Below are 71222 nucleotides of genomic sequence, written 5' to 3'. Positions count from 1 at the left end.
CTGGGAAGGAGGGAGGGATTATCAGGGGGGTCATTGTTGAGAAGGGAGATGATTAGGTGCAATGGCTGACCCTCGTTTGCAGCAGAAGCGGGACATGTCTGATGATAATTACAGGTTAAAAGCTGTAAAAGAGTTCACCACAAGTCCAAAATCATTTAAAATAATCATCTGTTTCAATTTCTCTGAGCTGAGATTAATTTCCAGGGTCCTAATCTGGGAAGAAGGAACATAGACTATAGTGGGTCACCCCTGACCTCTCTTCCACTCTCCCTCCTCTTCCTCATTTCCTCCCCCTTATCAAACCCATTCTTCCCACCGATTTCATCCCAACAAACAAAGTTGCCTGGCACCGACAGGACCCTCGAGGCCGTCGGGAAGCCGAGGAGGAAGTACCCCCCCAGCTGAGAAGAAGAGGTAGGAAAAGGAAAATGGTGGAATAAAAAAAGAGAGAAAAAGGAAAAGAGGGGGAGTATGGAGACTGAAGCGTTTCTAATTTAAATAAAGCCTTCGGCAGACTGAAACTGGCAGCGAGCTTCCCCTTTGCTCACAAGGAAAAAGAGTGAGAGAAAAGGGAAAAGGGGCAAAGAGAGAGATGAGGAGATGGATATAGAGATGTCTTCATGCGGGTTTGCTTATCCGCATGGGAGAGTTAGGCTGGAGGACGGGGAATGGGAAACATAGAGACTATAGAGGAATAGATAACGGGAAAAGAGCGGGGACAGCAATAATGGAGGGAAAACACTGACAAGATACACAGGTTAGGGAGGGGGATAGGAAAGTTAGGTAATAGAGAACTGTGTGTGTGTGTGTGTGTGTGTGCGTGCGCGCGTGTGTGTGAACAGGAACAGAACGAGAAAAGGAGGAAAAAGGCTTTAGAGAAAAAGAAGGGGGGTGTTCTCTCCACAGCAGGGCCGATCGGTCTTGTCTCATCGAAACTTCGCTGAAGTTTTTTGGACGGTCCCCAGCTTCAATCCACTCAAGCCGCCACCGTCTTCTCCGTCACACTGTCTCCCCCTGTCTGTCCCTGTGGCTCGTCACAGCAGCCAGCGGCTCCGCGGGCTCCTAATCAGCTGCCACGCTGGAGGGGGGGGGGGGGCTGCGACGGCAGAGGATGCTTACTTTGTGCCCCCGCTGTTTGTCCGGAGGGGAAAAGGTCAAATGAGAATAAGATAAAGACTTCAGGAAAGTGGAGACAACTGTTGTTTAGTGATGTGGAGAGGAGTTCATAAAGCTGATAAATAAAACTACCAACATAAATGACTTGTTTAAAGGGGAAATGGGATCAGCGACTCTAAACTTTTGTTTTTGTGTAATCTGAAGGTCGTTAAGCCGTCTAGATTTAATATTTTCCACAACATCACTTATCATAACGTCTGATTAGCACGCTCATATGCATATAGACCGGCTATTACGGAGTCACCAGCAGAGTCGGGCCCGGACATGAATGCTGACAATAAATGACGAGATGGGATTACACAATCCCTAGATTAAAGGTGTGTGTGTGTGTGTGTGTGTGCAGAGGCGCAACACGCGTTCCGTGTATGGGCCCACAGGTAGGAGCAAATCCTACAGGATAGGTGGTGAGACAGGAGGGAGAAGGAGGAAGAGAGGGGGGGTGGAGAGACTCCCGACCCCCTCCTTCAAACGTACACACTGAGAACTGGCTCCGGCTTCGCTGGAGTGGAGAACCATAAATCTTCATATAGCGGCTGTTTTGATTAATGCAGCCGAGTCGAGCTAGGGGGCTGGACCTATCCCATTACGGCCTAATGGAAGATGGAGCGGCGCTGTCTCCACCACTAGGCCCCTGTCATTTGTTCCACTTTGCAGTCCATTTGGCCGAGAGACTACAAGCCACTCCATCAAAAATATTTTCAGAGTTAATTTCCGCCCGCTTAATTCGCCTTGATTCGGATTGCGTATCGAATGGCAGGATCGATTTTCGCCTGGCGTCTAAATTAAATAAAAGAGAGGGGGTATGCTTTAAGTCTGCCTTTTCTATCTTTTTTCTTCCCATTCCATTTTTCCACCTCTTTTCCAGCCATCCTTTACCGCGGGCCGCTCATTCTTCTTCTTGTGATGCATCTCATTTCCTTCTTTCTCTCCGACTGTGACAGACCTGTGTTTGGAGAGGAGGCGGCGCAGATCGGACTGTAGTTACCGATGAAGGAACACCTACTGAAAGACGAGATCTACGAATTTACCAAACGGGGAAACACATTGGATGGCAGATGGTAGAAAGAAAGACGTCGGGGCAGGGAAAAAAAAAACAACATTACCACAAAACGCTGACATCTGTATGTGTAGCTGTCGAAGATTTGGAAAAACACATCGTGAAGAAGAATTGGACAGGCCTGCATGGGAAAAGTGGGGTAAATTAGGGGCATCGGGGTATAGAGGGGCTGAAAAATAATAAGGGGGCAAAGTATCAAAGAAGAAATGAAAAGAGGCAAAAAGCACAGTGACAAATTGGTCGAGTGTGTCGCGAATTCCCTTTTAGATTTAAAGCCGCGTGTAGCCTATCGTCATATCTTTCCAGAGTAATTTATTTTCTCATTTCTCTCCCTCTCCCCTCACTACCCTTCTCCCTCTCTGTGTGAATTTATCTGGTAGTCACGTGGATAACGGTGTGTGTGTGTGTGTGTGTGTAAGAAAAGTCAATAAAAGTCTCTGGCGACAACTGTTTCCCCCACTGGTCTCTCGTCTCCTTCTTGCATTATCTCTCTTGTTTTGCTTTCTATTTGTTTATTCAATGAAGCCGCTTTGCTCCTCCCCATTTCCTCTTCCTTCGGCTACGTTTCCTGTTTCAGATCCTCTCTCATATCATAAGACTACAAGCCCATACCTGCTTCTCTCCAGGGAGGCCTATTGATTTTATTCTTCCACTAACAGCAAGCCCCACACTTTGAAATTACAAAATCAGGAAGCTGTATAGGATCCAACTCTTGTATCCACCTCAGAAATGTTTCGATAGGCGTCAGGAAGTTCGGAGAGGCTTACAAGTTGAAAGTGAAGGCCGGGGAGGGTTTAATTTGGGAAAATTAAACCATGTTTAAGACAAAGAAATAATCAAAGCGAGGCAGTCGGATTTAATTACCTTCTGAGTGCTTTCGCATCACTAACAAACGGTGCAGAAAACTTAGTTAGGAGGGAAAGACGGAGCTAATTTCTTCCTAATGGTCAGATCTGGTTATGGAATTTTAATAAATTTCACATATATGGTTAAAATATCTTTAATCCATTTCATAGATGGCTTCGTTTGCTTTCTTTTGCAGTTTATTCAGAGTTAATTAATTTCAAATTTTGTGTCTGAATTCATCAGTTCAGTCAGCCTTTTGCCATGAAGTTCATTCATTCTTTCATAAATCATTTCACGATTTGCAAATCTTTAAAGGGAACTAGGCAGCTTTGGCTTGCTTTTAGCGCCGCCTAGTGTCTATTTGTGGAACCGAAAGCAAAACCTGTCTCTTCTCCGTGGGCTCCTCTTTTTAACACTTAATCTAACAACTGAAACGCCTCCCAGACTTCCTTAGTGTCTACAGGAGAGATTCATCACTGAATTAAACAAATCAGCTGTGTTCATGATCTAAAACTTAGGAAATGTGCTGGAACCAGACTGCAGCGCCAGGTATGTCAGCTCAATTATTTCTAGTTCCCAACAGAGTGCCGCCAGTCTGATCGTTGCAAGTGGAATATTCTGGCCACAGGGGGGTGATAGGGGCTTGGAGGGATTTCATTAACCCTGTAAAGGGTCGTTGTAGCACATACTGGCTCAAGACAATGATTTAAAAATATTAAAAAGTTGTTAAAGTATCCCTTTAAGTGTGTGTCAAATTTTCTATTTAATTCTGTTAGTCTTTATCATGCACATATGAATAAGGCCATGCACACATGTAGCAGTGTTTTTGTAAAACCGAATACCCTCCCCCACCAATGTAGGAAAAGCACACTTTATTAGCAGCTAAATGCATTGGGAAGCACATTCAAAAACATGCCAAGCCTGTAGGTGGCAGTAGTTCCCCAAATAGGAGTTGTTTTTGCTGAAAAACATTCCTTGGTCATGGATGAGGGAACTGCATATCAAAAGTAACAAAAATCGCAGTTCCCCCCTCAGCCACTAGGGGCTGGCTCTGGAAAGGAGCAAGTTCCCTTGTTAAAAACGCCGACATCACAGCAGAAATGATCATGTTTACAACCTAGTTGAAAAAAATTAAACTGTAGGTTTGAAGCTGCTACAGCAAATTTGTAAAATAAATCAGCTTAAAACATTTTTTCATTCCTCTTAATGTTTTAACATTGTATAGCTATAAGTAAATTGTGGAGATTTAAAAAAAACGAGTAAAGTGGTTCTTGCGCATTTGTCTAAAAAATTCCGCCAATAACACGTTTCGGACTGAAGGCAACTATTGCAACAGAACACCGGTGGTGTGCGAGTTTCTCCACTCAATAATATCAGAGAAGGGGAAACAGCCAGCTGCAACCGCTTCAACTATTGGACAAACTACCAGAGGCCCAAAAAGAAAAACACCATTGGAAGTCACGGACAACAAAAGACGTTTGGACCTAGGAAACGGTGACTGGTGTTTAGTGCTATCTTGTTTCCTCTGATAACGTGTGTTTCTGGTTCCCAAGGGATAGGGTGAGTTGCTTACTTGGTTTATTCTCAACTTCAAAATCACAGCAGCTCAGTGCCACCAACAATCTGGGAAAACCCCACGAACAATAGGACAGACAAAAGAAAGAAGAAAGAAAACAATATTTTACATGGGTCCTCTCAAGAGGCGCTTCACAAGAACAAAAAATTTAAAATATTGAAAAAAAGATTAAAAAATAGTTTAAATTAGAGAAAAAATATGTGATTAAGCATGTAAGGAAAGAGAAAATAAAAAGGATAGAGGATCAGTGGATCCCGGTAAACGCGGAACTGGTTGAAAGAGTAAGGAGAGGGTGATGAAGGTCACACCAAAGCCTGAACAGGTGAGTTTTCAGCTGCTTTTTGAAGGAGACCATTGAGTCCACTGACCTTGGGCTTAGGGGGAGAGGGTTCCAGAGTCTGGGGGCCACAGCAGCAAATGATCTGTCACCTTTGGTCTTTAGCCTGGTGCTGCACAACCAATAAGCTTTGGCCACTGGACCTCAGGGACCTGCTGGGGGTGTAGGGACTAAGAAGATCACCAATGTATGATGGTGCTTGTCCATGTAAGGCCCAATAGACCAGAACCAGGATCTTGAAATGAACCCTGAAGTTAACTGGCAGCCAGTGAAGCTGGAGGAGAAGCGGGGTGCTGTGGGTGTGCTTTGCCAGAGATTCCTGACAGAGGGTTTGGTGTGGGAAGCAAGCTGACCAAGAGACTTTCTGACTTTGGGAACCAGCTTGTCTGGGGCACAGATGAGGATCTCAGTCTTATCTTCATTCAGCTGTAGAAAGCTCCCAGCCATTCAAGTTTTAATAGTCTAAGCAGGTGTGTAACAGCTGCAGCTTAGACATCTCATGGGGCTTAAAGGAGATGTACAGTTGGACGTCATCAGCATAAAGATGGTAGTAGATTAAAGAGCTCAGGATGTGCTGAAGAGGAAGCAGATAGAGGAGGAACAGTAGAGGCCCCAGTACAGAACTTTGTGAGACACCATGAGTGAGGGAGGTGGTGGAGGTTCTAAACTTGGAGACCGCCACAAAGATGTAATGCTCAGACAGATGAGAACCACTCCAGAGCAGATCCTGATAGGCCTACCAAGTCTCTCAACAGATATATGTGCAACGATGCAAATATTATTTCTAGTTATTGTATTGAGTTGAGTAAAACCAGACAATATTTAGTGTAGTAGCGGTACTTTATGGGAAGAAAGAGGATCACCCAGTCATTTCAAGTTCCTGCTTGAGTAAACGCATCCTCCTCATTAAAATTAACTGTTAGGTCAAACAGACATAAACGAAGTAATAAGTATGACACCAAGTCCAGCATCTTATTCCTCTGTCAGGCTGAAAAGGTTGCTAGAACTGAAAGGCTTTGTGCTCTGGGAATCCTTAGGGGGCGGTTACACATCCACAGCAAACAGGACCGATGACCGATGCACCCAATATGACTTGTTCACTCAGCTCCTCCAATACCAATGTCTCTGTTTCAGTCACCACATCTGTTATTGTCTGATTCTTAAGAGAGAGAAAAAACGAGCTGAGGAGAGAATAATGAAATCAAAGTCCAACACACAGTCAACAAAGCCCTTGGTAAGAAACACTCAGTGTCAATATTAATCTCCTGGACAGAAAGTCGAAATATGGCATCTGTCACACATCATCTTCCCTCTCTCCTGTCTGGTTTTAAACAGAAGGAGAAAAAAAGAAGATGGAGGGACTGGTACTACGGGTGAGAGTGAAGACAGGATCCTGGGATGTTCTAAAATTATTTCGTATTGTTTGTGCTGTGCATGACTTAAACATTCACACTAACTATTCTGAAATGATGAAGGATAAGTGAACAAATATTTCTAAAAATAGAAATTAAACAGAACAATTGGTCCAAAACTGAATGGTTCACTAATCCCAACAGGCTCCCGATGGCGAAACATAAAACCACAAGGCAGAGCCGTTCCACAGAAGTAGGGGTTATTGTATCTGTCATCAAGTGCTTCTCACCTTGTTTAATATAGTCAATGGCCTGTATTTGATATAGCACCTTCTAGAGTCCTGGAACCCCCCAAGGCGCTGTACAACACAGTCATTCACCCATTCACACACCCATTCACACACTGGTGGGGATGAGCTGCCCTGGGGCGCACTGACAGAGGCGAGGCTGCTGAGCACTGGCGCCCGCCACCGGTCCCTCCGACCACCACCAGCAGGCAGCGTGGGTTAAGTGTCTTGCCCAAGGACACAACGACAACGACAGACTGAGCGGGGCTCGAACCTGCAACCTTCCGATTACGGGGCGAGCACTTAACTCCTGTGCCATCGTCGCCCATCAATCATTCACCCACACACCCACACACCCACACACACACACACCCACACACACACCCACACCCACACACACACACACCCACACCCACACACACACACACACACACACACACACACACACACCCCCCCCCCCCACACACACACACACACACACCCACACCCACACACACCCACACACCCACACCCACACACACACCCCCACACACACACCCACACACACACCCACACACACACCCACACCCACACCCACACCCCCACCCCCACCCACACACACACACACACACACACACACACACACACACACACACACACATTCACAACCAGTTTTATTTTCCACTAAGACTTCAAAAGCTCTCAGTTTCCTACTGGAGCCAAGAGGAACATCAAAACTTATTTACATATAAAAATCATTAACTTTGGGACTTTTTAATTTAGCAAATATGGACACCAATGGAAAAATGTTCTCTACTGAGAGAATTACATATGCCATCCTGTAAACGATCTGAGGGACAATTGGTACTTTATTTTGAAATGTTTTAGAGTAATATACACACTGATCCCGCTTTGGTGTAAATAAGTTACATAAAATATTACATTTCAGAGTAAATTTGAACTTATTTGAACTGAGTCAGAGACAAATTAATCAGGCGCTTCTTTAGTCTAATAGAAAATGTTTCATTTGGAGATAATCTAATTTGAAAGTAAGAAAAAAATGGCATTAATGACTGATTAATCGACACTAAATGGTAATGAATTCAGTTTTACATCTAAATAAAAAACCTAAAATAAATTTCCTTGCACATATTATTTTTCTACGTTTTGATTTGACGAGTTGAAGTAAAAATAAAAAAGACTTTTTTATATTTTAATAAATTCTGGATTGTTTTATTTTTATGATCAATGAATTTAGGTATATTTTTGGTTTTTCTAAACAATTTCTAAAAAGGTTATCCACAAAACCAAAATGATAAAATAATTTCATTGAATTTGCTAACAAACTGTTCCTCACAAACAGCTAAACCCACTTAAAAGCTGGCTAGCTTATTTAATGTTGTATTTTTTTTCTACTGCCTGCTTTTGGCACTGTGACCTCAAAATTTAAAGAGTAGAAAAAATGAAAGCCGTTTTTTGGTAATAAGCATCATCTCTGGAGCATTTCCTTTAAAGTGCACATTCAAGGTCAAAAAGACAACAAGTGTGAGTTAGACATTCAGACCGCAGGGCTGCAAAACTAATATTGCTGTTGAAACAAGATGCTTAAGGCCAGCGATCACAACACAAGATCTCTCGGTGATGAGATATAAAATGACCCTCTATATTTCATCAGCGCTCCCATGTTTGAGCTTTCTCCTCCCCGTGCACATCTGCCATCCTTTATTTATCCTTCAATCATCCAAGAATCTCTCCTTTTTCAGCCCGTTATCTCTTCTTCCCACTCGTTTTACCTGCAACGCTTTCCTTTCTTCCATCTGCTTCCTATTCCTCCCACCTTTCCTCTTCCTTCCCTCCCTCTCACTGTCTTTGTTGGACATTTTTCTCCCTCTTTTCCGTGTCCCTCCACTCCTGCCTCTGCACCCTCTTTTCCCCCTCTTTCCCCTGTGATGAATGAGTCTGTCTGCTGGGTGCAGTTCATATTTACTGAGCAGGGGAGCCCTCACTGTCAGTCTCTCTTACCCTCCACATCTCTATTCCTCCACTAAAGAGACAGACGGAGCAAGAGGTTGCGGCGGGATAAGAGGAGGAGGGAGGTCGTGGCCGAGAGAGATCCACTCTGGCAGTCATCGCGATTGCAGCCGGCTCGGTGTGGATCAGGTCCAAACCGGCTGGTTTTCTCAGAGATGGCTGAGGGGGGGGAGAGAGATCGTCCTCACCTCTTCACCAACCTGTCAATGCGATGATGCTAATCGGGGAATAAACAGCGTCTTTCCCTCCTTTTATGTTCAACTTGGCAGCCCACGCTCAGCACTGAATGCAACACAATTTAATAGCATTTTCTCTCTCCCTCCTTTTGTGTGAGCCATGCTTTTAGGCACATTTGGGCTTGAGAGGGAGAGAAATAAGCCGTAGCTAAGCTAAGGCCCAAAAAAGAAGAAAAAAAAAAACTGTTTCATCTACGCCCACACACACACCAGTGTGTAGCGGTGAGTCAAACGGCGTGCACTGACCCGTGTGCTGACCCCCCTCGTGAATGAGAATGGTGGATGTGGGCCTGCAGGAGCCCAAAGGGACAGGGCAAGAGCCGCCGCAAAAGCCCCGCAGAGCCGCCATCTCTTCCCACACGCTGACCTCAGAGGCCAGCCAACACCAAAACCGCTGCAGCGTGACGACACCGGTGACACCCGGGGGCCGGCGTGCACAATGTGTTCCTCTGCCAAATTGACAAAATATAGAGCGTAAATACAAGGAAAATTGGGTGGCTCAAATGACATCGCAAAGAGAAAATCCTCTCAACTGGACTTTTATAAGATTCAAGACGAGGTAATTTAATTCTCAGGCTGCAGAACAAAACACGAGCAGCTGTCTGTCAAAGGGAGCAAATAGAAAAAAACAAAACAAAAACAACTGCCGTTCTGCTAGGAAGGCTAAATAAATGTAAGGTTTTGATTTGCTGACGATTTGTAGAAAGGTCTTAACCAATGTGGCGCACCTATATCTGCAGAGATGAAGCATATTGCCGCTCATATACTGTAGCCATGTGTCACGTTGGAGGATGGAGAATGAAATCGAGGGAAAACAAAAAGAGAACACTGAGGGAAGGAAAGCATCGCACCGTAATCATCTGATTATTAGGGAAAATTGGACACGGGATAGGTGAAAATTGGATATGGGGAAGATTTCTGAGGAGCCTGAATGCATCAAATGTGGAAGCAATGACCGATATCAAAACGGATGGAAACAAATGCAGGCCCCGTGTGGATAAATAACTGCTGCAAAACATCCTAAAAGCTGAAGAATGAGAGGGTCAGAGGTCGTGGACTGGAAGCACTGTTAGCTGGAACAGCACTGTTCATGAGGGTGGAGGTATAATGCTGGCTCCCCAAAAGTATTTTCAACTTCCAGTGAGACGAGACTCGTTCTGTACCACAGCTCCAACTTCCGAGTTAGACTATTCCCCGAAGCATCCGTCCACAGCTATCCATTTCCCCCTGGTGCCTCAAGAGAGGAACTACTGCTCCGATCAGGAATCAGACGACTTTAGAGCCGACGCAGGCCTAAAACTGTGACGCATCCGGTTACGAGACAAGAGACCCGCACAGAAAAGATAAAGCTTTATTCGTCAGGATGCATTCTCAGCCACCCTTCGAGTCCGCGTGCAGCCGCACTTTCCCCACCTCCTCATCTCTCCATCATGTTTGTCCCTCTGCCTGCCAGGCCTCCGGAACGCTCCAAAAATGGCTTCTTGTGCAATCTATCTCAATTTTCCAAATCTATTAACTTTCTTTGTGTGGCCTGCCTCTCCCCAAGCCCGATCTTTAAAAACCATGGTTGTTCAACAATTATGATGACTGCAACAGGGGGAATTAGAGAATCCAGCCATTCATCTCTCTGCCCCTCCTCCACACAGACATGACGCGGCTAAATGAAAAATGGACACACTTTAAGAAGTATTGATTCCAGCTTTAAACAAAGGTACAGTCAATTTTATTTACTCCTAAATACATCTTTGTTATCTGTGCAGGAGTCGTAGTTACTGCTCTGTCCCTGTAATTGCGGACATAAAAATAATAGACCAATTCCCACTGAATTGACCGAGACCGGTTTGGTTGTGGGCCTTGTCTAAGTGATGCATATGGTTGGTGTGTGTGTGTGTGTGTGTGTGTGTGTGTGTGTGTGTGTGTGTGTAAATGTTAGCAGGATTTTCCTCTCATGACTGCCCCACTGAAGGAAAGATATATAATCCAATTCAAAGAGAAAACAAAGTTTACACTCGATGGAAAAAAAAAAAGAAAAATACAAACAAACAAACAAAAAAAAACAACATTTTAAATTATTAAACAGCAAAAGCAATTTGTCATCTCACTCATTCATTCATTCTATACCCCAACCGACTCACTTTCAGGCTGTTTTCATACAGGAGAATTGGAAAGTGTTTTGTGGAATATTGCATTTGCCTCAGTTTATTTATTTATTTGGAAAAAACATTTTTTTATTATTATTTAATTTCTGTTTGTGCATGAAAAGTGGCTTTTAAACAGCCATTCCTGATATTTTTATTATATTTTTGCAGACAAAGCGTGTGCAAAATGTATTTGTTTTAAAATATTTTCAGTTTTTAGAAAACTATTAAAAGAAAATCAGTGGCGGTCAAAACAAGTTATTGAGTTTCAGATATTTGTACCAAATTAATGTTTTATAACAAACACACACACACACACACACACACACACACACACACACACACACACACACACACACACACACACACACACACACACAGTTATTGTCAGTTGTTTGACAATGTTTAAAAATAATGCAAAAAAATAATAAAACTCTGTATTCAGAAAAAAACTCAATGATAATTATCTTCTGCTGGATAATTAAAATGCACGTTTGTCCTTTATTTATTTAGTCAAAATATTATTAGAATTTATATAAAATTTTCATCTTAGGCAGAAAAGAATTTGCCACGAAAACTTTTAAACAATCTGCTGCTAATAAGAGACAGAAATTAGCCTCTTTTCTAAAGAAGCTGTGCCTCAGAAGTAGAGGTCGAACGATATTGTTTTTTTTCTATTGCCGGTACCGATGCTGACGCGGTCAGCCGATGGCCGATATATACTGCCGATTTTTATTGGCCAGTTTAAAAGGCCAATGTCTAAACGTTTTCCACCTTATCTTCACTCTAAAATGTCACTAATAACATAAAAACAAACTAATCAGCTGATGCAAAAGATTTCTGAAGCTGAATCAGTTTTGAACTCTGAATTTAAAGAGCAAGTCACTCCTATCAGATTCTTACTCAACTCCCACTTCCTATTTGAAATATGCAACAAATGCTGTTGCCAAGCAGATCGAGAGGGCGGAGCCTCTAACAAATACACACACACAGGCTCACAACGACATTGTGACATCATATGGTACCAGCTAACGTTCTTGGGCACCTCTTAGCCAATAGCGATGGCAGATTTAAATTCAAATGCAGTGCAGAGTTTTTACCTGACAACGGTACAACACTGACAGTTTTAGGCAGAAAATTAAAATTTTGACTAAAATGCACTAAAGTGCAAAACTATTGACTACACGTGTCTGCAGCACGATTAGACACGCATTTATATAGTTTATCATCAGGAAAAAAAGTTGATTTGGGGGTGACTTGCTCTTTAACCAACTGTTAAATCTTAACTTTGTACACTGCTCAGTGTTAACACCTGAATAAAGTTCAATTAGAGTATTTATTATGCAGATGTTATTAGTAAACATAAGAAAAACATTCAAATTAAATCAACAGCACTGAGGTGCCTTAGTATGCGCCTGACTCTAAATCGGCTTTATTAAGGACAAATATTGGCCGATGTATACAAAACGGTAAATATCGTCCGGCTTATATATCGGTCTCCCCCTTCTCAGGAAACTTTCAGTTTTTAAAACGCAACAGTAAATATAAGATTTCACCTTTTCGCCGTCACTCGCTGCTCTGCAAAGAAGCTTGCACTATAAATTGTGCGTGCACCCTTTGCACCTACGCTGCCAACGTGGTTTGCATCTAAATTAATTAATTAACGAAACACTCTTCAGAGCTCCTGCTTGAAGATATTACCTTACAAGTTGTTGCAGCAGTCAGCAGGTCCTCAGGAGCAGAAACATGGGCTGTGATGCCACGGGTATGCAAGTACCCTATAAAAGTAAGAGCAAGTATCAAATGTGACTGGTGTTGTATATTTACTCCTTTGTTTTAATAAAATGCTTGTTTATACGTTATTAAAATCCTTCGTTATTTGTATTATAAATACACATGTGCACAATTAACTTATTCAGTTATTTGTGACTCTTTGAAGTGAAAAGCAGGTTTAAAAAGAAGAAAACTACAGTTTGGTGTACAGGTATCATCTTTTTGCTACTTTTTAAAATAACACTACCTAAAAACACGGTTCTGTGCCATTCTTAAAGCCTAAATATGCAAGAACTGCAAAAACAGATTACACAGTGGAGATGCACCAAATTTGGGTTCTGGCGGCCAACAGATAACCTATTTTTGTACAACACTGACCCATCAGTAGTGACAATTACTGCACTTTAAAAAACATATTTAGAATTAGAACTTAGCACATATTAGGGAAAAATGGCTAATTTCCTTAATTGCTCCTTGTGTAATGGTAAATACTAGACAGAAAAAAGATTTCGTCTGATCATAACAAAATTGTCCCGATTTCGATCTCAAGCTGATTTTGGTGCATCTGTGCAGATTTTGGTTGTGGTTACTTACCACGTTGCTGTGGAAACGCATTCAGTGGCCCCACTGGGTCAGCGGCACCTAAACGCTCGTGCATGTGGAGAGAAGAGGTGGCGTTTCATTGCTCACTGCCAGGGGCACCTCCAGAAAATGTTGATAGGGGTGGCCAGATGGGAACAAAGAAATTTTTGGGGTGCACACCAAATTGGTTCTTGTGGTGACTCTGGGAGAGTTTAGCCTGTGGTGATGTATTGCATTGCTCCTTTAGTCGTTTTCATTAAGAACACAGTACATATCCAAAACATTTAACTTAAAATTTACAAACACAAACATTTCAGAAAAATAAGTTTTAGCTATTTAAAATGGTATGTCAATTTAAAAATATATATATATTTTTTAGTTTAGTTCACCTGTTGCTGTGTTCACCAAAAAACTAGAGATAAACATGTTTTTAAATGGTGAGCAGCAGAAACATATGTATTTTTTAATTTTCTGATTGTTTCTTTATTCATTAAGTGTATTGATTTTATTTTGTTTTACAACTGTGTCTTGAATAGATAAGATCAGTTTATGGTTTGAGTGAACATTAATATGATTTATTAACACTGGCTTTTGCTGGGGGGGCAGCAACTTTCTAGGTGTGGCCATGGCCACCCCTTGGGGGCGCCATTGCTCACTGCTTCAAACAGCAGAGCCAGCTCTGAACCATTCGTTTGACCCGTGCACCCCCCCCCCCCCCCCAATTAAATCATCAAGCTGGGCCACTGTCACGCACGCACACACACACACACTACCATTTCCTGATCTAGCCACTGACAGAAAACAGACGGTTAAACACTCGGGTCAGTAAAGCCTGTCAAATGTACATCACGTTGCTAAACAAGCATTCATGAACTCGACCATCTTGACTCACAACAGGAAGGTTGTTGTTGGTTTAGCATCCAGGAGAGAGCTGAGCGCGTCTCAGCTAGTAGAAGCTAACTGTTAGCATTAGCACATCCACAAAGTGGCAGAACTCCTTCAGGCTTGTGTTATTTGTGGAGATAAAACATCAACGTTGCAAAGTAAACAAAGTCAGTGGTAGAGTCGTGTTTCTGTTAGCCAATAAGATGTGAGATGTCAGAACACTAAGAAATAAAGACTCCAAATTCTGCCGCCTTTTGTTCCCTCTGTTCTGGCTCACTTCTGGACCCCCCCCCCCCCCCCCCCCCCACACACACACACACACACACACACAAACAACAGCCTTAATTTAAACTAGAGACCACTTGGTCTTCAAATGTAGGAGAACGTTCTGCAGCTGTCCAAGTTTCAGTAGATTTATGCACCGATGCCCCCAACAATTCCGGCTTCTCAGCAGACTGAGCCTAAAGCACAATCACACAAAGTCCATGCGTTTATCACACAATTTATTTGTTTTACAGATAACTCAGCTATGTAAAACACTGCATTTGTACGTCCTTAATGACCTCGATTTCATAGCTTATCTCCAGGCCTTCATCAAAATAGTGTTTTCTGAGACAGCTTAGAACGATACTGAATAAAAACACGCAGCTGTGCAAACTGTTACATGCATTTTATCGTTAGCGACTTCATTTCTAGATTTCATTTAAATCTGTCATCTTTAGTGTTTTACAAAGTGTTCATAAATAGTAAAAGACGAGTTTACTAGTCTGTTAGCCAGGCTGTACAGCTGACACAATTTATACTTTAAATAATGCATATTTCATGTACAGATAAGCTCAGCGACATTTAGCAACGTGTCCAGAGAGATGGTGAGAGCGCGCGAACCTGCGGAGGCAGTTGGGGCAAGAGTACGGTTTTTCCCCCGTGTGGGTCAGCATGTGCGTTTTCAGATGGCCAGACAAGCGAAAGCATTTTCCACATTCTGGGCAGGTGTAAGGCCGCAGGTTAGTGTGACTCCTCCTGTGCTTGCCCAGATCGCCGGAGGAGGTGTAACAGCGGTGGCACTCTGGACATTCATAAGGCTTCTCCCCAGAGTGGATCCTCTTGTGTTTGACCAAATCTCCGGACTGAGTGAAGCTCTTATCGCAGTCGGTGCATTTGTACGGTCTCTCGCCGGAGTGGATGCGTTGGTGATTGCGCAGATGAGCGAGGCGAATGAACCTGCTGCCGCACACGGTGCAGTGGTAAGGCCTTTCTCCGGTGTGCGTCCGTAAGTGGACTTTCAAAGCACCCAGATCTCTAATTTCCAGCCCACACTCCCCACACTTGTGAGCTTTCTCGTTGTTGTGAAGTTTGGCGTGAACCCTCAGGTTCCTCCGAGTGTTAAAGCTCTTCCCACACACGTTGCAATTGAACGGCCTTTCGCTTGAATGAGTCCGGATATGAAGATCCAGACTTGACTTGAACCCAAACTCCTTTCCGCATTCGGGACAAGAGTATTCCTTCTTACCGGAGTGCGTAGTTAAGTGGGACTTGAGGTGGTGTGACCTTATAAAGGCCTTGCCACACACCTCGCATTTGAACGGTTTCTCTCCTACGTGTATTTTCATGTGCTGCCGCCAACTGCTGCGCTCCCCAAACCTCCTGCCACAATCCTTACAGAGAAACGGCCGGTCGCCTGTGTGGGTGCGCATGTGATCCTCCAGGCTTTGAGGTGTGCGGAGCTTCTTGCCGCACTCCGAGCACTGCACACCCGTGTCCAAGCAGATCGGCCTATCCTCAGGTTCGGTGTTGTCTGGTTCGTGACACAGATGACGACCCTGACCCCAGGTGGCTTTGAAACTCTTCCCACAGTCCGCACAACTGAGATGCCCTCCTTTAGTATTCACAGACATGTTGTGCCAGCGCTGGCAATGGTTCTTCAGATTTTTCAGATACTGGAAGCTACGTGCGCATGTTGGGCATGGGTGGAGCCTGCGAGGTGGGGCAGAGGGGTGGATTTCACGCATGTGGATGCCAAGGTGAGCTTTGCACTTGAAGGTGCTGCCGCAGATGGAGCAGACGTGTTTGTGGTTGAAGTTTAGTGTGTGGTTTGGGAGGCTTTTTGTCAGGTTATCGAGATACTCTTTCTGATGGACCCACTTCACGTGTTTCTCCAAGTAGTCCGTGTTAGTAAAGGAGACAGTGCAGTGAGGACATGGGAAAAACTCAGATGATGAGTCTAAGTAAGAGAAAGGAAAAGAAAGCAAAATGCATTAACAAACTTGGCTTTTTACTCCTTAGAAATGTTCAGAACTCTTCATGCAATCAGAAAAATGCCGATTTTATTCAATTTGCAAATATTTTAAAAATCTCGGGACTTTATGAAAGTTTGCAATTTTTAGAAATCGTACAAAAACAGACTGGAGACTGAATTAGCTAAAAGCTAATAAAGAACTGTTGAATTATGTTCATCTTTAACAATGTTTTCACATCATCCTTGTAAGAATAAGGATTTGAAAGATACATGAGGTCAGTAAACTTGTAAAAAACACACATTAAACACAATATCCAGCTTACACAGCTGGGTATTTGACATGCTAATCTAAGCTTATCCAACTAATAGTTTATTTTCAGAACATTCTGTGAGTTTTATCTATAAGTGATGTTGTCTGATTTATTAATAATAATAATAATAATAATAATGCATTGAACTTATATAGCGCTTTTCAAGACACCCAAAGACGCTTTCACACACTCTCACATTCACACACTGCTAGTGATGGTAGGCTACTTGTAGCCACAGCTGCCCTGGGGAGGTCTGACAGAGGCGAGGCTGCCATTTGGCCCCTCTGACCACCACTAACACAGGCAAGTTGGGTGAAGTGTCTTGCCCAAGGACACAACAGCAGGATACCCCTGGCGGGAGCTGGAATCGGACCCATGACCCTCCGATCATGAGGCAACCCGCTCTACCACCTGAGCTACTGCTGCCCCCGATTTCACCATAAACATGTGCAAATCAGCATTAAGTCACAAAACTAGATAGATTTTGAGCTAGGTGCTGAAAGAAACACGACGCTGAGCTGCAGGAGATTTTTATAACAGCATTCTGAGAGCAGGCATGCCTGAAGTGCAGCCCAGGGGCCATTTAGAGCCCTCGGAGTGATTCGGTGTGACCTTGATTGTATTTCTTAAATGGTAGAAATCTGTCTCTCCAGCAGGATGTTGATGTAAATATTTTTGATGCTCATATTTTTACTATTATGTCTATTTTGAACTTGTTTTGAGGAGTTCACATGGGGGGAAACAAATCCATGTAGAATTTTCATGTTTAAATTGGGGAACCAATAACATATTTGTGGCTCTTGAGGACTTTAACTTTACAATTTTGGCCCCCCGCCTTGAAGCGTTGGGACCCTGTGCTAGATCCGTCACCATTCCGGTCTCAGAAAACTGCATGAACATCCACTTGTGGTGCTGACTTCTGTTACGACCCGTTGAACAACAAGCCATGAGACACATGACACCACAGATATGCCAGAATTATCTTTGCTGACTTCTGTTAAGTATTTAACAGTCGCCCACCACAAAGCTCTCGCTGCTCAAACTTAAAACCTCTCTCTCCAACTGAATTTTGGACTTACTGACAAAAAGTCAACAGAAAGAATGTGTCAGCAGTAAGATTTCCCCGCTCCATTAAACTGAGCCCAGGGGCCCCTCAAGTATGTGTGCTTGGTGCTTTGTCCTTTACGACGCTGATGTGACTTTCGATGAAGACAGAAGTTTGATAGGACTAAACAGACAAAGACTTTTAAAAGGTTTAACACCTTCCAGCCCACACGGCACATCAGTGTCTCTTAACTGTAAAGGTCGCAAAGGCTCTAAACATGACCTATTCAACTTTGGTCCTTGAGGGCCACTGCTCAGCATGTTTTAGCTGGTCCTAGCTGAGTGTTTCACAATCTGCTCAGTTACTGGGAGTTTCACACACAACCATTTCTAGGCTTTACAAAGAATGGTGTGAAAGGGGAGAAACATCCAGTATGCGGCAGTCCTGTGGGCGAAAACGCCTTGTTGATGCTAGAGGTCAGAGGAGAATGGGCCGACTGATTCAAGCTGATAGAAGAGCAGCTTTGACTGAAATAAGCACTCGTTACAACCGAGGAATGCAGCAAAGCATTTGTGAAGCCACAACACGCACAACCTTGAGGTGGTTGGGCTACAGCAGCAGAAGACCCCACCGGGTACCACTCATCTCCACTACAAATAGGAAAAAGAGGCTACAATTTGCACCAGCTCACCAAAACTGGACAGTTGAAGACTAAAAAATGTAGCCCGGTCTGATGAGTCTCAATTTCTGTTGGGACATTCAAATGGTAGTCAGAATTTGGCGTAAACAGCAGTGGCGGATTTAGCAATTTGGGGGCCCAAGGCAAACACAGACATGGGGCCCCCTTACACTAAATTTTCGACAATTTATCTTTAACTGGATTTGCTAAACTCTCCCCTCTTCTGACACGAGTTATTTTCACTTTTTATTAGTCCTCCTCTTTTTTCCTGGCTTTCTTCTTCCTGTCAGCGCTCCTGTGGTTTTGCCTTTCTTTTTTTTTCTTCTATTTTCCATTTTGATCTCTGTTTTCCTCCCTTTAAACATTTTCCTTTGTCTTTCCTTTTCTGCATCATTTTGATGTTTACATAGAAAAACGACGTCACTTTTGGGAGTAAAGATAAAAGATGTTTTAAAGCAAGCTGCTTCTCTCTCTTATTGGAGCCACTAGGATAACTCCATTTCATGCTTGATGTTTTGACTACTGCTCCGAGTTTGTTATAAACGCTCCCGCCTCTCTTCTTCTTCTGCTTTTGTGGCAGTGTGAGCGTCCTGTCAGTGTTGATCATGCGCCCTGGCTACTTGGCCAAGGGGATGTCCCTTTGGCTGACTGGTAAGCGCGCATGACTCTCACCCAGGAGTCAGGGGATCGAATCCCGCCTGGGCCCTCGTTTATCCACCTTGCCACACTTTCTCTTCTTCTTATTTGTGGTCTTATGACACTTGGCAAAAAACAATTTGGTGAATTACCACCACCAACGATTGGAGTGGAATGACTACCAATCACTTCCTGTTTGTGCATCAGCGTCTTAAAGAAATAGTCCATTGTGGCATTAACAGAGGGGGTGCCAGCAGTCAGGGCTAGGGGACCCCCAACATAAGGGGGCCCCAGATGGCCCCCGACCTATGCCTAATGATAAAACCGCCACTGGTAAACAGAATGAGAACATGGATCCATCATGCCTTGTTACCACTGTGCAGGCTGGTGGTGGTGGTGTTATGGTGTGGGGGATGTTTACTTGGCACACTTTAGGCCCCTTAGTCCCACTTGGGCATGGTTGAAATGCCACGGGCTACCTGAGCATTGTTTCTGACCATGTCCATCCCTTCATGACCACCATGTACCCATGCTCTGATGGCTACTTCCAGCAGGATAATGCACCATGTCATAAAGCTCCAATCATTTCTAACTGGTTTCTTGAGCATGACGATGAGTTCACCGTACTACAACGACCCCCACAGCCACCAGATCTCAACCCGATAGAGCATCTTTGGGATGTGGTGGAACGGGAGCTTTGTGCCCTGGATGTGCATCCCACACATCTCCATCAGCTGCAACACGCTATCCTCTCAATGTGGGCCAACATTTTTAAAGAATGCTTTCAGCAGCTTGTTGAATCAACGCCACGTAGAATTAAGGTGGTTCTGAAGGTGAAAGGGGGTCAAACACTGTATTACTAAGGTGTTCCTAATAATCCTTTAGGTGAATGTATTATCCATTGACAATTGCCCTGAATGTAAGAATTTTTTATGCCAAAACAAAGTTTGTCAATCAATGTTGGGCTTCTCTGAATATGCTGGCTGACAAACACATGAGCATGTCAGGCCTGACCATCTGATGTCATCTGCAAAGATTTGTTTTCTTTTTCTTTTTTACAATATCACCACACAGTGAAACGCTATTAGAAAGGTCCAATGTAATCTGATATGAAAAGCATATTGTGTGTGCCGTTTCCTTCTGCATACCTGGGAACACTTCATCCTCATCCTCCTCAAAGTCTTCCTGGCTGTTATCTACATAATCTTCCTCTTCATCAGTCTCCTCTTCACTCTGCATCTCCTCCTTAATCCAGGACTCTGACCCCTCCTTGATATCATCACCTCCATCAGGCTCATACTCCAGAAGATGGTTGGAGACAAACTCGTCTTTTATGTGTTCCTGCAGATTCTGGCAATCAGTAAAAGCGTTAGTGTCCACACAGGGATCCTCGCCGATCTCCTGTGACTGCGGTTCCTCCTTAATTAAAATGTGAAGGTCATCTCCATTGATAGTGTATTCTTCATTATCTACTTCAGAAGATGCACTCTCCTGCTTGAGTAATTCCCATTCTGTTTTAACAGTGATTGTTTCATAGTCTTCCTCTTCTTCCGTTTCTTTGTTACGCTTCGTCTTCATTTTAACACCATCAGGATTTCGTCTCGTTGGCGTTCTGTGATCTAAATAAACACAAAAGATTGTGAAACACAACTGAATCTAAGGTGATGAGCTAGCGTTCTGATTCGGTTCCGATTTGTTCGTTAGCCATCTTGTTAGCATTTTAGCTAAGCAACAGTGAGCAGAGCCACAGTTTACGGCAATTTTCGCAGCGCGTGAGTGTAAAGTTGTTTTCTTATTTAATAAACGATACTTACAGGTGTGACTGAAGCGGTTCGGACCAGGTTCTTTGTAAGGCAACCTTCGGTGGATGCCTACATAATTTTTGCGAGGGGGCAGAGAGAATACAGGAACACAGGAAGAGCCGCAGTGTCCTATTGGTTGTGACTGAACAACTCTGACCAATCAGGTTTTATTTTTACTTCCTGGTGAAATTAAAGTGACAGTTACCTATCTAACCCGTAAAGTTGTAGCCTCTAGTGATGGGAACTCCGGCTCTTTTTAGAGAGCCGGTTCTTTTGGCTCAGCTCACCAAAAAAGAGCCGGTGTTCTGACAAAACGTCCTACTTTGGCAAAACGATAATTTTACGGTGTTTTACATGACACAAACCCTAACCCTAACCCAAAAAATCAAGTATCAACGTCAATAAAAAGTACTAATACTTACTACTTACCTATTTTCCTGCAAATATGACAACGGAGTAGCATTCCCTTTTCGTGTTGTGCGCATGCGCGCACATGCTCGGAAACAACGGGTAGGACGGTTTACGGGGTAGGAGAAATTCCCAGAACACCAGCTCTTTCGGCTCCCAAGTGGCTCCTCAGATTTTCTGTTGCTGTACATTTATAACCAACATAATGCAAAACTATATGTAAAATGATTTACTGATGTAAAAAATGCAATATATTAAATACTTATCATTTCTATGGATTTAATAACTGAACACTTTCAGAAATCTCCACTTTCCGACAGCTGGCACACATTTTTTTCACCGTCTTCGTCACACTCTCCTTCCTCTCGCTCAACTTTGTCTCCCTCCTCATTCCCTCTCCTCTCCCTCCTCCCGCATGTGCTCAGCTGTGTGTCTGCGTCTGGTCCTCCCTCTTTCCCGCCCCTACTGCTCTGTGTGTGGACAGTCTGGACACGCAGTTACACATGATGACCAATCGCCTGTAGCGTTCACGAAGCAAGAGGGGAGGGGGTGAGGGGAGGGGACGGCACCCAATGACGAGCTGACTCCCGTCGTTCACTTCAAAGAACCGTCTCTTAGAGCCGGTTCGTTCACAACCGACACATCACTAGTAGGCTCGATCCCGACTCCTGCTAGCCAGAGTAAAAAAAAAAAGTGTATATATATATATATATATATATATATATATATATATATAAAATAAAGGCAAGAATTTGGTCTAGTTCACTAATCTAGGCTCACGCTAGAGAGCTGCTGTGTTGTGTCCTTGGGCAAGACGCATAACCCTCCTTGCCTGCTGGTGATGGTTGAAGGGACTGGTGGCACTTGAGTATGGCAGGTCTCACCTGCTTCAATGTGCCCAAGAGCAGCTGTGGCTGCATTGTAGCTCATCATTCTCACCGGCGTGTTAATGGGCGTGTGCGCACGGGGGTTGACTGTGATGTGAACTTGTGAAGCACTTTAGGGGGTTGTAGAACCCAAGAAGGCACTAAACAAATGCAAGCCATTTATCTATCTACATACCTACTAGAGGAGCTGAAAAAAATCGATTCAGGTCTGAATCGGGATTCTTATTTATAAAGATTCAGAATCGATTCACAAAGGTTCAGAATCTATTCCAAGAAGTCAAATATTTGGCATGTTACAGGTTTGAGATGCACTTTTTTGATCTTTGTTAGGAGAGTCAGTACTCCGTTTACTTTTGTGGCCAAACTGAGATGATTTATGTTTGAATCTGCTGATAAGAGGGCGCTTGAATGTCATTTTTTCCATACTCAGAAATTTGAGATATTCTCATATTTATTTTCTAAGTTGATAAATGAGTACTCAGGATTACTCATGTAACTTGTTTCCACACATACTTGAAAAGTATTTGACCATATTACTTTCAAAGCTACTGTTGGGTAACTACAGATTTGTTATATTTTACAAGGTAAGCAAAAATAAATGTTGCCTTTTGGTCAAAAGATTGTTTCTGTTTACAGTTTTAGAATCACTTTATTTTACATAGTAAATTAGCATTTTTGGAGCATGACCAGTTCAAAGTCAAATGTCCCATAGCTTTAAATAACTTGTACAACAAAGTAGTTCATCCTGGAGCTGACACTCTTTGCTAATACTGATTGTGAATCGATTTAAATTGAGAATCGATTCTGAATTGAATCGGCATCCCAAGAATCAGAATCAAATCAAATCGTGAGTTGCTCTAAGATTCACATCCCTAATACCTGTTATAATTAAACAATTAAAGCAGCGGTGTCCAAAATTTGAAAATGGTGATCAAAAGTTTGAAGGTGAAAGTTCTTATGGGCTACAAAGATTAGAATTTTAAACAAATGAAAACATATATTTTATGCTTATTTATTTGTACTGCTTAAAAATAGGCTTCATATTAATAATAATGAACAAGAAAATATTAAAATATTGATCTGGAGAGATACAATTTAACCACTCATGACTGTAATCTCTTTTAGAACAGTTTGCGCTCTCATTTAAATTAAATGGTATTTCCCCCTCTCTAGCCTGCAGCAATAACACGTTAGTAATTAGAATAAACACAAATTCATTAATGTTCCACAGACTTTATTTCAGCTGACTCGGGACACTCAAGCTTCACTCAGTCTTTTGAACAGAACTGATCCCTTCTTTAAAAACAAACACAACAAAAGTTATGTACAAAAACAAAATATGTTAAGAAAATGAAAAACATACACAAAGATACCAGACAAACAAAAGTGTTGATGCTTATTTGTGGAGGGCTGCTTTAAATATTGACTGGTTTGGACTTTAGTTTGAATTCAAGAACGAAAGAAGCCATCAGCCCTTTGGTTAGTTCAATCCTTTACAGTACGAGCGTAAGAGAGTTGGATACTAGGGCTTATACCGGCTTCATGCAGTGCAAACCTAAAGAGAACATTAAACAAAATCAGTAAACAAGCTATTCAGTCAAAAGATAAGCTTTCAGATGATCTGAAATCTCTCACCAGGAGGACTTTCTCTCATAACTCTCACTGTGCATCTAAACTCCAGTACAGTAACACATCTCCTACTCCAGTTCCAACATCTATCGTCTGAAACTGCAATAATAACTGGCAAATACAATCATCTAAGCTGGAAATGTACCAATTAAATGAAATGTCTGGAGTCAAGAGAACAAAATACTGTTAAACACTTGAAAAAATTGAAAGTTTCTTTCAGTTCATGGAGTTTTGTAGTGCTTTCAAATTATTTTAGTGTTGAGAACTGAAAACCACCAAGGAAAACCTAATCCTGGATGATTTCTTAAAAAAGAAAATCAGAAAGTCTTACTTTCTTTAGGAGCTGCAGCACAAACGTTTCCAACAAAAGCATTACGAATCAGTCAGCTGGCTCGGAGACGAGGCGAGAAGCGAAGGCCGAGGAGACGAAGAACGTAACAGACGTGAATAAATATGCAGCATGATACTCGGGAGTCTTCTCAACAGAAATGTGTAGCTTAGAAGCCCGTCATATATTCAGTTACAATTAGAAATCACTAATATTGATTAAAAAAACACCTCACAAGCAACACCGAGTGTACGGTTTTCCTTTGCACTGGGTTGGCGATTAACATCGTACAATTTACTTTAAGTCCCTAATTTTAAAAGCATTCTTGATTGTATGTCACTTGTTTTGGACGTAAAGCACATGTTGGTTTCAAAGCGCACAATTCTCGATTTTTGTCACACAAATCTGTTTTGTCAGTGAGAAAGCTTCAGCTTTAGTGATCAGACACCACCTGACTGAATGTTGCTGATGCGCGTAGCGGCTGTAGTTCATCTAGAGACGGCTGACTCAGTCATGTGAAGCACTGAAATAGAGATTAGCAATACATCGTACAATAAAAGACACTTATTCCATTATACAGTGTATGTACACGCCTGTTGAAAAGAAGCTCAACGTTACTGACTTTAATACAGTAACTTTCATTTGGGCTTTGCTTGTTTTTGTAGCTGTCTCTTTAAAAAGAAACTAATTTCTTATATTCCTAACACTTTACATCCGTCTGAACTCTGCCTTGTTGTGTTAGTTGAGTTCCTACATAGCCATAGTGGTCAAGTGCTGATGGCCAAGCAGCCCCTTGCGCCCTGCACCTGCCCCTGGATGCCCCCCTCCAGTACCGTGACCGCAGTACTCCTGCAGATTCTGCCGTAGAGTAACCAGAGCTGAGCCCAAACAGGCGCGGTTAGGAGCCAGGACGCCCCCAGGCAGCTGGAACAGGACGGTGGCCACTCCGGCCATGCCGTCCTCCGTGGGCTCCAGGGTGATGGGTCCCACCTTGAAGGAGGAGTAGGAAAAGCCCATGAGCTGTGAGAGGAAAGGGTCGGAGCGGCAGAAGTGCTGGTAGCTGGTGTATGTGGACGGATGGTGATGATGTGAAGCCTGGGTCCCGGCTGTGGTGCTGGCGTAGTGATGGGTGTTGAGGTAATGCAGTGGTAGGTGCTGTCCGCTGTTGCCTCCTCCACTCAGGGTGAGGTGGTGGTGGTGGTGGTGGTGATGGTGGGCTGTGGGTCCGGAACCTGGGTCGTGTTTATAAGAGACAGGTCCTGCTCGGCCCCTCTGGCCCACCACCACTCCGGCTAATTTCCCCGTGCGGGCGTGAGCGAGAGATACGGTGCTGCCCCCCACCCCCCCACCAGCTGAAGGCAGGTAGATGAGCTGAGGCTCGTCCGGTTCAAGGTAAATGGAAAGTTTAGCGAATGGTCTGGACGCCATTTTGGTCATCTCTTGAATGTGACGCCGCTGCTCCCGACGAAAGTCCAGAAACTGCTTCACTTTCCACAGGAGAACGCAGACGGACAAGAAAAGGAAAAAGCAGGAGAAGAAAACAGAGAAAAAGACAAAGAGGTCAATGTGGGCTTGGTCTTGTCTCAGAAACAGCAGGCCTTGGGACTCCCCCTGCCTTCCACCCGTCCCCATGCCTCTGAGAGCGATGTAAAAGCGGCTAGACTTCAGGGAGTGCACCTCATGGGGGAAGGTGATGACCACGCGATCCCGAACTCCACGGACGATCAGGACCGTTTGTGGTTTCCACACGGTGATATAGGAGATGAGTCCTTCAGCACGCTCCTCTACGATTTCTCTCTCTGCTCCTGGAGGTTTGGCCTGCAGCTGCAGTGGGTTCTGGGACAGCGCCGGACCCCCCAGATTGGACGAGGCGTTGGCAAACACTTTAATAGGCGACGGAGGAGAATCCTTCTCCGTCCCCGTAGCTGTCCCACGACTCACAGATTCATCTTCTATCTTGATGGTGTGAATCCCCGTGTGGAGGTCCACGTCTACAATGAAGGTGTCATGAGAGTTGGACACGTAAACCTCCACCTCACCAAAGGTAACGTCAATGGTGACCCGGATGTCCACGTTCGTAAACTTTGGCTGAGCGGCGAAGAACACAGTGCGACCTTTGGGCAGATTGCGAATGCTGGGGTCGTGGAAGCAGTTTGTTTGGGACGTGGGGTCAAAGCAGCACTCCGTGTCCACGTTGAACTGCCGATAGCACTGGCGCCCGTTCACCGGATTGCCGTTGAAGGAATCTTTACACTTGGCACACTAAATGGAAACGCAGAGCATGAGTCACTCATTTTACAGCACACATTGCTTCGTAGTTTCTAACCGGCACGTTGCATAAATCACAATATTCTTGAAGAAACAGAAATCAACACAGCAAAGTAAAAATCTCTGGTCTGGTCGTACCTGCTGCTTGTAGCAGTCCTTCCGATCGCTCTGAGAGCTGCTGAGGCAGGACGAGGTCTCCGTGTTGTTTTGGCAGGGACAGTTGGTCCCGTCGTGTTCATTACATGTGTCTGCATGGCCGTTGCACTGACACCTACAACGAGGAGAGATTCGGTTACAAACTGAAACACAGAAAACTATACATCCAGAAAAGGGCAACGGTTAGTCATTACATCTACTACAACAAAAATAAAAAATCTTGCCTTTTAATTAAAATTTAAGGTGGACTGACATGAGCAAGGACCGGGCAGAGCACTCACAGGAACCAGGCAGTAGGGTTGTCACGGTAACCGGTGTAGCGGTAAACCCCAGTAAAAAAGTAGACAATAATAATAACCGTCTTGTTTTTTAAAACATATATTATCTTGGTGGATTACCGTGGCTGCGGTGTAGGCGCAGTGACCCTTACCAGCCACCGTATCATCTGCTGAAGTTGCTGGCGGCACATGCGCACTTTGTTGTTTACAACCAAAACTTTCTTGAAGCTAAAGCTGAAATAATGGTCAAAGGAGGAGACGGTAGCGCTCAGGACATTTATTATCCCTCAAAGAAGACAAAGTGGGAAGTACGGGCATCTTTTGGATATTTGAAGAATGCCGAGGGACAGTTGATAGAAGACGGCTATCCTGTTTGCAGCACGTGCAGAAAAAGTGTCTGTGAAAGGCAGCAACGCTTCAAATCTCATGACACATCTGCGTGACCATCACCCACAACTCTACAGTCAACGCAAGGCAAGCTAACGTTAGCGTTTTAGCTAAAATGCGTGATCCGAGGATTTGGGTTGAGGGAGAATGCAACGAGTCGCTATATAAAGCAGCCGCAGCGCCGCTACCTGCATATAAACCGTGTCGCGGACACCGCCATGTTGAAATGACGCTATGCATTACGGGGCTCCCAGGGGCAGATAAGAGTTGGTCTCTCTCCGAGAATAATTATGAATTCAACAATGATTACTGCCTGATGACATTTCCCCACATCTGCAAAGCTCACTGGAAGGACACAAACCGAGGACAATATTTTCCTGATATAGGGTTTATTACTCAAGTAAGGGTAAAAAAGTATCTGATTAGAAGGCTACTTGAGTACTGAGTATCATCTGAGCTAATATTTTTAAAATGATGACATCAAACAGACAAAAAATAAGAAGTTATGGGCAAATATTGGTATTTTAAAGACTAAAGGGGAAAAATGTAAACAAATAAACAACATAATTACAAAATAACACATTTTAGGCTAAATTTAGACACAAACTGAGGACAATATTTTCCTGATATACAGGGTTTATTTAGTTGTCTGAAAATGTAACACGTTTAAAAAAAATACCGCGATAACACCGAAAACCGTGATAATTTTGGTCACAATAACCGTGAGGTTAAATTTTCACACCGTGACAACCCTACCAGGCACCAACTGAAAGTGTTGATGACTAAATGGCAACAAAAGACTGAGTAGCCGACTCTCAAAAAAGTCATTAGTTGCAGCGATATTTCTGATGGTCTAGATTGTCTTTTTGCAATGTGTGCATTCGCTTGTGATTCTGATGACAAACAACCTAAAATAAAAATGTATCTGTAACAGAGACTTCACACTCTTAGTTATTATGGATATCCAGTTTTCTGCAGCAAGCGTCACTCACTTTTCACATTTCTTCTGCAGGATGAAATAGCCAATGAGGCAGCTCTCACACTTGTCCCCAACACTGTTGTTCTGGCAGTTCACACACACGGCGTTTTCTTCTGTAGGACCCTCAGACACCCAGTTCTGAATCTGACGACGAGAAATAATTCAGAAAGTGTTAAAACAGCCAACAAGTCCACTGATGTGTTTTTAAAGACCAAGTTCACCCTGGTATAAATGAATGCCTTGTGAGTCGAACTCTGAGAGGAAAAAACTCTGTTTCAGGAAGTAGAAGTGAACCAGCGGAGACAGGATTCAGACACCTCGCCTCTGATTGGCTAATAGAAACTCAGACTCAACCACCGACTTGCAACGCTGATGTTTTATCTCCACACAAGCTCCTCCTTGAACCGTCACCTTATCGTGGTGGAGGAGTTTGAGTGCCCTAATGATCCTAGGAGCTATGTTGTCTGGGGCACTTAGTGCCCCTGGTAGGGTCTCCCATGACAAATTGGTCTTAGGTGAAGGGTGAGACAAAGAACGGTTCGAAGGATCTTTCATGGCGGTTAAAACGAAGAGTCGGAGTACCCGGCCCGGAGGGTTACCGGGGTCCCACCCTGGAGCCAGGCCTGGGGTTGGGGCCCGTGAGCGAGCGCCTGGTGGCCGGGCTTTCGCCCATGGGGCCCGGCCGGGCCCAGCCCGAACCGGATACAAGGGCTCGTCCAACTGTGGACCCACCACCCGCAGGAGGAACAGGAAGGGTCCGGTGCAATGCGAATCGGGTGGCAGACCAAGGCGGGAGCCTTGGCGGTCCAATCCCCGGACAAGAAAACTAGTTTTTGGGACATGGAACGTCACCTCGCTGGCGGGGAAGGAGCCGGAGCTTGTGGCAGAGGTTGAGCGGTACCGGCTAGATATAGTCGGACTCACCTCGACACATTGCATTGGCTCTGGAACCCGAGACCTGGAGAGGGGTTGGACACTCTACTTTGCTGGAGTTGCTCCGGGTGAGAGGCGGAGGGCTGGGGTTGGCTTTTTGTTAGCCCCGAGACTCTCTGCCTGTGTGTTGGGGTTTACCCCGGGGGACAAGAGGGTAGCTTCCTTGCGCCTTCGGGTCGGGGAACGGGTCCTGACTGTTGTTTGTGCTTATGGGCCAAATATCAGTTCAGAGTACCCACCCTTTTTGGAGTCCCTGGGACGAGTGCTAGATAGTGCTCCATCAGGGGACTCCATTGTCCTTCTGGGGGACTTCAATGCTCACGTGGGCAATGACAGCTTGACCTGGAGGGGTGTGATTGGGAGGAACGGCCCACCTAATCTGAACTCGAGAGGTGTTTTGTTATTGGACTTCTGTGCAAGCCGCAGTTTGGCCATAACGAACACCATGTTCGAACATAAGGATGCCCACCGGTACACTTGGTACCAGGGCAGCCTAGGTCACAGGTCGATGATAGACTTTGTAGTCGTATCATCTGACCTGCGGCCGTATGTTTTGGACACCCGAGTGAAGAGAGGGGCGGAGCTGTCAACTGATCACCACCTGGTGGTGAGTGGGATCAGATGGCAAGGGAACATGCCGCGTAGACCTGGCAGACCCAAACGCATAGTGAGGGTCTGCTGGGAACGCCTGGCAGAAGAACCTGTCAAGACGGTCTTCAACTCCCACCTCCGGCAGAGCTTTGACCACGTCCCGAGAGCAGTGGGGGACATTGAGTCCGAGTGGGCCTTGTTCCACTCTGCGATTGTCGAGGCGGCTGTTGCTAGCTGTGGTCGTAAGATGGCCGGTGCCAGTGGTGGTGGCAACCCCCGTACCCGCTGGTGGACACCAGAGGTTCGGGGAGCCGTCAAGCTGAAGAAGGAGGCCTACAGGGCGTGGCTGGTCAGTGGGTCTCCGGAGGCAGCAGACAGGTACCGGATAGCCAAGCGGGGTGCAGCAGTGGCAGTTGCCGAGGCAAAATCTCGGGCGTGGGAGGAGTTTGGTGAGGCCATGGAGAAAGACTATCGATCGGCTCCAAAGAGGTTCTGGCAAACTGTCCGGCGCCTCAGGAGAGGAAGGCAGCAACTCGCTCACACTGTTTACAGTGGGGATGGGGAGCTGCTGACGTCAACTGAGGCTATAGTCGGACGGTGGAAGGAATACTTTGAGGAGCTCCTCAATCCCACCAATGCGCATTCCGAGGAGGAACCAGAGCTGGGAGGCCTGGGGATGGACTGTCCGATCTCGGGGGCAGAAGTTGCTGAGGTAGTCAAACAACTACACAGCGGCGGAGCCCCGGGGGCGGATGAGGTTCGTCCTGGGTATCTCAAGGCTATGGATGTTGTAGGGCTGTCACGGTTGACACGTCTCTACAACATTGCGTGGTCATCGGGGGCAGTTCCTAGGGAGTGGCAGACCGGGGTGGTGGTCCCCATCTTTAAGAAGGGTGACCTGAGGGTGTGTTCCAACTATAGGGGGATCACACTCCTCAGCCTCCCTGGAAAGGTCTACGCCAAGGTACTGGAGAGGAGGGTCCGATCGATAGTTGAATCTCAGATAGAGGAGGAGCAATGTGGTTTTCGTCCTGGCCGTGGAACTGTGGACCAGCTCTATACCCTTGCAAGGGTGATGGAGGGGGCATGGGAGTTTGCCCAACCAATCCACATGTGCTTTGTGGATTTGGAGAAGGCTTATGACCGTGTCCCCAGGGGCACCCTGTGGGGGACGCTCCAGGAGTATGGGGTGGGTGGCTTTCTGTTAAGGGCCATTCAGTCCCTTTACCAGAGGAGCGTGAGTTTGGTCCGCATAGCCGGTAGTAAGTCGGACCTGTTCCCAGTGAGGGTTGGACTCCGCCAGGGCTGCCCTTTGTCACCGGTTCTGTTCATCACTTTTATGGACAGAATTTCTAGACGCAGCCGTGGTGTGGAGTGTGTCGAGTTTGGTGGCAGGAGAATCTCGTCTCTGCTTTTTGCGGATGATGTGGTCCTCCTAGCTTCATCCAGCTCTGACCTTCAGCTCTTGCTGGGTAGGTTCGCGGCCGAATGTGAAGCGGCTGGGATGAGGATCAGCACCTCCAAATCTGAGACCATGGTTCTCGACCGGAAAAGGGTGGCTTGCCACCTCCGGGTCGGGGGAGAGGTCCTACCTCAAGTGGAGGAGTTTAAGTATCTCGGGGTCTTGTTCACGAGTGAGGGTAGGAGGGATCGGGAGATCGACAGGCGGATTGGTTCGGCGTCTGCAGTGATGCGGACGCTGAGCCGATCTGTCGTGGGGAAGCGGGAGCTGAGCCAGAAAGCCAGGCTCTCGATTTACCGGTCGATCTACGTCCCAATCCTCACCTATGGTCATGAACTTTGGGTAATGACCGAAAGAACGAGATCGCGGATACAAGCGGCCGAAATGAGTTTCCTCCGTAGGGTGGCCGGGCTCAGCCTTAGAGATAGGGTGAGGAGCTCGGACATTCGGGAGGGACTCGGAGTAGAACCGCTGCTCCTCCGGATCGAAAGGAGCCAGTTGAGGTGGTTTGGGCATCTGGTCAGGATGCCTCCTGGACGCCTCCCCGGGGAGGTGTTTCGGGCATGTCCTGCCGGCAGAAGGCCCCCGGGTCGACCCAGGACACGTTGGAGAGGTTACATCTCCAATCTGGTCCGGGAACGCCTTGGGGTCCTGCCGGAGGAGCTGGTGGACAAGGCCGGGGAGAGGACGGCCTGGAGCTCCCTAGTTGGGATGCTGCCCCCGCGACCCGGACCCGGATAAGCGGAGGAAGACGACGACGACAAAAAACACAAGCCTGGAGGAGTTCTGCTGTGTGGTGGAGTTGCTAATGCTAACGTTAGCTTCTACTAGCATAAACATTCTAAACTATCAACAGCCCTTCCTGTCGTGAACCAAGATGGGCGAGTCCACGAACATTAATTTTTAGTATGACGTAGATCTGACTGGTTTTTCTAATCTGAGCCTTTCCCCGTCTATTTTTTATCACTCGCTAATGCAGGAAAGAGGTAGAGGACTGTTTTCTTGTTCAGCCTGCATGTTAAACTCTGATCACGTTTCAACAACAGCAAGTAAAAACTGTCTCTCAGTGAACTTGGTCTTTAAATAATGATCAAAAGAAGAAGGATGGAAGATACTGACGCTGTTGGGGTCAAGAGGGAACAGCCGGGGGTTGTCGAGGGCCTTACTAAGTTCATCCCTGGATAAACACACAACACTGTTTCCTGTACAGAACTCGCGACACGGACGGCAGGTGCCACCACCTTTTGCAGAGCCTACATACAGAGGCTTGCATTTTTCGCAGTGCTTCCCCTAGAATGAAGGCAAAAAGAAAAATCTATATTCAACACTGAACGTGGAAAGAAATTCAAAGTGCAGATGGATATATTTTTTTGAAAACACTCACGATGGTGTTATTTTGGCACTCGAGACAAACATCTCGCTTGTTTACACCAGCGCAGTTGCTGTGCTTGTTGCAGCTGCACTGGGAAGAGCAATTATCCCCAACAAAACCAAAGTGGCACTGGCAAACTCCTGGAGACACACAGGTCCCGTTCACACAGCCTTGTGCACACACGGGCTCACACTGACCAGAAACACTGAGCAGAAGGAAAACAGAAGGTTGAGATAAATGCAACATATGCATCCAGCTCGTTCAGTGAGGGTATACTTTACCACCTGCTGAGTATGTAACCCTGTTTGCAGGTGCAGTGGTATCCCTCGGGTTGGTCGTGGCAGTCCTGAGTGCTGTTGCAGTTGTGGTGGCCGTTGGCACACTCATCCTCCTCTGGGCAATGAAGAAAAGACCAGCTGCTGTTTCTCAAAGGACACGCCCCCTCACTCACACCTGGAATAAAACACAGACTCAGCAACATTAAAAAGGTCTCAGACAAACACAATAATGACTTGGTAATGCTCCCTGGGCTGCCACCTTACCGTGGCAGAGGGGTTTGAGTGTCTCAATGATCCTAGGAGCTAAGTTGTCTGAGGCTTTCTGCCTCTGGTAGGGTCATCCATGGCAAACGGGTCCTAGGTGAGGGATCAGAGAAAGAGCAGCCCGAAGACCTCTTATGATGAGTTATATAAATGGAAACCGTGTTCCCTCGCCCGGACGTGGGTCACCAGGGCCTCCCTCTGGAGCCAGGCCTGGAGGTGGGGCACGTTGGCGAGCGCCTGGTGGACGAGCTTTCACTCATGGAGCCCGGCCAGGCACAGCCCAAAGGGGAAATGTGGGTCCCCCTTCTGTGGGCTCACTACTCATGGGAGGGGCCAAAGGGGTCGGGTGCAGTGTGTGACGGGTGGTAGTCGAGGGCGGGGACCTTGGCGGTCTGATCCTCGGCTACAGAAGCTGGCTCTTGGCACATGGAATGTCACCTCTCTGGTGGGGAAGGAGCCTGAGTTGGTGTGTGAGGTTGAGAGGTTCCGACTAGATATAGTCGGACTCACCTCAACGCATGGCTCTGGCTCTGGAACCAGTTTCCTTGAGAGGGGTTGGACTTTCTACCACTCTGGAGTTGCTCCCATTGAGAGGCACCGAGCAGGGGTTGGCATACTAGTTGCCCCCCATCTTGGTGCCTGTACGTTGGGGTTTACCCCAGTGGATGAGGGGGTAGCCTCCCTCCGCCTATGTGTGGGGGGACGGGTTCTGACTGTGATCTGTGCTTATGCACCAAACTACAGTTCAGACTACCCACCCTTTCTGGAGACCTTGGAGGGGGTGCTGGAGAGCGTTCCTTCCGGTGACTCCCTCGTTCTGCTGGGGGACTTTAACGCTCACGTGGGCAACCACAGTGAGACCTGGAGAGGTGTGGTTGGGAGGAACGGCCCTCCTGATCTGAATTCGAGTGTTTTGTTATTGGACTTTCTGTGCCAGTCATGGATTGTCCATAATGAACACCATGTTCAGACATAAAGGTGTCCATATGTGCTCTTGGCACCAGGATACCTTAGGCCGCAGCTCGATGATCGACTTTGTTGTTGTTTCATCTGACCTGCGGCCGCATGTCTTGGACACTCGGGTGAAGAGAGGGGTGGAGCTGTCAACTGACCACTACTTGGTGGTGAGTTGGCTCAGATGGTGGGGGAGGATGCCGGTCAGACCAGGCAGAGCCAAACGTATCGCGAGGATCTGCTGGGAGAGTCTGGCAGGGTCTACTGTCAGAAGGAGCTTCAATTCCCACCTCCAACAGAACTTCCAAAATGTTCCGGGGGAGGCGGGGGACACTGAGTCTGAATGGACCCTGTTCCGTGCCTCCATTGTTGAGGCGGCCGACCGGAGCTGTGGTCACAGGATCGTCAGTGCCTGACGTGGTGGCAAACCCCCGAACCCACTGGTGAACACCGGCGGTTAGGGATGCTGCCAAGCTGAAGAAAGAGTCCTATCAGGTTTTTTGGCCTGTGGGACTCCAGAGGCAGCTGACGGGTACTGGCAGTCCAAGTGGAATGCGGCTTGGGTGGTCGCCAAGGCAAAAACCCGGGCATGGGAGGAGTTCGGTGAGACCATGGAGCAAGACTTCCGTATGGCTTCGAGGAGATTCTGGTCCACCGTCCGGCGGCTCATGGGGAGAAAGCAGTGCGCTACCAACACTATCTATAGTGGGGACGGTGTGCTGCTGACCTCTACTCAGGACGTTGTGGATCGGTGGGCAGAATACGTCGAAGACCTCCTCAATCCCACCGACACGTCTTCCAGTGAGGAAGCAGAGTCTGGGAACTTTGGGTTGGCCTCTCAAATCTCTGGTGCTGAGGTCACTGAGGTGGTTAAAAAGCTCCTCTGTGGCAAGGCTCCAGGGGTGGATGAGATCCACCCGGAGTTCCTTAAGGCTCTGGATATTGTGCGGCTGTGTTGGCTGACGCGGCTCTGCAATATCGCGTGGACATTGGGGGCAGTCCCACTGGCCTGGCAGACCGGGGTGGTGGTCCCCTTATTTAAAAAGGAGGACCGCAGGGTGTGTTCCAACTACAGGGGGATCACACTCCTGAGCCTTCCTGGTAAGGTCTATTCAGGGTTTCTGGAGAGGAGGGTCCGTCGGATTGTTGAACCTCAGATTCAGGAGGAGCAATGTGGTTTTCGTCCTGGCCGTGGAACACTGGACCATCTCTATACCCTTAGGGGGATCCTGGAGGGTGCGTGGGAATTTGCCCAACCAGTCTACATGTGTTTTGTGGATTTGGAGAAGGTGTTCGACCGTGTCCTTTGGGGGGCCCTGTGGGGGTACTCCGGGAGTATGGGGTACCAGGCCCTCTGACACGGGCTGTTAGGTCCCTGTATGACCGGTGTCAGAGCTTGGTCCGCATTGCCGGCAGTAAGTCGGACTCGTTCCCAGTGAGAGTTGGACTCCGCCAAGGCTGCCCTTTGTCACGATTCTGTTCATAACCTTTATGGACAGGATTTCTAGGTGCAGCCAAGGTGTGGAGGGCATCTGTTTTGGTGGTCTGAGGATCAGGTCTCGGCTTTTTGTAGATGATGTGGTCCTGTTGGCCTCATCAGAACGTGATCTTCAGCTTTCGCTGGAGTGGTTCGCAGCCGAGTGTGAAGCAGCTGGGATGAGAATCAGCTCCTCTCAATCTGACACCATGGACTTGATTCGGAAAAGGGTAGAATGCCTTCTCCGGGTCAGGGATGAGGTCCTGCCCCAAGTGGAGGAGTTTAAGTATCTCGGGGTCTTGTTCTCGAGTGAGGGAAAACTTGAGCGTGAGATCGATAGGCGGATTGGTGCTGCGTCTGCAGTGATGCGGGCGTTGTACCGGTCTGTCGTGGTGAAGAGAGAGCTGAGTCAGAAGGCGAAGCTCTCGATTTACCGGTCGATCTACGTTCCTACCCTCACCTATGGTCCTGAGCTTTGGGTAGTGACCGAAAAAACGAGATCTCGGATACAAGCGGACGAAATGAGTTTTCTCTGAAGAGTGGCTGGGCTCTCCCTTAGAGATAGGGTGAGAAGCTCGGTCATTCGGGAGGGGTTTGGAGTAGACCGGCTGATCCTCCACATCGAGAGGAGCCAGTTGAGGTGGCTCGGGCGTCTGGTCAGGATGCCTCCTGGACGCCTCCCTGGTGAGGTTTTCCGGGCACGTCCAACCGGGAGGAGACCTAAAGGGAGACCCAGGACATGGTGGAGGGACTGTGTCTCTCACCTGGCCAGGGAATGCTTTGGGATTCCCCCGGAGGAGCTGGCCCAGGTGGCTGGGGAGAGGGAAGTCTGGGCCTCTCGCCTTAGACTACTACCCCCCGCGACCCGACTCTGGATAAGCGGATGAAAATGGATGGATGGATGGATGGATGGACTTGGTAACGCTTTGTGAAACTACCACCTCACCATCAAGTCCTCCTTGTAAGCACTGCCCTGCGCCGTTGCCCCCCCGAGTAGCACACCACCCACACTGAGGCCTGGCGATGCACTGGGAGCACTGGGTGAGCTGGGAGCACTTAGGAGAGCAGGAGTCACCCCCGGAGAGCAGTCGACCACACTGACCGGCTTCACAACGAAGGGGCACAAAGGACGGGCTCATGCACTACAGAAAAAAAGGACAGACATGTTGGATGTGAGCGTTATTTTTATTTAATCAAAGACGAAACAATTCAGAAAACGAGCCACCCCTACCTGCTGCAGAGCCATACTCCACACACAGTGCTGCCAGCCCCCATCAGAGCCCCTAGAGCCCAGACAGAGGCTGCAGTTGTGGAGAGTGTGGCAGGGGGGAGGGCACGGCAAAGGGGGAGACGACTCCACCTGCATGGGTGAGACATTGAGCAGAGCGTAGCTGAAGCACGTCCAGTCGTAGGTGGGGTTCACACTCAGGATGCGCCTCGTCTCTCCTAAAGAAAAAACATCACAGAGTCTCTTTTTGTGGAACACGAACCAAAAACAAAAAAATCTGAAATTGTATTCAACCCTAAATGTTAGACGCATGTGTACACAAGTTCACACCCTACGCACCTGTGCGCTTGAACTGACGAGTCCACATGCACTTTCCAGACGCCGTGCACTTGGGGCAGTCCGAAGCATCACAGCTGGTCTCAGTGCAGTTGCTGGAAAGGAAAATCTCCCTCTGGTTGATCCGACAGTCGTGTTCTGACGTACAGCTGACGGAGCTACTGATGCAAGCCCCTTCTGGGCAGTTGGTGCACCACTTACACTGCAGGGCCGGCTGAGGATTTTCATAAAATACACGTCTGGGTTGACAGCAGATGTTTACGATTGTGATAGAGTAAGGCTGATGTGTGCTACCTGTGATGAACTGGAAAATGTTTTAGGATGTCGAGCAAGGCATTCGCTGCAGGTCTTTAGTCTGCGGCACTGATCTGGCTGACGGGGAGTTGGTGAGCAAGGGGACGGCCCGGAGAAGCAGCCCATCCTGGAGGGAAATCAGCATCTCCAGTCAGATTTTTTCATTTACAAGCTGCAAAATGACTTAACGCTTCAAATGACTAAGCTGGTTTTCTAGAGCTGCTATCGACAGATGCGGTACCTTTCAGCGAGATCAGACGAAGCACAGGTGCCTCGGCACCAGACGCAGCTCCCAGTGGTGCCGTTGCAGGCGTCTGGCGTGGGCAGCAGGGCGCAGGGGTCAGAGGGCACCGACAGTGTGAGGAGTCTGCCCAGCGTGACCCCATTGAAGCCGCCTGCCAGGAAAAGGCGACCACCCCAGCTTGCCATGGCGAGGGACACAGACCGATTTACCGGATCTCCTACAGCCGAAACTAAACAGCAGAGAAGAAAAGCAGTCAGGCGGGAGTTCGATTCCCGCTTAGAAACAAACCTGCAGCTGAACATTAAATCAGCCACCTGGTTGTATCCAGGTGTTACAGTTGATCTGGTACAGAGACACAGAGTTACTGTAGTCTTCTTCTTCTGTCCTCCCCCCAACAATAACCATGGTGTCTTTGATCAGAGCAGCAGCATGGAAGAAACGGGAAAGGGGCTGGAGAGCGAAGACACGAAACAGCAAAAAACAGATCAGTTAGTTTGATCGACTAGACACAAGTGTGAGAGATAAATAAAGACAAATAAAGTCTGGTGAATAAAGCTTCCTACCTTGTTGCCCTGTGAGGGTACCAGGAGCGACCAGGTAAGATTAGGATAATACAGACTGTAGAGCTCTCCCGACGGCTCCACTGCCTCCACGTGAAAGCGGTAGCCTCCAAACACGTAGATGGCGTCAGTCTGCTCATGGTACACCGCCGAGTGGCCGTATAAACCTGATGCAAGGACACAAATAATAAAATACACGGTTTTAAACAGGAACCTTTTTCTGGTGTATAAAAAGGCACCAGTGAAAAAGTTACTGGTCAAGTATAAAACAACTAAAGACCTGTAGGTGGTGTTCCTGTGTGGGGTGCAACTGTCCAGTTCCCAGTATGAGGACTGAACTCCAGTAGGTGGTGGTTGAATCCATTTTCTGGGGAGTAACCTCCAATCAGAAGCACTGAAGCGTCTCTGCGTACGGTTAAGGTGTGACCTGCTACGGGGGGTAGCACTGAGCTCTGGCAGAGACGGAAAAATAAAATCTAACTTTAATGAGGTGCCACTTAAAATTTCATTTAGTTTTCAAGGATGCTTTTTTTGATTATGCCAACCTTCTGTTCTCTCCAGACCAAGCTGCTGAGATTGAGACTCCAGGTATCCATGGCAACACCATTTCGAGTGACACCGCCCACCACTAACATGAAGCTGTGTCCACTTTCGTGGCTTCCGGAGCCGGGCTCATAACTGGTCAGAAGCGCAGAGGCGTGGCGGTAGCGAGCACTGGGAGTCGATCCTTCATCCAGAGAACCCGTTAACATTTGGGTCCAGCGATGCTCCATCACAGAATATCTAAACCAGAAAGGAAACGATTAAAGAGAGAGGCTAAAAACCCACAACATGGAAACAACTCTTACAGCCTCGAGTCTAAATCATTACCGGCCCCAGGTCACACAGTCCTACCTGTAAACATTTCCCAGAATGCCCCCTGACAAGGAAAGTCCTCCGTACATCCAGAGGTTCCCCTCTGGTCCAGACACCAGAGTGTGACCCATCCTATGGAGGAACCGGTGGGCCTGGTTCTGTCAAATAGAATGATATATAACGCTGATGTGTGACTTTTCAATAAGTCGATTATTAACTCATTCACTGCCAATGACCACTAAAGTCGTCATTTGCATTTTTTTTTACTGTGTGGGTGTCGGACGAGCCCCCACGCCGAGAGAACAAACATCCCAGCTCTAAAGCCGATCTTCATCCGCGTACGTCACACGTCACGTGATCAGGAAGCAGAAAATCCATGTGTTAGATTGTTTTGGGCCGCTGCTGTAAAAAAAGTGAGGCGCGAACCGGAAAAGCGTCTGCCGATCACAATTCAACAACGGATTATGATAGAACGGATAACGCGCGGATTCTTCCTGATGTAAGAGGTGAGTCTACTCTTTGTTTTGGCGTCAACATCATCCTAGCGCGCAGCATTCTGTCACTCTTTAAAAAAACTGTAAAAACGGCAAGAAACGCTGGCAGCGAAGGGCTTTAGCGATCAGGAAACGGCCGGAAGTGAATGAGTTAAATGTTCGTTGTCTCCTACCATTGTCAGCTGTGTGTCCAAAAGCGTCTCCCAAATCAAACTGTTGGAGTCTCGAGGAACTGAGCAGTCTGGGCCGGTCCAGCTTTCCAAGCACACACACACTCCCAGAGACTGACAAGAAAAAGAACGTATCAGTTAGAGGTGCTGAAAAAAATCGATTCAAGTCTGAATCTGGATTCTTATTTATAAAGATTCAGAATCGATTCACAAAGGTTCAGAATCGATTCCAAGAACTCAAATATTTGGCACGTTACAGGTTTGAGACGCACTTTTTTGATCTTTGTTAGGAGAGTCAGTACTCCGTTTACTTTTGTGGTCCCATACATTGAGATGATTTATGTTTGAATCTGCTGATAAGAGGGCACTTGAATGTCATTTTTTCTATACTCAGAAATTTGAGATATTCTCATATTTATTTTCTAAGTTGATAAATGAGTACTCAGGATTACTCATGTAACTTGTTTCCACACATACTTGAAAAGTATTTGACCGTATTACTTTCAAAGCTACTGTTAGGTAACTACAGATTTGTTATATTTTACAAGGTAAGCAAAAATAAACGTTGCCTTTTGGTCAAAAAGATTGTTTCTGTTTACAGTTTTAGAATCACTTTATTTTACATTGTAAATTAGCATTTTTGGAGCATGACCAGTTTAAAGTCAAATAAAAACGTCCCATAGCTTTAACTAACTTGTACAACAAAGTAGTTCATTCTGGAGCCGACACTCTTTGTTAATACTGATTCTGAATCGAATCGGCACGCCGAGAATCGGAATCGAATCAAATCATGAGTTGCTCTAAGATTCACATCCCTAGTATCAGTAAAGAAATGCTAGAATATTAAATTGGTTTATTGTTGTGACTCTTACCACATTACAAGCTCCTCTTCCTTCTGAAGCTCCACAGCCTTGAGGACACAAGAGCCTATCGCAGTGCGGACCCCCGTAACCCCGAGGACACTCGCAGAGCCCACTCTTGCACTGGGCTCCAGCCGGACACACGGACGATCCCTCTTCATCCTCATCGGAGTTCTGGTGACACCGTCGTACCCAGAAAGACGCGTTGAATCCTTGTGGTTTGTTTGATGAGACGTTGGCTTCGAAGTAAACTGAAATCACGCCTAGTGATCGAAGAAAAGACACGACATGGTGAAGCTGGCTCTATACTGCCAATAAAACAACATTCCTACGGTAAATTAAAGTGGATCTTGTGTTTATTTTGGATTGTGTGTTTCTGGTGTGTTCCGGTTACCTGAGCTGGCCTGAACCGTGATAGGCTGAGTCCTCGTGGTTCCACAGAACGCTCCAATAAGGTTATGGTCAGAATGCACAACTCCATTACCCAGAAATCGAGGAAGGCCATCAAACACATAAACATATGAGCTCTGCAGAGCAACGCAAACGTTATGTAATTATTTCAAGTAACACATATGCTCTATAATAAGGAGTCGTGTTTGAACTCACTTTACAGTAAGTGTGTGAGTCGGGGTGTAGAGTGAGAGCTACTGGAGGACAGAGCTGCCGAGGAGAACAAGGTTCCAGACTCTCGGTGACAGACAGAACCCACAAGCAGTGAGAAAGTCCTCCTTTCCTTTCTGTGCCGCTCCGCCATCCCAAAGACGAGGACAGGGGGATGGTTGAGGAGGAGGGGGAGGACAGCAGGACGGAGCGGCCCTGACACTGACGATAGCAGGTGCCGTTGTTCCTGTTAGTTTAGACAAAAACACTTTAAACAAAACCAACCAATCACGGCTCCGTCTTGTTTGACTTTAAAGAGGACATATCAAGGGTTTTATCTTAGGTTATATTAGTTCTATGGTTGATTAGGGCTGGGCGATACGGCCTACAATTAGTATCACGATATATTGAGGATTTCACCTCGATAACGATATGTGGACGATAACTACAGGTATGCGCAGAAACAAAAGCTGTCCACTAGATGGGGCTGTCACACGTATCGCGTTGAGTCACACTGGCCTTGTTCGAGTTGAGCGGCGCCTCGCCTGGAAAACAGACGAGAGCAGACAGAGGGAGTGGCTGAAAGCCGGCGTTTAAGTCGAACGGATTTCCCTGCATGTGTAGCTCGCGGGTGACGATGGATGAAGATATCGTGTTAAGAGTTCATACTTGTTTAATTATTTATTTTAATTCTGGTGCCTGTTAGCAGCCGAAACACATCCTCACGTGCTTGTGGATGTCATATAACGCACATGGAGACCCGTCTGTAATAATAAGTAAAGGTTATCAGCTGTAGCTTTAGTGTGCTCATAGGAAACGTGACAAAATAACACAAATCACATTTCTCTTTATGGCCTAAATAGTCATCATCAACATAACATGATTTACAGAAGACATGTGACCAACTAACATTTCATGTTCTACCACCGGATGTTCGGATCAGAATGTGAACCAATCAGATGTTAGATCAGGTGAGAGCCAGGCGTTTCCCATCATCCCCTAGGTTTTGCAGCCGGTGGAGAGGAACTGCAGCGCCTTGCTCTAAAATCTGCCGCCGCCTTCATCTCACGAGGTTATCGTTGCCTACGTATGCATGACGTCAGAGCAAGTCGGCGTCAAGTCAGACACAAATCTAACCGACATGCACTGCTCGCCGATCACTGGTGGTCGAATCTGCGCAGAACTGGCTCATCTCGAACACGGCCATTTTTATGTGACTCAAGGTGCTACAGCTTCTTAAAGGGACATGAACGTTGCTTAGGATCATGAGCAGGAGGCACATATGCAAACTGTTGTAATTCCTACACTGTTCACCTGATTTGGATGTAAATACCCTCAAATGTTTATGTTTATTATGTTTATGTTTATTCATTTCGCAGACGCTTTTATCCAAAGCGACGTACAATTTTTTAAAAGCTGACAGTCTGCAGTTAAAGCACATCTTATTCGTTTCATTTGATATCATTGTTGTGGTGTATAGAGCCAAAAATGTTAGCATTGTGTCGATGTCCCAATATTTATGGACCTGACTGTAATTATTATGCAGCATTTGGGTCATAAACTATGATTAAGTGTATTTTGCCTTTTTATACTAGGAATCAGGGGGTGTTTAACAATGTCAAGGCACCTGGCCTCATGAGGCGATGTCTTGCGAGGCCAGGCGCCTTGCTTACGAGGACGCTGTCCTTTCTTTGTCAAAGAAAACGGTTAAATGGAACAGACTTGCATCACGTGACCGCGGCTTCCACGACGGTCACCTAATGTCACGTGACACGGGAGATGATGTTATATTTTATACGTATAAGATTAAATTTAAATAAATAACGATCCTTTCTTTTACTTTTTAAATTGTGTATATGTTTATTAAATTAAACATATAAGCGAGTTACTACCTGCTAGCCACTGAAGCTGCAACTACTAAGCAACTAACCAACCAAAGATAACTTCTTTGATCTAAAAAAAAAAAAACATTTTAAATTAGCTGTCTTACATTTAAACTTGAAAATTGTCCTCGAAGTAGCTGCCGGCTTCTGATCCGCCATCCTTTTGAAAATACCGCTGTGTATTGTGGGTAATTTTTGACCAAGGCTAGGCACAAGACACCTCCCGTGTATCCTCGCTCAGCTAGCTAAACGGCTAACAAACAGTGAACAAACGCCTCGGTAGAACATGAACACTGGAACACGCCTTGGCGGTTCCTGATGACGTATCTCCTAGGCAACCGGGGCGGGGCCAAGACATCGAGGCAAGGTTCCTTGGCATTGAGAAACACCCAGGATTTGTTTTTGTGATCATCTTGTTTCATTCTTTTTCTTATTTATTTTTGTCCTGATTGTGCCCTGAGCAATAAATAAATAAATAAATTAATTAATTAATAAAAATAAACTTTAATTAAACAATTGTCTTAAATAATCAAGATCTCAATTTCGGTCAAAATAATTGTGATTATCATTTTTGCCATAATCAAAGCAGCCCAACATGTTTAGAAAGTTTTTTGCACTAAATCCCTCTCACATAGTGATTTCAGTCGTTTTACTCTTGACATTTTCAGTACCTTCCAGAACGAGCCCTTTCAGGGTTTTGTGACTTTAAGAAAACAGGCTGGAGGTGCCCATGCCCACCCATCCCTTGCTCGTGCTGCTATAAGCTGAGAAGCTCAGATGTCCAGTAGGAGCTCTGAGTGGAGCCACAGCTCCTCTAGTGAGGTGGTTCTTTTCTACTTTGCCTGTTTGTGATGTCACAAACAGGGACTTTTTGAACCAGCTTGTTTTAGGCGCATCATTTCAAAAACCAATCACTGACAAAAATTCTTTTTTACATTTAGAGAGTTTGTAGAGCAGAGACCCATGTAGCAGCACAAAAGGATGCAAAATGTGAGCTTTGCATAATACGTCCCTTTTACTACTGTTAGAGAAATGAGGTGAATCCCTCCTTACCTGGGATCTCCATAGTAACCAGGCAGACAGGACTCACAGTGAGGTCCTTGGGTGTTGTGAGTGCAGTAGCACTGGCCTGTCTGGTTGTGACAGTATCCTTGGAGAGGGTCGCCGTGTCCGTTGCACTCACAAGGCACACAGCCGCCCCCTCCAGCCAGGGCTGAGCCAAAGCTACCTGGACGGCAGTGCTCACAGTGAGGCCCAGTGGTCCAATCTAAAAGAAGAGGGGGTTCATTCATTCATTAATGTGCTGATACATTCCTCTCTGTTCTTTTACAGACCTTAAAAAGGGCTCTCACCCTGGCATTCGTCACAGATCCCGGGAGCAGTGATGCAGGTGGAGTGAAAGTTGCAGCCACAGTCTACATCACACTCAACACCACTCAGAACCAGAGTGTCTGGATCAGAGGTCCAGCCCAGCGAGCATTCACATTCAAACCGTGGGCTGCCGCTGCACTGGCCCTCTCGACACTCGTTGTAACAACTGTAGCAGGAAAGGAAGAGAAATCATTAATATTTAGAGCAGAAAGTGTCTGTGTCGATCGTCTGTGAAACTCATACGTCTTATTGCAGTGCAGCGTGCCATTGCCGGTGTATCCTCTCTCACAGTGACACTCGTAAGAGGTGGGAGTGTTGATGCAGGTGGCAAACGGGTGACAGTTGTGGAGACCTAGCCTGCATTCCTCCACATCAGGACAGGTGGAGTAGGACCAGACTGCATCCCTCTCCTCCTCCTCGTCAAAGTGCTCCAACTCCAGCTCCATCTCCAGGGGTCTAGGGGGAGCGGAGGTCTGCGGCTCGGGGCTAAAACCAAACAACAAGGAGATCTAAGGTCTGAAAAGTCAAATCTGCAACAAAAGGCTCCAGCGATGAACAGAAACAGGAAACACCACCACTTTAATGTAGTTTCTTCTTTATCCAAAACAAATTTCATTTTAACATAAAAATAAAACATAAATCAAAAATGTTACACAAATATTTTAGTAGCTCTTCTTTTATGATAAGCAGTAAAGATAACTTGCTGCAAAAAGCATTAATGGACATTTTACTTTGCAGCCCGAGCTTCAGCCACAGCCACGCTGCAGTTGTAAACAGACAGGTCGTCGACTCCCTCCCAGTCTCCCCTCAAACACCTAAAAGGAAACAAAATCACAACAAAATCCACAAATCCATCAATGAAAACAAAAAATGGAATTAACAAATCACTTTGGTGTCATTTTTTCATAGTAAAAGTCCATTTTGTCCACACAAAAATGGTCTAAATATTCATGTTTTCCAGCTCTACTTACTTCCCTATAGTGGGATTGTTGTAGTCGCCACACCAGCCACACTGAAACGTTCTCAGGCACTCGCTACATGTGTTTAAAGCTGAACACTGCTTACACTGGGGAACCGAGTGCACGCTGTTGAGGAAGAGTTCAAAAACATTCAACTCTGAGGTGACCTAAGGACAACATGCACTACTATTTCAAACCTTCACGTCTGTTGATAAAGGGACAGCTGAGAGGTTTTTGTGGAAGTCTTAGCAAACTGAGTTTATATATAAAATCATGACCAATCAGTGGGCTCTAAAGAATTTTCCCTTTTAACATAACTCTGAAAATACAAAATCCAATGAAGTGCATTAAACTCTCGAAACGAGGGAGGGCAAAGGGCACGACCTACCTGTCGTACCAGTCCCTGCACTCTCCATAGGGGTACTTTGTGAGGTAAGCAGCGAAGTAGAAGCACGCCTGAGCCGACTCACACCACGCACACTGGCTGGAGTTAGACAGACACTCGCCACACGTTTTTCTTCTGTGCAAAAACCCACAATAAAAACAGCAGTGAGTAACTGTGGACATCGTGAGAAAGATGTTGTGTGTGTGTGTGTGTGTGTGTGTGGGGGGGGGTTCCAGCTTACTGGCTGCACACTTTGGGACACCCTTTCGGTTCTCGTATGGATCCTTCTAACCTGCCCCGCCGACTGCACTGATAGTCACCTTTCTTACTGGAGTTTATCTGCCACTCGCAGTAAGGGTCCTGTAGAAGAAAAGTGTATATTAGTGTTGGTCGGGAATAGAATCAGAAACAGTAAAACCATAGTCCTCAGCTGGGTCGTACCTGCGCACAAGCAGAGCAGTCCCGGTACTCTTCACACAGGGTGCAGTGCTGAGGGGCCAACAGCAGATGGCAGTGGCCTTCGCGTTTGCCCTCCACTGTTTCTGTTTCAGGACAGTGTTCCAGGTCAGGGCTGTCTCGCAGCACACAGCGGGACAAAGATGGACACCAGCCACAGGACTGGTCAGAGAGACAGGCCAGACAGGACATGTACCCCGAGCAGGAGCCGGAGCGGAAAGGCTCCAGGAACAGGAAAGAGATCTCCTTGAGGAAAAACAAAGTCAGTTTAGTTACGCGCTGGAGATAAAATGTCTTCACTGCTTTTTGAGTCTAACTAATGTCCGTGCTTACACTGCCTCCAGGTAAAGTTCTGTTCCAGGTCAGCGCCATTTCACTGGTCTGTCCTGAGCCTGAGCTGTTAAGGTAACCCTCAGCTTGAACAAGATAATGGTTGCCCCTGGTCAGGTTGGAGAAGAGTCGACTCCCGTCTGGCCGAACCAGCAGCTTCAGCTCCTTTTCCTGCTGAGCTGCCCAGCGACCCACCACCTCCTGATCGGCCGACGGTTTTCCATTCATGAGTAGAAAATGAGTGGGAAAGTGGAAATTAAGTAAACACATCACCAAAGAACACATTTGGAATTTTCAAATCTGGCCCGGTCCGGTCTGATCTTGGTTGGGTCGGCCCGCCCCCGAAGAGCCGGGCTTTGTTCCCACCATGATGTTGGTGGTTCACACAACCTTCTCATGAACGCGGGTGTCTCTGAGCATGTGGGCGGGACAAAAGGCACACGGAGAAGTCCGTGGTGTCCTCCTCAAGTTGGTAAACAAAAGCGGCCGTGAGCCACGTTGCTTTTGGATACTCTGACATGAAGCACACAGCTTCCTACTGTCTCACTGTGCAGCGGTCTGTCCACGCGCTGCAGCAGCAGGTCCATGCTACAGCCAGAGAAGATGTTTACACCACAGCATCCAGACTGATAACGAATCACAAATGTAGGAAGCTGCAGCTGGCTGGTTCTACCGCTCATCAGAGGCCCCCTCTAGTCGGTAGGCGTGAACTTCAGCTGGCCAATCAGTCTGTAGTGGGTGTGTTGGGTCGGATGAGCTGACTACTGGGCGCAGGTCCAAAAGAAAACAGTTGGCTGAGCACGGAAAACGCACAGATTACCCAGATGTTAACTCAAATAATCTACCAGGACTAGGCCGGGCCGAGCCAGATGTGAATGCACCGTTACAAACAATTAAAGTTCACTCATTTTTCCCCCAACACACACATTGATCTCTGGTATCAATGAATGCATTACGAGTCGATCTCTGTGTGGCACAAAAGCTCTGGCGCTCCTGTTTCAGGAACTAAAGGGAGCCAGAGGATTGGGGAGCAGAACACGACAGAATCTGATGGATTCTTTCCTGATATTTGGGCATTTTGCCTCTGATTGGCTAACAGAATCGTGACTCTACCACTGACTCCGTTTGCTCTGCAACGCTGATGTTTTATCTCCACAAGTAACACAAGCCCAGAGGAGTTCTGCCATGTTGTGGAGTTGCTAATGCTAACGGTTAGCATGCTGCTCTCTTATGGACGCAGAAACAACGTTGCGAGCCAGGATGGGTGAGTCCGTGAATGCTAAGTGACAGTGTGACGCAGACCTGCGTGGCTTTTTTTGACCTGAGTGTTTCCCCATCAATTGTCTCTCAGCAGCTAAAGCGAGACGTTTTAGGGCTAGAAGACTATTTTCACATTCAGCCTGCGTGTTAAACTCAGAGTGACTGCTCACATTTAAAAATAACAAGTAACAGTTTCTCACAGAACTTGGTCTTCAAATCAGAAATATTTTTGTTCTGAGACTAACTGCATTTCTAATTATAATCCTTGTGCCTTAAACTGATTGTGTACTGCTGTCCCTGTCAGCACCCTCTTGCAAAAGAGACTCGGAATCTCCATGACTGCTTTCTGATTAACCAGATTATTAATAAAGTTTTAAACCCACACCCGTGGGAAAGACCCACACAGGTGAAAAAAGGTGAGTTATCAGTTTCTTTTAAGCAACAAATCAGCTGACGGACAACAGGACAACTGATTACACACTAATCTGAATCCGTAGCTATTTTCACTCAATAATTAATAAACAAGACCTGATACACCTGTGATGAATATTTTAAGGGGGTGAAATTGATCCGACATTAATATAAATCTGAGTCAATAATGTAAATAAATCAAATTTACCTAAAAAAAAAACAACTAACAAACACATCAATGAATGCTGGTGAAGGTTCTCTAAATGAGTTTCTAATGGCTTCGGTCTAGGTCGCACCCCCCTTCGTCTAATCAAAACAACCATTCTAACACAATAGAACCTAATGACATCATCGACTCCTCCGGGGGTAGGGAGGAGGGGTATTCATAGGTAGTTTCAACTCATTAACAACAACAAACCGTTACGTTTTTACGCCTGTCTCTCTCCTATTCCAGTCAGAATTACAAAAGCTTCTTGGATGAGAAGAGAAACATCTTCAAGGAACCAAAGAAGTCCAGCTGCCTTCATTCAAACCTCTATGGAACACGTCAGCGTGAAACGGAGCCTTTAGGGTCATGTGTGTGAAACAAAAATCACCAATGGAGATCAGCAGCAGCTCAATATCAAGCCACTAGTGTGTGACACGGACTCGTGTCTGCCTCAGTAGGAGTGTCATCAGCAGCCTGTCAACTTTAACCCCTACTTACAAATTAGGGCTGCACAATATATCGCAAATATATCGTTATCGCGATATCAGCATGCACGATACTTATGTCGCAAAGAACAGATAAATATCGCAATGAATGGTTAGCTCAAATGTTTGCTACACATGATGCATTCTGTCAATCAAATGGAAGCATGATGTTTTTTAACAAATCAAACAGCTGCCGATTAGGTGGGTTCTCATAGGTTTGATGCCCGCCCCGACACTTCATTTAGATGGTTAGCAAACACCTGAGTTAGCGTTGTTCTGCTCTTTCTGCTGATTCTGCTTTTCCCGGGATCCTCTGATTGCCTTTTCTTGTTCATTTTCTTTTTCCCTTTCCTCACATCTTTAGCTTTTCTCATTTTTATGAATTTTTTTTTGTAATTTTTTAATTTCTATGTTTTTTTATTATTTTTGTTCCTGAATTAAGTTTTTATTTATCGCGAATAATATCGTCATCGCAATAAAAATCACCGTTATCGCATATCGCAAGCTTTTCCAATATCGTGCAGCCCTATTACAAATAAGACATGCATGTGCGACAGAAGTACATCAGTCCAGCCAGGCTGCAGAAAACAGGTGGAGGATTTTTCTTCTGATACGCGTGTTTGCATAACTAACATCTGTTACGATATCCTTCGAGAGTTTTAACATATTAGATAAAAAAAACACACATTTGTCCAGTTAAGGTGAACCAATCCTCACCATTTGGGTGGAGTTGGGCCCTGATGCCATTCTAGCCTCAAAGTGGAGCCTCTGGATGCGAGCCCACATGGAGACGGTCTCTGAAGGAGGAGGTGCAGGTGGAGGCCCCCCCCACAACGGGTGGATGAAGCCCTTGAACTGTAGGGCCACATCCATTTCTGTGGTGGGACTAAGAATGATGGTGGTGCTGCGGAGGATGGACACCTGGTTGGAGAGGGGGCGGGGGTGAAGTGGACGGAGGACAGTGGAGGATGGATGGAGGTGGAAACACATCAACAGGAGCTCTACTCTCTAATTACTGCTCCACATGTCTGACTTACTACTTCAGGGGGAAATCATTTTCTAAACAAAGAAAAAAAGACAAACAAAAGAACTGAATAAAAGACAAAAAACTAGAAAAGAAGGTTAAAAAAGAAGAAATGACCAATTAAAGTGAAAATTTAAAAAATGTAGAACAGCAGTGGAGCCAAAGTTTTAAAAGAAGGAAGGAGGACTCAGTTTAAGCAGAAAGGGAAGCAGTTACAACCACAACTAACAGTGAAGAGTTGAGATTCGGACTCCGTACCTTGTCAGGCTGGGAGTCGTTGCGGGGGTGCTGGAAGGTGAGCAGGTGCAGTCCCGGGACATAGTTCTCGGTGCGACAGGAGTGGAGGGAGGTTAGGAAAAGGGTACGCTCCCCCCACCAGCCGTACGCCCCTGAGATCTGGTCCACACGGCACGCACTTCGCTCTGTGAGACCGAGAGGGAGAGGTCAGCACACAAAGTACACATCTGACCTCTTCAGAGCTTCATCATACAGCAGCGTCCTTAAGCATACTACTGATCTGTGACTGGTGTGTGGCGTGTTCACACGGAGGACAGCGACCCGACTTTACTGACCAGCGGGAAGCGTGTGATTGGACAGGCAAGCCACATTAAAATCTGAGTAGCCTGTCCGATCTCAGCCTGGCGTAAAGTGGAGTCACTGAACCCCGTCTCAGAGCCCCGCCCAACACCAGTCTAGTCCCTCCCATCTCAACTCCCAACATCCTTTTGACCCTTCTCTTCGGCCCTCCTTCCTCCCTCCTTAGGTCTCACCTGACACAGGTAGGCAGGACTCATTCTGAACACACCAGCCAAATTCACCGGGGGCTCGGGCGAGAGACTCTGGGGTGCCACTGAACACCAGGCAGGACTGACAGTCGGACAGGAAGCGAGCGAGGCCCAAGCAACCGGTGCTGCCACACTGTGAGAGAGAAACAATCACATCTAAGGTTAGACACAACAGAAACGCTGAAAGAAACAATCATTGATTAAATGTTACCGGGTCAGTGGGCTGGTACTCTCGACACCGGCCTTCACACCAGCTGCACTCTGGGTTCTTCAGGCACATGCTTTCATCGATGGCTTCAGCACAAACAGCATCCTGGGTAGACAGAAACAAAACAACCCGTTAAAGGCAAAGTTCACTCGTTTTTTTTTTTCAACACATCTGCAGTGGTTTCTAGTATAAATAAATGCCTTGTCAGTCGATCTCTGGGGAAAAAGCTCTGGCGCTCCCGTTTCAGGAACTAGAAGTTAAGCAGAGGAGAGGGGAGCTGAAGACAGCAGGTTTGGGAGTCTTATTTCCTGATATCCAGACAGCTCACCTCTGATTGGCTAACAGCAACGTGACTCTACCACTGACTCTGTTTGCTCTGCACCGTGGTTGTTTGATCTCCACAAATAACACAAGCCTGGAAGAGTTCTGCTGTGTGGTGGGGTTGCTAATGCTAACGGTTAGCTTCTACTAGCTGAGACATTCTCTGCTGTTTCTTGGACACTAATTCAACAACAGGCTTCTTCGTTGTGAGTCAAGATGGGCGAGTCCATGACTGGTAGTTTAGTGTGAGGTAGATCTGACTGGCTTTTCTAATCTGAGCGTTTCCCGTCTATTTTCTATCGGCGGCTAATGCAGGAAATAGGAGTAGTTCACCCTGCTTGTGAAACTCAAGAGTGACCGATCAAACTCTTTAACAACAAATTTAAACCATCATGTTTATTCTAAACCTGCCTTTTCAGTTTCCCCACCAGCTTTTACAACTTCACATATTCCCAAAAACAAAAGGATACTGCTTTCTTTTGATTTCTAAACGAGACCGGTGGGTCTCCAAATTCATCCTTCCATGTATGCATTTTAAAACCGATGACATCACAGCAAAGTGACAAAACTTTCCAAATATGGGGTAATTTAACCCTGTAAAGCACTTTGAGCTGGATTTTTGAATATGAAAAGTGCTATACAAATAAAGTTTGATTGATTGATTGATTGATTGATTGATTGATTGATTGACTGTGTCCATTTTCTTTTGACGGGTTGGGCCCACCCTATCCCAGGATTCATTGCGAGCTGAACAGGAGTTGTAATAGCAAAGAGTGAGAGGATTTAAGCATTAGTATATTAATATCTGCTGGTAAAATAATTATAACTCATTCACTGTCGATGACGACTTTACTGTGTGGGCGTCGGACGAGCCCCCACACCGTGAGAACAAACATCTCAGCTCTAAAGCCGATCTTCATCCGCATATGTCACACGTCACGTGATCAGGAAGATGAAAATCCACGTGCTACGAGATCGTTTTGGGCCGCTGCTGTAAAAACAGTGAGGCGCGAACCGGAAAAGCTTCTGCCGATCACAATTCGACAATGGATTATGGAAGAACGGATAACGCTCGAAATGTGCGGATTCTTCTTGATGTAAGAGGTGAATCTCTGCTTTTGGTTGTTTTGGCGCCGACATCATCCTAGCGCTCAATGTCTTAAAAAAACAGAAAAAACGCTGAAAAACGCTGGCAGTGAAGGGCTTTTCTGATCAGGACACGGCGGGCAGTGAATGAGTTAACATGGTTGTGTTATTAGGCTTTGTCCATTTGCATTGGTTTTTTTTATCTTTTTGTGAAAAGCTTCTCTTTGTCGTGGTTGCTAGGCAACAGGACAGACCCTGAAGACTTGACTATCCAAATTCCCAGCTTAACGGTCAAGGAAGGACGGGTCCTTGCAAAGATGCTACCCCTGAATCTGGACACAGCCCTAAACTCACCCTTTCACCTTTACCGCTGCTAACAAACAGCGGGACTCTATAGGCCATGAGGTCTCCACGGGCAACACCACTGTAACCACCGGCAACCAGCAACACACGTCCCTCCATCACGGCAGCCACGTGCGAGTATCGGCCCCTTACAGCCTCTCCATCTTAGAAATGAAGATATTTGCACAAGTTTTAATGACATTCACGCAACAAGAGGTCCAACAGGATACCATCTACGCGTACTCACTGGATGACCACCTCGTCCCTGACGACACCCACTGATGGCAGCCCAAGTGGTAAAAAAAGATTTCCTCGTCATAGCATTTCTCCTCTTGGTAGTGGATGTGCACATTTCCTCCTGGAAGTAAATAGATAAGCTACTGGCAACGCGGCAAATCAAACTAGTTAGCATGTGCTAACGTTCTCGACTCTCACCAAAGACCACCATGTAGTTTCCAATGACGGTAGCTGTGTGGAAAGCTCTCTCTCTGGGCCCAGCAGCTGGGAAACGAGAACGGAAAGATGTCCAGAACCGCCTGTCTACGTGGAAGACGTCGGTGTTGTTCACCCGCACGCTAAACCTTCAAAAGCAGCACAGTAGCAGTTTGTTAGGTTTACATGTAGAGGCCTTGTAGATTCACCCGTTCAGTTTTATTTTCTTGTTTTTTTATGCATTTAACATTTAACTATGTAAAGAGAAGAAATGACATCAAATATACAACAGGGTATATGATGATGATGTGTTTTAGAATAATTAAGGAGTTGTCTACCTGGCAGTGGTAGGCCTGTGGCCTCCATAGACCAACAGAGTCCTGGAGTGGTTGTGGAACACCATGGAGTGGCCAGCAGAGGCAGGAGGTTTGCCACCGGTGGGCTGAACAGTTTCCCACCGCCCAGAACCGTGCAAGCCAAACCGATATAGAGTCGAGGAAAACATATCCTCCTCAGTGCGACCTGAGAAATGATCACGGGTACTTTGTATTTTTCTAACGCTAAAAACAACGCACGGGCATGACGGTGAGAGTAAAAGATCGAGCTCACCTCCGAACACGTAGAGATAACTGTCAACCACCGCTGCAGCATGATTAGCCAGTTTAGGAGCGCCCCTGGAAGAGGAGAACCCCAGCTGCTGCCAGTCATCTTCGAGCGGTCGGTACTTCCACACATCACTGGCCAGGGAGCCGTTTGCCAGCTCTCCTCCAAAAATAACCATGTTGCCCATGTACTCCACAGCTGTGTGGGAGTGACGAGCCGCCTTATGTAGCAGAGACACAGAACATTAGTTTTATACACGCGTCTAAAAACATTATTACAGCAAACCACTTACAGGGGAATGACCATAGGAGCGGCTCGCCCATTGGTTGGATGTAAAGTTGTATTTGATCAAATCACCAAGAGCTTTGTTCAGATCAAAACCTGCACATGGAAGAGAACGTAGAAGGATACTTTAAAGTGTAGCAGTCGAACAAGAAGCAGCGCCTTAAAAATCTTCTGATAAACGGTTAAAAAAGAAATTAACGAGGACGGAAAGTGAAAAGTATTCTCTGTTTCAATGGCAGATGTTTTAATATTGCCCTGGGGTTATTACGCCTCAGAGTGGCACCTCTTTTTTGTGGGGTTCCCCAGGGGTCCGTTTTAGGTCCACTTCTTTTTAATCTATATATCTTACCTTTGGCAGCCATTTTTAGAAAACTCCGGGTAAATTTTCATCTCTACGCTGACGATTGTCAGCTTTATATGGCCCTAAAATCTGCTGACCCTGTGCAACCACTGATGGACTCCCTGAGTGAAGTCAGGTCCTGGCTCTCGGCTAATTTTCTCTATCTTAACAGCTCCAAACTGGAAGCTATTCTCTTTGCCCCCTGCTCCCCCTCTGCTGTGGAGCCATCTCTGCCCCCGTCATTGTCAGTTTTGGTGAAGCCAACAATTACAAATTTGGGGGTTACTCTGAACGCTTTTTAAAAAATGGATGCTCAGATAAATCAGGTAGTTAAGTCGGGTTTCTTTCATCTTCGCCGGCTGGCCAAACTAAAATCTGTCCTGAACAAAAAAGATCTTCAGTCAGTTGTTCATGCCTTTGTAACGTCACGTCTGGACTATGCCAACTCTCTCTTATGTGGTATTCCCTCCTCTTCAGTGGTATGCCTCCAATTGGTTCAGAATGCTGCCGCAAAGTTTCTTACGGGCATAGACCGACGGCAGCATATCGCCCGTTTTGGCAAATTTACGCTGGCTTCCAGTTCGGTTTTGCATTAAGTTCAAAATTCTTCTGTTGGTTTACAAATCTATTCATGAAATGGCCCCCTCTTATTTGGCACATCTTTTGAGTCCCTATGTTCCGGCGTGAACCCTGAGGTCCTCTGACCAGCACCTTCTGCTTGTCCCTCCTGCCCGCTATGTCGCCAGAGGCAAACGGGCTTTTTCAGTTTGTGCACTAGGGCTGTCGCGGTTGAGGAATTCCCCCTGCGGTGATTCAGGGTGGCTTAATATTGCGGTGTGCGATATTATTGCAGCCCTTTTTTATTGCAGTACTATCTAAACATAATGTTTACACATTTAAAAAAGGTTAAAAATTGCCGTGCCTTCTTTAATAACACTTTACTGAATGCAGATCAAAGGGCAGTAACAACACAGATCGCAGTAACGTTTGTTTCTCCGACAGTCGGAGTCCGACTGAACTTAAAAACAACAAAATTCAGGAGGTTAAACTTTTAAATGCAAATTTGGCTGCAGAATCTAACAAATAAGAAACAAGTCCCCATTTTGTTTAGTTGTTTAAAATCAAGCATGAAAAATTACATGTACCGGGCGCACTATCATTTCACTTTCACACACACGAATGACGGCGATTTATAGCTCGGTCACGTCCTTGTTACCTACAAGGAAAACCAGCATGTTAACCATATGTGCTTTGAGAGAGGATCTGAGAGGGGTGGCAACATTTGCAGCTACACTAAAAACCCTCTTGGATGGTGCGCTCATTGCACTAACGCACACTTGCGTGCGACTCTGGCGAGCAAAGGGAATTTCTCCCGGTTGTTGCTCCACCATGTCAGGGGTGCTTCTTTAGGGTGGATGCATTCCTCCTGCAGGTAGCGAGTGAGCTCCAGCTCGGCTCAAACTCTCTTCGGGACGGTTGCAGAAGCAGTGCTTGTCCGGGACTTCAGCAGGTCTCCGAGCATTTATTTATTTATTTTTGCCGCTGGTGGCAGCTCTATCTCGGCCAAGGACTCTGGCTGCGCAGCAGCTGACGTACTGAAAACCAAAGTGCTCCCAAAGGAGCGAAGTAACGTTTCGTTTTGATACCAGTGCAGCCATCCTTCTCAACATGCATCACTGAGTTGAACCAAGTTCAGTAATCGCGGTGGCCCATGATGCAGCGCGGTGGGTTTCTTCATATTGCGATATTTCATTTTTGCGGTTACCGCGACAGCCCTATTGTGCACTTAAACTTTGGAACCAACTCCCCCTAACGGTTCTACTTGCCTCCTCCCTTCCCACTTTTAAAGTACGTTTGAAGACTTATTTTTATTTCCTGGCCTTCCCAGCTGAGACTGTTTAACCCTTGTGCTTTCCTGTTTATTTTGTTATTACGGTTTTTATTTGTTTTATCTATTTTATGTTGCTGTATCTAGTTTGGTGACGTATTGTCGTGTACAGCACTTTGGTTGGCGTTGTCGCCGTTTAAATGTGCTTTATAAATAAAGGTTGATGATGATGATGATTTATACCTACCGCCAAACAAGTACATGGCGCCGGTTGGGTATAAGTACACGCCGGCAGAACCCGTCCTCGGAGGTGTGTTTGGGTTTCCATCACTTACACGCCACCACTGCCCCGCCCCGTTGTTGTCACGGAGACCAAGCTGGCAGCTGTGACCCAGAAAACCGGGGTTACACTGGCAGTTTTCTCCTTTCTGGAAAAAAATAAAAGTTAAAATGAGAACATGTAATGATTGTTGAATAAAACAGCTACAGCCGTCACCATGAGTGATCACAGGGTCTCCAGGTTTCTTCTGACCTTGTCACATTGGCCGTTCAAAGAACAAGCCTTGGGACATTGACGAGTTGTACAAGCTTCTCCTCCCCAACCCTGAGGACACTGGCACCTCGCTGTTGAGGAATTACAGCGACCGTGTCCGCCGCAAGCTCCGGGACAAAGTGAGAAGGTGTAGGTCGCGTTGAAGCCCAAAAGGTTGTAATTAGCGTCACTGAAGAGATGAATAAGCATCTGCAACAAGAGAGTTCAATTAGAAACGCAGTCGAGGTTGCAAATGCTAGAGAACTAGTAAAGTTTGAACTGCTGTTACTTTTCCAGACGTGGCTTCGATGGGTTCAGGCAAAGAGTTTCCACTCAGACTGGCAAGAAGAGGGCTCTGGTAGGAGTCTCCGTCATACACAAACAGGTAGTCATAGGTGCACTCCGTTTCCATGTGGGTGAAATTCAAGACGATTCGATGAGTGCTGCTGGGAGCTGAAAAATAATAACATCTAGATAAGAATCACATTTAAGACTTTCCTCCTGCTAACAAAACCTCATCTGTAAGGAGAAAAATGAGAATACAGGCCGCTGATTGATGTACCTTTGATGAGCCACTCGCAGTTCCCATTGACAGAGTAGTTTGCGGGTCCATCTGTGACATAACCTGGTGGCCCTCTCAGCACCTGCCTGTGGCCCTTGCAGTTTCCTGCCTGGCATCCAGGTGACTGGGCTGAGAGGAGAACCATCAGGATGATGGTGGAGACAGGGATGGGGGAGGCCATCACTGGCACTGCCTGGAGGATGGAGAGAAGGTGGAGTCATCAGGTTTGGTTGTCATGGAAACATGTTTACCAAAACGTTTCATTATGAACACATTTGTAGATCATTGACTACATGATCTACAATCCAATGGAAAGGCTCTCCACCAACAGCAGTTTAGAAGACCTGGTTTATGGCTCTAAAAACCAATTCTCGGTTGCGCAAGTCTCTTGTTGCTGACTGATCTCACTGCAACATTTCTATTTCCATCTGAATTATCCATCTGAATAACGAACTCCCATCAAATGATAATACTTGTTGTTGAAGGGATCAGAGGCAGCCTCTAAAAGCTCACTACTGATTCTGATGCAGCAGCTGTTAGCCATAGATGATGCACCGATGGGTACCAATGAAATATACAAACATCATGAGAGTAAAAGATGCAAAAAATAGAAACGTTAATTTAGCATTCACTAGCTGAATCTCTCACATAAGCCACGCAAGACCGCAAATTAAAACAAACAAGGGTGTGCTCCCCGCAGACTATCAAAACAAAGTTAACGGGAAAGGCTTTTGCTAACCTAGCCCGGACAGAAAACTGTTAACTGCCGAAGCCATCATGTTATTTATCAAAATGTAATTTAAACTTACCATTTCCCGTCTCTTAGGCCACATAGTGATTTACATTGTCGGTGGACCTTTGGAGGTTAGCAGCCGCAGGAAGCTGACAAATATTTAGGCGAGAGCTGAAAGCTGACAGCTAGCTAAACTAGCTAGCTGCCACTAAACGTAATGACTGCAGAGGACTGCAACAACACGACGCGCTGCTAACTGCTTGTTAGCCTAATCCAGATGCGCAGTCGTTAGAAGATGCAGCGCATCATGAGAAATCATTCCGTGGAGTTATAACAAAAGCGTTAACTCCTTTAGGATTTTAGCAGAATAAGATGTCAGAGAGCAACGTCTCATTCTTCACTATGGACATAAATGCTATTTTATGTCCATTTCAGCGGCTTTAAAGCGACTCCTGCAGCCCATTTTATGTTATTAGCTCATGCCGTTGTTTTTTGACGAAGCTGAAGTTGGTTCACAGGTCTAGACCCCTTGGACAATTCCACAAACATTTTACGCTCCCAAAGCCTCTTTAGTTTGCTATTATAAAGCTACAACATAGCCTCTTCAAACATGGACTAGATTATTCTAGATTCTGGATTAATCCAGGGTTAAAGAGTGTATGTATTGTGTTCTTTGCACAGGAATCAGTTCCAATGTGGTCTGGATGCTAAAAAATGCAGAAATCTGACTTTTTGAAGTTTCACAAACTAAGTTTAATGTGTTATTGGTCTGGAATAATCTAATCCAGGGTTGAAAAGTCTAGGTATTGAAGTTTTTGTAACATGAATCAGGTTCCATTTATGCAAAATCCAGAAATGGGCCTTTTTGAAGTTTCACAAATCGGATAAAGGTTCACAAATCACAAACTATGTTTTATGCAATCCGCTATCGGTCTACAACAATCTAGTGAAGGGTCAAAGAGTCTAGGTGGTGTGGTGTGGAGTAAACTGCTTTGAGAAATTTGGGTGGAATTGATCTTTGCAAAACGTGAACCAGAAAGTGGAACCAACTTCAGCCTCGTTTTAAAGTGTTTTGTTGCCTTAAAAGAATGAGGATCTTGCGCCCCCTGCTGGCAATAAAAGAACAACACTTCCAACAGCATTTAGAAAAGGACGATGGGGACGTCAGTGGCAGCAACTCCTGGAACCTGGATTAGATTATTCCAGACCAATAACATAGTGTAATGACCTGGCTGGGGTTGTAAACCAGGTGCATTCTGGATATTGTGTTATATGTGTTTCCTATCCTTCTGCTAGTTTCTATGTGTTGATTTGAGTGTTATGTTAATGTAAGCCACAGGGAAGGTGATGTGTGTTCTGTGGAGCGGGTTGAATTAGCATGGTTAACTGACACCGTGACTCTGTGTGGTAAAAGCGTGATAGAAGTTCGGTGTCTGTAATGTTACAAAGGGTTGAAGCAGAGGCCTAATATAGGTGTGGTGTGAACCACTACTGCCTCCTGCTGGTTGAGTTGGGCACTGCCGCTGACACGCTCGGGGTCACCTCAAAATGCTAAAAATAGCAGGTTTTACACAACATGTCAGACTTTTTGTCTTGCCTATTGTCCTTCGGGAGTGCTGCAGGGGGACACACAGGGATTTGTGAGGGTTGGATGAGGAAAACGAAATAAAGAAAGTAAATCTGTGTTTTGTGATCAGTTTAATTTGACATAAACACGACAAACACGCTTTCTTGACAATCTTTGTGAGTAAAAAACGTGTAGAAATAAAAACGAACAGCGTGTGTTATTAGGGAAATAGCGGGCGAGCGGTGTTGATGCATGATTGCGCATGCGTTGTGAGCGGTTCTGGTACTTTTTGGGTCGCAGCTGCTCGCTGCACCGCTTCAACAGTGCGATACCCTCACGAGGGACGAGCAAAATATCAAACACGCCAGAAGTCCGTGCGAGCTCACGATTGCACAGTTGAAGCGGTGCAGCGAGCAGCTGCAACCCAAAAAGTACCAGAACCGCTCATGGCGCATGCGCAATCATGCACACACGTTGTTCGTTTTTGCGCAATGAGGAAGTGCACGTGCGCTCTAAACCAGGACTAGACCAATAAAGTGAAGCATGTTTTTGGCTGTTTATAATTTTCACAATGTTTGGTTTGCACTGATATGTTCCCCCGAGCCCGCACAGATGTTTTACCGGTACGTTTTATAACCCGGTGTGCCTTTTGTATGTGTTAAATACCAAAAAGACACCCGTAACTGACAGCTTACAGGTCCTGTACTGTACTTATTTTGGGGTGTTAACCATTTTATTGTGAAAAGTTTCTGGAAAAATGCATGCCCTCAAAGGAGGAATTTTTATTTTTGAGTATTTCTGCATGCTAGTTTGAGAAATGCTTGTTGTGCAATAGCTAAAAAGAGCACCTTTGTAATTCCCAGTGTGCTTTTTGTTTTTTATTAAACACGTAAGTGTTAAACATGTGAAGTGTTATTTTTTTATTCAAATATTCTATGTTCTTAGCTGTGTGTGCGCTATATCTGATCAGTGGTGGTTAAGAGTTTGGACCCTGTGTATTAAATTACACTACTAGTTTTTCCGTGGTCTATACAAAAGTAGGAAATTACTTGCCACCTCCGGGTCGGGGGAGAGGTCCTACCTCAAGTGGAGGAGTTTAAGTATCTCGGGGTCTTGTTCACGAGTGAGGGTAGGAGGGATCGGGAGATCGACAGGCGGATTGGTTCGGCGTCTGCAGTGATGCGGACGCTGAGCCGATCTGTCGTGGGGAAGAGGGAGCTGAGCCAGAAAGCCAGGCTCTCGATTTACCGGTCGATCTACGTCCCAATCCTCACCTATGGTCATGAGCTTTGGGTAATGACCGAAAGAACGAGATCGCGGATACAAGCGGCCGAAATGAGTTTCCTCCGTAGGGTGGCCGGGCTCAGCCTTAGAGATAGGGTGAGGAGCTCGGACATTCGGGAGGGACTCGGAGTAGAACCGCTGCTCCTCCGGATCGAAAGGAGCCAGTTGAGGTGGTTTGGGCATCTGGTCAGGATGCCTCCTGGACACCTCCCCGGGGAGGTGTTTCGGGCATGTCCTGCCGGCAGAAGGCCCCCAGGTCGACCCAGGACACGTTGGAGAGGTTACATCTCCAATCTGGTCCGGGAACGCCTTGGGGTCCTGCTGGAGGAGCTGGTGGACAAGGCCGGGGAGAGGACGGCCTGGAGCTCCCTAATCGGGATGCTGCCCCCGCGACCCGGACCCGGATAAGCGGAGGAAGACGAAGACGAAGACGAAGAAGAAAAATATATGTATTTTGTTGACTAAAATTGCTTATTTTCATCGACTAAAATGGGACTAAACCTAAAATAAATCTAATGACTAAAATTGGACTAAGACTAAAATTAATTTTTAGCCAAAAGACTAAGACTAAAATAAAATTAACATTTCCTGTCAAAATTAACACTGCTGGGTATTCCACAAAACAAAGACATTTTCTACGGTTTGGTCTGTCAGCCGTACAAAAGTGAAGATAAACAGCACCAAAAAGAATGCTGTTTAAAAAAACTCCATTGTCAATTTGCTTGTAGATGTAAATGGTGGGTTTTAGGTCTCGTATCGTTAAAGCCCACGACATAAATGCTCTTGTAAGCTCAATTACTGAGCCGTGCAGAAGACCACAGGTGAAGGGTGATGTCCCTGCCCAAGGAATGTGTTTTTGGCAAAGATCCAGGCTAATTAGCGAATGGCTGCTACCTGCAGGCTTGGCATGGACTGTGCTTCACTGGAAATGTAGCTGAGGTGGTGTGGGCCCAAGTTTTTTCTTACATGGGTGGGGGACGACATTCAGTTTTACAAAAGCCGAGCTACGTGTGAACATGCATGGTCAATTGACTAAAGCTACCGTTGGAAAGAAAATGTCTATTGTCTAGAATCTATAATAAATATTAAGGAAGATTTCAGCTTTTATATGCATTTCAGTCTGCAGCATTACTCTTGACTTTTTGGGATATTTTTCTAATTTTGTGATTGTTTGGTAACTTGAGTCTCTGGTTCACGAAGAAGATACCACTGCTTCTTCACATCCATGGACGTAATTTTCACTTTAGAAGTGGGGGGACGGGGTGTATCTTTACAGTATGTTCTAAAGGGAAACAGGCTTCAACACTGTTTCCCTTGGTCCTAGAGCTCAACCAGTGTCAATTTAATATAGCGTAATATTGTTTTTGGATGGTAAAAAGTGCAGGGCTCAAAACTTGACTTTGGAAAAGGGGGGGGGGGGGACATGTCCCCCCTGTCCCCCCCGCCAAAATTACGTCCATGTTCACATCCTTTTGTTTTTCAATAAAATATAAAACTACTACATTTTTCATCATTTTAAAACCACAAAAACACTTTTTAAAAAAACATTTAATGTTTATGAATGTCCATGTGTGTTTGTACAGTGTTTAGAAGTATTAGAGGAAGTATTATTACTAAGGTACTTTTTTAACCTTATAAATCTAGTTCCTCTTTCTCCATCTATTCCAGCGTCTTCTATTAATATTCCCAAGAGGCATGGACGTAATTTTCACTTTAGAAGTGGGGGGGACACGGGGGGTCTTTACAGTATGCTCTAAGGGGAAACGGGCTTCAACACAAAGGGTTGTTTTCCGCTTGGTCCTAGAGCGCAACCAGTGTCAATTTAAAATAGCGTAATATTGTTTTTGGATGGTAAAACATGCAGGGATCGAAACTTGACTTTGGAAAAAGTGGGGGGGGGACGTGTCCCCCCTGTCCCCCCCCCCCCCCCCCCCCAAATTACATCCATGCCAAGAGGACAAAAAGAAAGATGAAGGTTTTTTAAGGCTCCATTATCATAAGGAGGCTAAAATATTCTTTTCAAAAAGCTAAAAAGAACACAAGTGCAGTAACTGATTTTAGACACTGGAAGGCAGCAACTCCTCTGTCTTCTAAATAGAAACCAATGTTGTTATTTTTTTGCTAGCGGGGGTGCAAAATCCCATTTCAAGTCAACAACACAGTGTGTAGTGTTCCTACTATGGAACTCTTAATATTATAAATCCAGTTCCTCCTCCTTTTCCTACTTTATATTATTGATCCCCCCAAAAAAGGAAGGTAAGATGTATTCTAAAAGGCTAAAAAAACAAGTATAAAAGACTTTAGAGCCTGGAGGACAGCAACCGTAGGCATAAATATATAATAGTCAATATATATGTCTGTGGCAGCCAGGGCCAGATTAACACTTTGTTGTAAATAAAGGCCCCGTCATTATGACCCAAGGATCACCATAATATGGTCACATACAGAATATTTTACTGTAATATGCAGTAAATGTACTCAATACTTCAATGCCTGACATCACGTAACCCGCTCAGGGTAACCTTTGACCCACCTCGTGTGCACTGACCAATGAGGAGAGGGTCTTAACTTGAGGCCCTCTCTTCATTGGTCAGTCTGCATGAGACTGACTCTCAACTGACGTTCAGTCATAGGCAGCGAAGCGTCTCTGTGCAGCGCAAAAGCCCGGGTGGACAGTTTGTTTAATACAGGGTGACCATATCCAAAAAAAAAAAGGACAGGGGATCTGTGCCTATGACGTCACACTAAGGCAACACCACACAAACCACGTTGGGATCCTTTTTTTTGTAAGAACTAAATTAATATCAGATTCTGCTAATAAAAGGGCTCTAAAACAATTCATATGTAAATATTTAGCATATTTACTGCAAAATCTCATTTTTCTGCTTTAGTGCTGCAACAAGGTTTTATTAATAATAAATTATTATACCTTTTGTTTTACTACAGCATCGGTAAGCTTCCTGTGCACAGATTATTAAAGATGCTTGTTTCAGCTGTGAGATTAGACGATAGGATCAATGAACAAATAAGTTGGCTTTAGCCACTAGAGAGCAGCAACTCCTCTGTCTTCTAAATAAGAACCAGTGTTGTTATTTTTTTGCTAGCAGAGGGTGCAAAATCCCATTTCAAGTCAACAACAGTGTGTAGTGTTCCTACAATGGAACTCTTAATTTTATAAATCCAGTTCCTCCTCCTTTTCCTACTTTATATTATTGATCCCAATAGGAAAAAAAGGGAAGGTAAAGATGTATTCTAAAAGGCTAAAAAAACAAGTATAGTAAAAGACTTTAGAGCCTGGAGGGCAGCAAGTTTGGTGATGGAGTTTTTATTATGAATGAATGATGAATTTTTATGAATTATTATGTCTTTTTATGTCTAAGGACAACAGATGAAAATTAGCCTTTGGCTATAATCTGGCATGTTTACATTCATGTAAGCTGCTTTTATATTTATGTTCATTAACATGCACTGTCCTAAATAAATAAACTTATTGTTCACACACACACACACACACACACACACACACACACACACACACACACACACACACACACGCACACACACACGCACACACACACACACACACACACACACACACACACACACACACACACACACACACACACACACACACACACACACACACACACACACACTGTGCAGGTCTCTTGCATTTCTACAATCATTTCTCTCCATAGGCCTGTTAATGTTTATCAACACTTTTTACATTTTTATGACACTTTTTATGTTTATTTAAAAAAAATCAGAAATATGAGTAGTAAAATGAAAAAATAAAACTGTAATAAAATAATATTTAACATTTTTTATCATAAACAAAATCTCATTTATGTGGCCCACAAGAACTTTAACTTGATCATTTCTTAGTGATAATAGAGACGCATTCAGGTAATCCCTTCTTCATCTGGCAAAGCAGAAGGACCCTTATTTAATTAATATTATTAATTGATATTAGTGGTAGATTGAACCATTAATATTAATTCACATTACTTAATGTTAATTGATATTAATAACAATTAATATTAATTGATATGAATAACAATTAATATTAATTGACATTAATATTAATGGTACATGGTACCATTAATATTAATGTTAATACTGACAAGACTGAAGTAGTGCTGTTTGTGGGCCTTTTATAGTCTCTGGACTGAAACCCTCCTTTATGATGTTCAACAGACTTAGCTATTGTGTCTACCCGGTTCTAGAAGATTCCATTAATTAAAGTTTTTATTTATTAATATAATAATATTAATAATTACAAACACAATAGAAGAGTCTGTGTGTGACATCATAAAGGAGGCCTTTAATCTGGAAGATTCCATTAATTAAAGTGTTTTTATTAATATTAATATCAATACTAATATTATTACTATTACTATTATTGATACAAATAACAATAATAACAATACTACTACTACTAATAACAATGATGATAACAATAATAAGAATAACAAACACAATAGAACAGTCTGTGTGTGACATCATAAAGGAGGCCTTTAATCTGGAAGATTCCATTAATTAAAGTGTTTTTATTAATATTAATATCAATACTAATATTATTACTATTACTATTATTGATACAAATAACAATAATAACAATACTACTACTACTAATAACAATGATGATAACAATAATAAGAATAACAAACACAATAGAACAGTCTGTGTGTGACATCATAAAGGAGGCCTTTAATCTGGAAGATTCCATTAATTAAAGTGTTTTGATTAATATTAATATTAATACTAATATAATTACTATTATTATTAATAATAATAACAATAATTACAATACTAATACTATTATTAATAACTCTAACGAACACAATAGAAGAATCTGTGTGTGACATCATAAAGGAGGGTTTTAACTTGGTACATTCCGAGACTATAAAAGGCCCACCAGCAGCAGCATCACCACTTCAGTCCTTTCAGAGCTACTGTTGAGAACACACCGCTGTCTTTAAACACCCAAGTAAGTTTGACCAAACGCTTTTTGTCACTCAAATCATGAACAGAAGAAACGTGTCGTGGTACGACTCACGTCTACACCCAGAAGAAATGGATTATGAGTCAGACATGGAAAATGATATGTTTGATGAAAACGTGTCGTCGTACGACTCACGTCGACACCCAGAAGAAATGGATTATGAGTCAGACATGGAAAATGATATGTTTGATGAAACAGAACATACATCCGTCTTTGATGCTGAGATAGAGTCACTTCACTATGAGACTAAATTACCTGCTGAACTGGAGTTCCCTGGATCTGAGACGGTCGACTCTGATTCTGAGACGATGGTACCTAGATCTCAGATGGTTCAGCGGGAATTAGCTGGTTTTAAACGCTCAAGAAAGCCACAACAACCCCTTACTTTCGCTGAACTCATCGACTTTACTTGTTATGGTGAGTACAAAAAGTCAGATCTACTGTCTACAACTAAAGAGATGGAGTCTGAGATGCCAGAACAAACATCTGTATTTGATGCTGAGAAAGAGTCTCTTCCTAATGAGACTCATTTATCTGCTGAACTGGAAATCTCTGGATCTGAGACGGTTGTCCCTAGACCTCAGACAGTTCAGCAGGAATTAGTTGATTTTAAAAGCAGGCAAATTGATGACCTTTTGAAACAAGTGGATCATTTGAAAGAAAAACTGCAGAATACAAATACTTGTTTCAATCAGGAGAAGGAGAAGAGGCTTGCTGCCGAGAACCAGTGTGAAAAACTGGAGGAACGACATTTGGGCTTAAAAGCGATGTTAAGCAGAGAAAAAGATGAGAAAATCAATGCAGAAAAGAAGTTTCTTGACAAGCTGGAGAAATTAAAGGAGCAGCTTTCAGAAAAGAATGTTTTCATCGAAAATCTGCAAACAGATTTAGATCAAGAACGTCGGTTCAGACTCGTTAGTGTCCAGGAGCAGAAGAACGCCCAGCATAAAGTTAACGAGAACTATAAGAAGGAAATGAAAGATCTTAAGAAAAGGAACGGTGACCTCTCTGAGATGCTGGACAACGTTAAAACGGATCTGAAGAACAGAGACATGAAACTTCTGGAAGAGCGAAATGATTTTAAGCATCAGCTCAAACAGAAGAAGCTAATCTGCGAAGATTTAGAGAAACGTTTGAACAAAGAAAACGAGCTCCGCCTGACCTGTGAGGAAAAACTCAAAAAAGCTAATGATCAAATGAGTTCAATGAATGGAAATCTCAAGAAGGAGATCAACGACCTGAAACAGAAGAACTTGGAGCTCAGTCAGACGCTGAGAAGTTGTCAGGCTGTAGAAACTAAATCAGAACAGATGTGTGAGGATCTGCAGAAGTTTAAGCAGCTGCTCCATGAAAAAATGTCCGTCTGTGAAGAACTTAGCAGCAGTCTGGACATGGAGAAGCAGCTCAGAGTTAGCTACGAGGCTCAGCTGGACTCTAACAGGGCGATAGCCTGTGAGAACTCAGATCTTAAAGAGCAGATCAAAGATCTGACTCAGAGCAACTCTGAACTCAGAGTGGTCGTGGAAAACCTGACCGCTGAGAACGCTGCTTCTCACAAGGAGTTGGTTGAGCAGCTGGAGAGCTTCAAACATCAACTCCAGGATAAATCTGTCGCCTGTGACCTTTTGAAAGAAAAACTGCAGAATACAAATACTTGTTTCAATCAGGAGAAGGAGAAGAGGCTTGCTGCAGAGAACCAGTGTGCGCTTTACAAGGAGCAAACTAAAGAGATGGAGAACGGTTTGGTTCAGCAGCAACAAAAGCTGGTGGCTTTAGAAAAGCAGTTACAGGAGCAGAAAAACGTGAATAAAGATTTACTAGAAATCTGCTCAGATCTAAAAGGTGAGACAGACGAGTCCCGTTTTTCTGGAGTCTCGAGAAACGATCTGATCGAGAACTTTGAAAAGCTGGAGGAACAACATTTGGGCTTAAAAGCGATGTTAAGCAGAGAAAAAGATGAGAAAATCAATGCAGAAAAGAAGTTTCTTGACAAGCTGGAGAAATTAAAGGAGCAGCTTTCAGAAAAGAAGGTTTTCATCGAAAATCTGCAAACAGATTTAGATCAAGAACGTCGGTTCAGACTCGTTAGTGTCCAGGAGCAGAAGAACGCCCAGCATAAAGTTAACGAGAACTATAAGAAGGAAATGAAAGATCTTAAGAAAAGGAACGGTGACCTCTCTGAGATGCTGGACAATGTTAAAACGGATCTGAAGAACAGAGACATGAAACTTCTGGAAGAGCGAAATGATTTTAAACATCAGCTCAAACAGAAGAAGCTAATCTGCGAAGATTTAGAGAAACGTTTGAACAAAGAAAACGAGCTCCGCCTGACCTGTGAGGAAAAACTCAAAAAAACTAAAGATCAAATGAGTTCAATGAATGGAAATCTCAAGAAGGAGATCAACGACCTGAAACAGAAGAACTTGGAGCTCAGTCAGACGCTGAGAAGTGGTCAGGCTGTAGAATCTAAATCAGAACAGATGTGTGAGGATCTGCAGAAGTTTAAGCAGCTGCTCCATGAAAAAATGTCCGTCTGTGAAGAACTTAGCAGCAGTCTGGACATGGAGAAGCAGCTCAGAGTTAGCTACGAGGCTCAGCTGGACTCTAACAGGGCGATAGCCTGTGAGAACTCAGATCTTAAAGAGCAGATCAAAGATCTGACTCAGAGCAACTCTGAACTCAGAGTGGTCGTGGAAAACCTGACCGCTGAGAACGCTGCTTCTCACAAGGAGTTGGCTGAGCAGCAGGAGAGCTTCAAACATCAACTCCAGGATAAATCTGTCGCCTGTGACCTTTTGAAACAAGTGGATCATTTGAAAGAAAAACTGCAGAATACAAATACTTGTTTCAATCAGGAGAAGGAGAAGAGGCTTGCTGCAGAGAACCAGTGTGCGCTTTACAAGGAGCAAACTAAAGAGATGGAGAACGGTTTGGTTCAGCAGCAACAAAAGCTGGTGGCTTTAGAAAAGCAGTTACAGGAGCAGAAAAACGTGAATAAAGATTTACTAGAAATCTGCTCAGATCTAAAAGGTGAGACAGACGAGTCCCGTTTTTCTGGAGTCTCGAGAAACGATCTGATCGAGAACTTTGAAAAGCTGGAGGAACAACATTTGGGCTTAGAAGCGATGTTAAGCAGAGAAAAAGATGAGAAAATCAATGCAGAAAAGAAGTTTCTTGACAAGCTGGAGAAATTAAAGGAGCAGCTTTCAGAAAAGAACGTTTTCATCGAAAATCTGCAAACAGATTCAGATCAAGAACGTCAGTTCAGACTCGTTAGTGTCCAGGAGCAGAAGAACGCCCAGCATAAAGTTAACGAGAACTATAAGAAGGAAATTCAAGATCTTAAGAAAAGAACCGGTGACCTCTCTGAGTTGCTGAACAACATTAAAACGGATGTGAAATACAGAGAGAGGATACTTCTGGAGGAACGAAATGATTTTAAACATCAGCTCAAACAGAAGGATCTAATCTGTGAAGATTTAGAGAAACGTTTGAACAAAGAAAACGAGCTCCGCCTGACCTGTAAGGAAGAACTCAAAAAAACTAAAGATCAAATGAGTTCAATGAACGGAAATCTCAAGAAGGAGATCAATGACCTGAAACAGAAGAACTTGGAGCTCAGTCAGACGCTGAGAAGTGGTCAGGCTGTAGAGACTAAATCAGAACAGATGTGTGAGGATCTGCAGAAGTTTAAGCAGCTGCTCCATGAAAAAATGTCCGTCTGTGAAGAACTTAGCAGCAGTCTTGACATGGAGAAGCAGCTCAGAGTTAGCTACGAGGCTCAGCTGGACTCTAACAGGGCGATAGCCTGTGAGAACTCAGATCTTAAAGAGCAGATCAAAGATCTGACTCAGAGCAACTCTGAACTCAGAGTGGTCGTGGAAAACCTGACCGCTGAGAACGCTGCTTCTCACAAGGAGTTGGCTGAACAGCTGGAGAGCTTCAAACATCAACTCCAAGATAAATCTGTCGTCTGTGAAAACCTGGAAACAGGTTTCACCAACGAACAGAAGCTCAGACTCCAGCTTTCCCAGCAACTCCAGGAAACATCTGGCCTGTGTGAGAGCCTGGAAAACCAGCTTAGAGATGAGCAGAAGATCAGACTTGGTTTGGAGACTGAGCTCGCCCAAAACAGAGACGTGGTCAGTGCAGGTCATGATGATTTGATGGCCAAACTAGAACAGATGGAGGAAAAAGAAACGAAACTCTGTAAAGTCGTCATTAACCTCCAGTTAGATCTGTTTAGAAGAAAAAAGCAGCACGAGGAAGAGTTGGGAATCCTGAAGGAACAAGTCTCTAAACTCAAGGCACTGACTACAAATCTGGAAAGTCAAAATCAGATCTTAAGACAAAAAACTGAATGTTTAAACCCAGATCAGCAAACAGAAGCGATCAGTGAGCAGAACGTGGACGCTGCAGTAGGAAACAAGAGTCTTCCTGCTGAAAACGACTCTTTAGCAGAAAGCCTCGAGTCCCAGAGAGACGCTCCACACTCAGACACAAAAAAACTGGATAAAGTTTCTGTGTGGAGGCGTTTCAAGAAATCTGTAACACCGGGATGTCTCCGTCAGCACAAAAACAGACAACCTAGCAACTAACCTCCCTCCTAACTAATCAGAAAAGGCTCATTAGAAGACATCCCATCGGGCAGCACTGTCCAGGATGAATCTGAGAAGTTAAACCAGCCACTGCCTCCCCAAAGACCCTGTTTAGAAAAAAAAAGATAAATAAACAAGCCCCCCCCAACACACACACAGAAGGAAAAAACGGGGCATCATGGTGGCACAGTGGCTAGCACTGTTGCCTCACAGAAAGGCCACTGGTTCAAATCGGATCAGCTTCCTTTCTGTGTGGAGTTAGTATGTTCTCCCCATGAATGCGTGGGTTTTCTCCCGGTGCTCGGGTTCCCCCCACACGCCAAAAACACACTAAAAACACGCTTAGGTCAATCGGTGACTAAATTATCCCTAGCTGTAAGTGAGTCACGGTGATGGACAAGACCTGCTTGCTCAGTAGGAGGGACTGCTGTAAAATCACTGACACAAGTCAGTGACTCGATGAGATCTTCCTTAGATAGGAAAATTATAACTAATTAGAATAATGAAGTGAACTCAGGACACGGTTTAATACGAAAGGTTCAACTGCAGTGTTTGCTTTTTGAGATGACTGCTGTTTAACTTGGTGCTACATAAATAAACTGAACTGAATAACTAATCTGAGAAAAGCAGCTACAGCTTCCCCCAAAACCCTTAAAGAGAAATCAGACCTTGTCATGGACGTC

At 45.1% G+C, this 71222-nt stretch overlaps 3 protein-coding genes across 3 annotated transcripts in view; 1 reads left to right on the top strand and 2 right to left on the bottom strand.

Annotated features, from left to right (window-relative positions):
• Nucleotides 1-14741: 14741 nt before the first annotated feature.
• LOC107379670 (zinc finger protein 436) lies at nucleotides 14742-21099 on the bottom strand. Its single transcript, XM_015950523.3, has 3 exons — nucleotides 20977-21099; nucleotides 20311-20781; nucleotides 14742-16476 (listed from the first exon to the last, which is right to left on the bottom strand). Exons 2-3 carry the CDS (start codon nucleotides 20738-20740, stop codon nucleotides 15092-15094), a joined length of 1815 nt encoding a protein of 604 aa, XP_015806009.3. The 5' UTR covers nucleotides 20741-20781; nucleotides 20977-21099; the 3' UTR covers nucleotides 14742-15091.
• Nucleotides 21100-24770: 3671 nt separating this feature from the next.
• megf8 (multiple EGF-like-domains 8) lies at nucleotides 24771-58389 on the bottom strand. The gene is made up of 44 exons (XM_070551129.1): nucleotides 58162-58389; nucleotides 57353-57545; nucleotides 57080-57243; nucleotides 56791-57000; nucleotides 56506-56686; nucleotides 54098-54186; nucleotides 53812-54025; nucleotides 53541-53724; nucleotides 53206-53351; nucleotides 53018-53128; nucleotides 52783-52934; nucleotides 51025-51126; nucleotides 50799-50946; nucleotides 50287-50450; nucleotides 49722-49925; nucleotides 46644-46841; nucleotides 46296-46556; nucleotides 46096-46214; nucleotides 45858-45989; nucleotides 45482-45595; nucleotides 45242-45325; nucleotides 44754-44996; nucleotides 44492-44676; nucleotides 44193-44406; nucleotides 41263-41503; nucleotides 41051-41183; nucleotides 40669-40919; nucleotides 39800-39910; nucleotides 39172-39290; nucleotides 38823-39060; nucleotides 38558-38729; nucleotides 38281-38444; nucleotides 38032-38167; nucleotides 37715-37946; nucleotides 37474-37600; nucleotides 37183-37393; nucleotides 36847-37061; nucleotides 36562-36757; nucleotides 32927-33095; nucleotides 32655-32847; nucleotides 32390-32560; nucleotides 28298-28428; nucleotides 26623-26755; nucleotides 24771-26478 (listed from the first exon to the last, which is right to left on the bottom strand). Exons 1-44 carry the CDS (start codon nucleotides 58183-58185, stop codon nucleotides 24967-24969), a joined length of 8691 nt encoding a protein of 2896 aa, XP_070407230.1. The 5' UTR covers nucleotides 58186-58389; the 3' UTR covers nucleotides 24771-24966.
• A 7502-nt stretch (nucleotides 58390-65891) lies between these two features.
• The window catches only part of LOC129160944 (putative leucine-rich repeat-containing protein DDB_G0290503), a 6736-nt gene continuing 1405 nt past the window's right edge, over nucleotides 65892-71222 (top strand). The window contains exon 1 of the mRNA XM_054738040.2: nucleotides 65892-71222. This exon is cut by the window's right edge and continues 1405 nt beyond it. Coding sequence (XP_054594015.2) covers nucleotides 65962-70539 — 4578 coding nt within the window. The 5' untranslated portion in view covers nucleotides 65892-65961 and the 3' untranslated portion in view covers nucleotides 70540-71222.

Source organism: Nothobranchius furzeri, chromosome 5 (genome assembly GCF_043380555.1).
Source record: "Nothobranchius furzeri strain GRZ-AD chromosome 5, NfurGRZ-RIMD1, whole genome shotgun sequence".
In the NCBI taxonomy this organism is placed as follows: domain Eukaryota; kingdom Metazoa; phylum Chordata; class Actinopteri; order Cyprinodontiformes; family Nothobranchiidae; genus Nothobranchius; species Nothobranchius furzeri.
The sequence above is the reverse complement of the archived record's forward strand: the minus strand, read 5'-3'. Positions and strand labels throughout refer to the sequence as shown.

Coding starts and splice junctions, on each gene's coding strand:
- LOC107379670 (XM_015950523.3), bottom strand. CDS start 20,740: ATGAAGACGAAGCGTAACAAAGAAACGGAAGAAGAGGAAGACTATGAA. Junction 16,477..20,310: donor TGAGGATGAAGTGTTCCCAG/GTATGCAGAAGG, acceptor TCTCTTACTTAG/ACTCATCATCTGAGTTTTTC.
- megf8 (XM_070551129.1), bottom strand. CDS start 58,185: ATGTGGCCTAAGAGACGGGAAATG. Junction 56,687..56,790: donor TGAACGGCCAATGTGACAAG/GTCAGAAGAAAC, acceptor ATTTTTTTCCAG/AAAGGAGAAAACTGCCAGTG. Junction 39,911..40,668: donor GAAGAGGAGCTTGTAATGTG/GTAAGAGTCACA, acceptor TTTTCTTGTCAG/TCTCTGGGAGTGTGTGTGTG.